Below are 71,475 nucleotides of genomic sequence, written 5' to 3'. Positions count from 1 at the left end.
GCGCCAAGAACATGGTGCCAATACCATGGTTCACAACTTCGATACAACTAACCAGCAAGTGCACTGGGTCGTCCAAGTAATACCTTACGTGAGTAAGGGTCGAATCCCACGGAGATTGTTGGTATGAAGCAAGCTATGGTCACCTTGCAAATCTCAGTTAGGCAGATATAAATTGATAATGGTGTTTTCGAATTTAATATAATAAAATAGGGATAGAAATACTTATGTAATTCATTGGTGAGAATTTCAGATAAGCGAATGGAGATGCTTTCGTTCCTCTGAACCTCTGCTTTCCTGCTATCTTCATCCAATCAGTCTTACTCCTTTCCATGGCTGGCTTTATGCAAGGGCATCACCGTTGTCAGTGGCTACATCCCCTCCTCTCAGTGAAAAATATGCTCACATGCTCTGTCACAGCACGGCTAATCATCTGTCGGTTCTCGATCATGCTGGAATAGGATTCACCCTCCTTTTGCGTCTGTCACTAACGCCCAGCACTCGCGAGTTTGAAGCTCGTCACAGTCATTCAATCATTGAATCCTACTCGGAATACCACAGACAAGGTTTAGACTTTCCGGATTCTCTTGAATGCTGCCATCATTCTAGCTTACGCCACGAAGATTCTGGTTAGGAGATCTAAGAGATATTCATTCTAGCTTATTTCATGTAGAACGGAAGTGTTTGTCAGGCACGTGTTCATAGGGGAGAATGGTGATGAGCGTCACACATAATCATCACCTTCATCACGTTCTTGGGTGTGAATGGATATCTTAGAAGCGAAATAAGATGAATTGGATAGAAAACAGTAGTACTTTGCATTAATCTTTGAGGAACAGCAGAGCTCCACACCTTAATCTATGGAGTGTAGAAACTCTACCGTTGAAAATACATAAGTGACGGTCCATGCATGGCCGAGATGGCCAGCCCCCTAAAACGTGATCAATAGTCTCCTAAGATGAACAATGGATTAAAACTGAGACCAAAGATTTTAAATACAATAGTAAAAGGTCCTATTTATAATAAACTAGCTACTAGGGTTTACATGAGTAAGTAATTGATGCATAAATCCACTTCCGGGGCCCACTTGGTATGTGCTTGGGCTGGGCTTTAGTGTTGCACGTGTAGAGGTCCTTCTTGGAGTTGAACGCCAGCTTTTGTGCCAGTTTGGGCGTTCAACTCTGGTTCTGGCTTCTTTTCTGGCGCTGGACGCTAGATTTGGGTAGAAAGCTGGCGTTAAATGCCAGTTTACGTCATCTATTCTTAGCTAAAATATGAACTATTATATATTTCTGGAAAGCCCTGGATGTCTACTTTCCAACGCAATTGGAAGCGCGCCATTTCGAGTTCTGTAGCTCCAGAAAATCCACTTTGAGTGCAAGGAGGTCAGAATCCAACAGCATCAGCAGTCCTTCTTCAACCTCTGAATCTGATTTTTGCTCAAGTCCCTCAATTTCAGCCAGAAAATACCTGAAATCACAGAAAAACACACAAACTCATAGTAAATTCCAGAAATGTGAATTTAACATAAAAACTAATGAAAACATCCCTAAAAGTAACTAGATCCAACTAAAAACATACTAAAAACAATGTCAAAAAGCGTATAAATTATCCACTCATCAAGAAACTATGGCATATTATATATCAAATCGGAGCCCCAGACGTTAGCTTTCCAACGCAACTGAAACCACATCATTTGGATTTCTGTAGCTAAAGTTATAGCCGTTTGAGTGCGAAGAGGTCAAGCTAGACAGCTTAGCAATTTCTCCAACTTCTTGTATTCCTTCCACTTTTGCATGCTTCCTTTCCATCCTCTGAGCCATTCCTGCCCTGTAATCTCTAAAAACACTTAACACACATATCAAGGCATCTAATGGTAATAAGAGAGGATTAAACATAGGGAACTTAAGGTCAAAGAAGCATGTTTTCAATCAAAGCACATAATTAGGAAGGCAAATGTAAAACCATACAAATAGTATGAATAAGTGGGTAAAGAGATGATAAAAACCACTCAATTAAGCACAAGATAAACCATAAAATAGTGGTTTATCAACCTCCCCACACTTAAACATTAGCATGTCCTCATGCTAAGCTTAAGAGAAACTATAAAAGTGAAGAGGAAAGATAGAATGTATGAAATGCAACCTATTTATATGAATGCAACTACATGCTAAGATGTTTCTACCTACTTGGTTAAAAGTAAATAAATTCTCCAAGACAAACATAAACCAGATTTCACTAATTCAAATCATACAATAAAAAGCAAATAAACTTGTAAGAAGATAGCTCATGAAAGCATGGAACATAGAATTGAGCAATGAACCCTTACTAGTAGTGTATATCACTCTAACTCTCAAGTGTCTAGGGTCAATCTCTCTACTCTTCTCTAGTCATGCTTTCTAAAATTTGTTCTTCACCTAACCAATCAACAATATTTAATATACCAATGCAAACATCATGAGGTCTTTTCAAGGTTGTAATGGGGCTAAGGTAAGGGTAAGGGTATATGTATATGGCTAAGTGAGCTTTATAAATTGAATCTTTAATTAACCTAAGCTTTCACCTAACATACATATACTCTATATAACTCTAGAATCATGCCTAGCTACCCATAGTCTTCACTTTTGCATTACATACTCATGTATCAATTTTTGTTTAATTTTATTACATATGCATTGATCTTTTATTAACTTAACATTGGGGTAATTTTGTCCCCTTATTTATATATATATATATATATATATATATATATATATATATTTTTTTTTCTTTTTTCTCTTTTTTTTAGAGAGACATAAAAACTAGAATAACATATCAATGCATATGAAATTTTTAATTTTCTGTTTTACATGAGTAGGTGCCCAAATTTTCCAATATTCAAAATTAGAAACATGATACATTCCCTTATTAACACAAGTTCCCACAGTTTCCTCACACTTAATTGTTGCACAATCCCTATCTTAAGCTAACCAAAGATTCAATTGGGATATTTAATTATTTTTCTGCTTAAGACTAGTGATGTGGTAAAATACAGAACAAATGGGGATTAAAAGGCTCAAAGTGGCTGACAAGGGTGATTTAAAGGGTAGGCTTATTTGGGATAAGTGAGCTAAAATCAAATAATGGCCTCAATCATATGCAAGCATGTAAATACACTAAATAATGGACATATAGATTGGAACAAAATATAGATTACAATCATAGAGAAGGAAACATACAGGAATAAAATATTTATGGTTAAATAATGTAACCATATAAATAAGCTCAAATCTCACAGGTTGTGTGTTCTTTAGCTCAAAAATCATGTTCCAAATACAACTTCAAACAAATTTAACACAAAAATTTTGATTTAAATTAGTGAAATACTATAAAAATTTCTTGAAAAAGAAAATATTACTTCAACCAAGTAGTACAATATGCAAAAAATCAAACAAATATGCAATCAAATATGTAAATGCAACAACTAACAAGGAAAATAAAACATTGGTGTTTGAGAAGGAAATTCTAACCCACGGAAGTCGGTATCAACCTCCCTACACTTAAAGATTGCACCGTCCTCGGTGCATGCTAAGATGTGCAAGTGGACGGGTTGTTCCAACTGATGCTTTTCTTCAAGGATTATGCAGATGGACTTGTTTGTCTCCCTTTTAGAAGTTTCTCCTTTTTTCCGTCTTTGGTGGCCAGCCTGAAAGAAGAGGAAAAGAAGAACAGTAACCCAGAAATAAAGATAAAATGAAATATGGTTGGGTTAATGCCAGATAATGAGGGTCTCAATTACATGGTGGCTACAACATGCAAATGAGAAAACAATAGAAGTACATGGCAAATCAAGAGTGCAAAAATTTGCAAAAATAGGGAAGAGAGTGTGGGTAAGGAGAGATAATATAAATTTATGTCAATGTAAAAGTAATACAGGTAAAAAAAGATTGGCATTGATATAAATAATATTATCTAACCAGAATAAAATAAGTCACTAAGCACTAAAATAATACAAAAAAAGACACAACAGTTAAATAGGAACAAGTGACACCAATGGAAAAAATAAAAAATTTAGAAAAGAAAAGAAAAATATGCACAAAATTAAAATACAATGAATGAAATATGCAAACAAATTAAATAAAATAAAATGAGAGTAAAAAAAGGATGAGAAGTGAATAAAGTAAGAAAGAAAGAAGAAAAAAAGAAAAATTAGGATTGGAAAAGATAAGAAAAATAAGGATTTGGGGAAGAAAAGATAAGATATTTTGGCTGATCTGAATATTCTGTGCGCCGCATGTGACGCGGACGCGTGGGTGACGCGGTCGCGTGGTGCGTGATAAGGTCAGGTGACGCGAACGCGTGGGTCACGCGATCGCGTGACCTGATTTGTGCGATTGGCCCGAGTGCAGCCTCGCGGTCGCACAACTCTCTGTTCGAAACTTGGTATTGCCAAAATCCAGGGTGACGCAGTCGCGTGGTCGACGCAATCGCGTGAGTGGCCATCATGGGGATATGACACGGACGCGTGAGCCATGCGTCCGCGTGGTAAGGCGTGTGTGATCAGCACCAGTCCAGCACCATTCTCGCACAACTTTCGGTCGTGCATCCTTTCTTACGTCGATTTCCAGGTCATGCGGCCGCGTGGGTGACACGGTCGCGTGGGAGGCCAAAGTTCCCACATGACACGGACGCATCAGTGACGCGGTCGCGTGGGGTCAAATTATGCTAAAAGCGCGCCTCCAGCCACGCTCTCGCGTGACTTTCTGTTCGTTTTCTTTTCTTCCCATTGCACTGGTGACGCGGACGCGTCAGCGACGCTGCCGCGTCGCGTGCATGCTTTTTTTTTTATATCTGAAAAAAATGCAGAATGCAGTGTTAATATGAATGTGATGCAAAACTCCAGGTTCAATATAATAAAATAAAATAAAACTCGAAAACAAATAAAACTAAATAAAAATGAAAAAGGAACGATCATACCATGGTGGGTTGTCTCCCACCTAGCACTTTTAGTTAGAGTCCTTAAGTTGGACATTTGGTGAGCTCCCTGTTATGGTGGCTTGTGCTTGAACTCATCCAGAAATCTCCACCAATGTTTGTATCTCCAGTAACCTCCGGGGTCCCAAACTAGGCATGTAAAGCCCTTAAGAAGCTTCAAACAGATTCTTAGGCTCCCGGGGTGACAAATGTCAGAGCAAATTCCAGGATCCCAAATCTTGCTTTTACACCCATTTTTGTCGGGATCTGTATTTTTCCAGCCGGGTGATAAGTAATTTGAATTCTCACTGCAGCTACCAAACAGCTTCCTAGACCCATTCAATTGAGCTTTACACCAACCTTTGCGTTTAAACTTAAAGCTTCCCACCATAATGAACCTTGCAGGACAATTCTTACCACTGACCATCTTCCTCTTACTCTTAATGCCACAAAGAGCTCTAAGTTGACCATCCGTCTCCAGTAGCCCATATTCAAGTGGAATTAGAAAGCTAAGGGATATGAATTTTACCCACTTGAATGTTGTGAAGGATGATGGAAACTTAGGGGGAGGGGTCTCCAATAACTCTGGTAAGGTGATTCCAAGATCCACTCCCTTGTGCTCTTTGACAACTTCCACCTCTTTGCAAGCTTCTTCAAATTCAACCTCTTCCTCTTGGTAGCTTTTCTCCAATTTAATCTCTTCTTTATTGCTTACCGAGGGCATGGGAGGCTGTGCTTCTTCTTCTTTAATCTCCATCTCTTGATCGACCTCTTCCAAGTCCTTAGTCATGATATGCATTGGAGGTTGTACACCCTCCTCAGCATCAATTTCAATCGCCTTGGAAGGAGGTTTTATAACCTGACTTTCCCATGGAGGTTCAGCATCTCCTAAGTCTTCAACCACTTCTTCCTCTGCAACTATTATGGCTTCCTCCACTTGTTCCAATACAAAGCCATGTTCCTCATTGTCCACCGAAGTTTCTAGTGTCTCCTTCATGCTTTGCTCTTCTTTTGATTTTCCACATATAGCCATGGGAGTTTTTTGAGTCCTCAGATATTGGGAAGCTATTATATTTACTAACTCGCCTAAGGCGGCCGCGAAATTTAGCACACTCTTATTCATCCTTTCTTGCCTTTGAAGAATAACACGAAGTCTGTCATCCATTGGAGGTTGGGGTGGATATGAGGATTCATTGGTTAGGAGAGAGGGTTCATAATAGAAAGGTGGTTCATCTTGATAATGATATGGAGATGGTGAATATTGAGGTGGTGGTTCATGAGAGTAGTTGTGTTGGAAAGGTGGTGGTTTTGTGTATGGTTCATTTAGCTCATAAGGTGGTTGGTATGGTGGATACGGGTTAGGGTCATATGGAGGTAATTGGCGGAAAGGGGCTTGTGAGTATGGTGGTCCAAAGTCATGTTGAGGAAAGGGTTCATAGGCATATGGTGGTGGTTGTTGATAGTCCATTGGAGGTGGTTGTCGCCAAGAGGGTTGATCAAATCCTTGTGGCTCCTCCCATCTTTGATTGTTCCAACCTTGATGCCTGTTCTCATTGTAATTTCTTCTTCCTGCAACATAATTGTAACCAGACTCATAGCCAAATGGGTGAGAGTTCATAGTAGCAAATAAAAATTAAAAATGAAAAATAAAAACAAATTTTAAATTAAAAGGTTATTTAAATTTTGAAATTTGAAAATTAATTTTTTTTTGAAATTTGAAATTTGAAATTTTGAATTTTGAATTTTTGAAAATTGAATTTTGAAATTTGATTTTTTTGAAATAAGATAAGATAAGATTTTTGAAAAAGATATGATTTTTGAAAAAGATTTGAATTTTGAAATTTAAATTTTGAAATTTTAAATTTTGAAATTTGAAATTTGAATTTTAAATTTTTTTTAAATTTGAATTTTGAAAATTGAAAATTGAAATTTGAAATTGGAGTTTTTAAATTTTGAATTTTTGAATTTAATGAGGAAAGAGAAAAACAATAAAATGACACTAAACTTAAAATTTTTAGATCAAAACGAAGAAAACAACTAAGAACTACTTGAAGGTCAAGATGAACACGAAGAACAACTTGAAGATCAAGATGAACACCAAGAAAATTTTTTTTTTGAAAAATTTTTAATAATTAAATAAAAACCAATAACCTCTTAATTTATAAAAAAAAGCAAAAATAAAAACAAATAAACAAGCAAAAAGCAAATATTTACAATAACCAATAATAAGGCACACGTTTGTAATTCCCCGGCAACGGCGCCATTTTTGACGTTGAAATTTTTGCCAGTAAAGAATTTTATAAAAATAGTCGCGTTGTAGATATAGTCTCTAAACCAACAGAAATCCCTTCGTACAAACATTTTGGTTGTCACAAGTAACAAACCCCTTTAAAATTGATAACCGAGTATTTAAACCTCGGGTCGTCTTCTCAAGGAATTGCAGGGAGGTATGTTCTTATTATTGGTTATGAGTTTGTAAATTGGGGTTTTGGAGTTTGGGCAATGGGCACAGGTATATTTAAATAACAAGTAAAATAAATTAACAATAATAAAATCTCTTGGCAAGGTGTGAAGAACTGGAAGTCCTATCCTGGTTATCCTTATCAATTGTGATGAGAATTGGATTTTTCTCCCACTTTGTTAACCTCTAACTATGAAGGTAAGTTAAGTGGATGAATTAATTCTGATTCCTCAAGTCCTAGTCTTTCCTTGGAAAAAGTTAGAGTTATTGGAACCCGAATTAATTCTTGAAGAATTTCAATTTTCAATCAACAATGAGTTTGATAACTCAAGTGTCTCCAATGACTCAACCAAAACCAAAAGGGAAAAATCCAAATTATTTATATAATAAATAGAAGAAAGAACAATCATAAATCTGAAATACCTCAATTAATATTAATTAAGAAAATTATAACATGAATGTAGCATAAGCCAAATAGGCAACATAACTAATATAAGCATTAAAGTATCTGAAAGTAAGAGATAAATATAAAGTAAAAGAACATTGAACCTGGGATTGAGAGGCACTCCTAAAACTAAGAGAAATCCTAAATCCTAATCCTAAGAGAGAGGAGAGAACCTCTCTCTCTCTAAAAACTACATCTAAATCCTAATATTGTGAATGTGAAAGCTTGTGTTTATGAATGATGTATTCCCCCACTTTATAGCTTCTAATCTGTGCTTTCTGGGTCGAAAACTGGGTCAGAAACAGCCCAGAAATCACTGGTTGCGAAATCTGCCACGCTGGTTTTTCGTCACTGCGACGCGTCTGCGTAGATCACGCAACCGCATCGCCTAGCGTCAGGGCAACTATGGCATATTATATATCAAATTGAAGCTCCAGACGTTAGCTTTCCAACACAACTGGAACCACATCATTTGGATTTTTGTAGCTAAAGTTATAGCCGTTTGAGTGCGAAGAGGTCAAGCTGGACAGCTTAGCAATTTCTCCAACTTCTTGTATTCCTTCCACTTTTGCATGCTTCCTTTCCATCCTCTGAGTCATTCCTGCCCTGTAATCTCTGAAAATACTTAACACACATATCAAGGCTTCTAATGATAATAAGAGAGGATTAAACATAGGGAACTTAAGGTCAAAGAAGCATGTTTTCAATCAAAGCACATAATTAGGAAGGCAAATGTAAAACCATGCAAATAGTATGAATAAGTGGGTAAAGAGATGATAAAAACCACTCAATTAAGCCCAAGATAAACCATAAAATAGTGGTTTATCACCCGTCAATCTCGGAAGAAGAAAAGATCCTAGCCATAACAAGTCAGGATCAAGGATGGATGACTTCCATAGTTAATTACCTGAAAACAGAAACACTCCCAACAAATAAGAAGGAGGCAAAGAGGTTAAAATAGGAGGCACAATACTACACCATCGTAAATAATACTTTATACAAAAAAGGAATTTCGACACCACTATTAAAATGCATGCCGACTCACAATACAAAAGAAGTTTTGGAAGAAATACACAGTGACATCTATGGCAACCACCTCGAAGCACATGTACTCACCAAAAAAGTACTCCGAGCCAGATTTTATTGGCCGACTTTACAAAAAGAAGCAACAGAATTCGTGAAGACATGTCCACCATGTCAGAAACATGCCAACTTTCACATCGCTCCGCCAGAGGAGCTCATCAGCGTAACCTCACCCTGGCCATTCGCAAAATGGGGACTCGATCTTCTCGGACCCTTCCCTCAAGGATCAGGACAAGTCAAATTCCTCATAGTGGGGGTAGGCTATTTCACAAAATGGATCGAGGCAGAACCCCTAGCTAACGCCACTGCTCAAAGAAGTCAAAAATTCCTATATAGAAACATTGTCACAAGATTTGGGGTTCCATACTCCATCACCACAGACAATGGCACTCAATTTACAGATGCAGGCTTCAGAAAATTGGTGGCCGATCTAAACATAAAACACCAATTCACATCCGTAGAACACTCCCAGGCCAATGGACAAGCAGAAGATGCTAACAAAGTCATATTAGCCGGACTAAAACGGAGATTACAGGATGCAAAGGGAGCCTGGGATGAAGAGCTCTCACAAGTCCTATGGGCATATCGGACAACTCCACACTCTATCACAAAGGAATCACCTTTTCGGTTGGCTTACAGAATGGAGGCAATGATCCCAGTGGAGGTCGACGAAGGGTCGCCCAGAGTGATCCACTACAATGAAGAGGCTAACTCCCAACTTCAAAGGGAAGAACTCGACCTACTTCCAGAAATTCGAGAAAGAGCTCGGATCAGGGAAGAGGCATTAAAACGTCGAATGGCTTCAAGATACAATCAAAAGGTAGTGCCGCAAAGTTTTGTCGAGAACGACCTCATCCTAATCCGAAATGATATCGGAACAACTCAACCTGGAGAAGGAAAACTGGTAGCAAACTGGAAAGGACCCTACTGAGTCATAGAAGTACTTGGAAAGGGCTACTACAGACTGTCCGAACTCGAAGGGCGAGAGCTTCCCAGGTCATGGCACGCTTGCAACCTACAAAGATTTCCTATAAATCCTTTATCAAGACGCATTAATCTGAAACGCAAAAAATTCATCGCCCGATTATAAAGCTACAGACCGGCGGAAAGTGAAAATTAAATTCACTGCACGATCACGGTAAAGACCAACAAAGATGAAAACCAAGCTCATCAGAAGCTCGACCAACGGGGATCAAACCCAATTTCTACGAAATCGGCAAAGATGAAAAAGCGACAAAAACAGAATAATGCAAGAAGTTATCGAAAGTGATCCATAGAAAGGACCTGATGAGGTCTTAATAAAAATGGGTTGCTAAAAATAACTTAAAGACCGGCCGACGTAGAAGAAGTCGGACTAGTCAACCACAATAACCAAAGTTATAAAAAGCAAATCCCTGGAAAGAGGCCTGGCTATCCCTAAAAAAGAGGATAGCTAGAAATAACTTAAAAGGGACCGACATGATGAAGTCGGCCCAAAACCAAAAAGTTATAAAAAGTAATCCCTAAAAGAGACTTGACAGAGGTCCAAAAAAGAGGATTGCTAGAAATAACTTAGAAGGGACCGACATGATGAAGTCGGCCCAAAACCACAAAGTTATAAAAGTAATCCATAAAAAGAGATCTGACAAAAGATCCAAAAATGGATTGCTAGAAATAAATCAGAAGAGGTCGACACAACAAAAGTCGACTCGGCAAGGCTACCAAAAACTATAATCCATAGTAAGAGATCAACCAAGATCCAAGCAGAAGCGAAAACACGACCAAGTCTAAGAAGTCGGACAATAGAAGGCAGACGCTATAAGGGACCCAAGTCGGACCCAGAAAGCCATGACTTCACGAAAATCAAATTACCGGCACCATATCAGATAGTGCAAAGAAGACTAGTTGCACAAAGCTAAATGGAAAACAAACCACAAAGGCAATCAAAAGAGATTGGACAACAAGGCTCCAACACTCTTAAGATTCCCTAAGTTTTCAGAAAAATGCAGAAAAGCATATCTCAAAGAGAAACAAGGTTGTTATAAAAAGGCCACCTAAATTCAACCCCAAAAGGCTTGAAAAACTACCTTTGTTTTTTCAAAATAAAGTTGCTAAAAAAGCAATTAAAAGTATCCAAGAGCATAAACTACAAAATAAAAAGAGTTCAAGGCCCACAGGCCGGGCAATACACAAATACATCAGAAACAATTAAAGAGAATCCACAGACTTCCCAGCAGCTGCATCCCGAGGTGAAGGAGGACGAGTCTGAAGAGGCACCGCATCTACCGTCCCATCATCCCGGTTCAGGATCTGACAATCAGGATCTGACTCGGGATGACCATCTGCATGAGTTGAAGAAGTCGGCACAACAGAGACTTTGGCAGCAGGCACAGGAGGGGGCTCGACATCGTCATCATCAGGAACAATTTTACCGTCCTTCACAATGTTGTCCAAACTGAAGAGCGTAAGGTCAAGCTCGGGCGCAAGAACTCGAACTTGCTCCTTCAGATTCTCATAAGCAGCATTAACACTACCTACAAGATGACCTTGAAGTTCGGCATAATCAGCTCGGACAGACTCCAAACTCTCCCTGAGATCCATCATCTCCCTATATATGGTGACATAGCTCTCCTTATGCTTCAACGCCGTGTCCTCAGCCAACTTCGCAGAGGCCGCCAAAGCAACAGCTCTAGTCTTTTCACCATCCAACTCTTTCTCCAACCTGGCCACTTTCACCTCGAGCTCCTCCTTCAAACCCTTAACCCGGTCAAACTCTGATTTGGCCTCCTCCATAAAGGCCTTCGTTGCATGAATAGGAAGATCTTGGGCGGTTCGATACAGAGCTGCCCCCATATGTGCCATCTTAATGCTACTCCGGGTAATGAAATCCAAATGACGAAGAAGGGAAACATCATCAGTAGGAACGACACCATAGGGACAATTTTGCTGGTCGACAAACCCAACAGCATCAAAGTCAGGAGGATCTAGATTGAAGGGCTCAACAGTCCGAAGTCTTTTTGAAGGAGGAACGGCCGTAAGAGAAGAGACAGCAGCAGTACCCTGGGGAGGATCGAGCACATGGACCCGAGGGGTAGGAATCATCCTCCTCGGTCCAGGAGAGCTCAGTGCAGGCTGTTTAGGAAGAACCCAGGAAGCCCCTTCTCCAACCACCTTGGCCGAGATATTTTGGGCCGCAGTAGCCTTCCTCGCCTTTTTAAAGGCCCTCATAGAGTCATTATTTTTAACCATCTCTGAAAAAACACCAAAACCAAGTTATCAACCAGAAAATAAGAAGAATGAACTCGACAAAATAAACAAAATACGACAAATATCAAGGAATCGATCGCTACCCAACTCGGCCCGGAAAAGTAAGGGATTTCCTACAAATTTCTTAGTATCAAGATGGGGAGGCTGCCCCCAGTTTTCTTCCAACATGGTTATAAAAGTTTGCTCAACTTCGTCCAACATCTCCCAGGTGTACCTAGACACCACTACATTCCTCTGCCATTCTAAGGGGAAGCTGGGCTCGCCATTCTCATCCAGAAAGAAAGGACGAGCTCCTTCAACAGCTCAGATATTAAAAAAGTAATTCTTAAAATTCCTGAAAGACTCATCATACATGGAAAAAACTATGTGTCCCTGAGCAGACCTCAAAGAAATCCAAGAAGCTTTCTTTTTGGTAGTCCCAGGCTTCATCAACGCAAAGAGGTACAGAAAGAGAGTTTGAAAAGGTTTAATATCAAGTTCTTGATAGACCAATTGAAAAATTTTGATAAATTCCCATGAGTTCGGATGAAGCTGAGATGGAGCGACGTTACACGACCACAACAGGTCGGTCTCAAAAGGAGTAAAAGGAAGAGTGATGTTCATCTGACTAAAAAAGAAGTCGTATGCATAAAAAAAGGATTCTCCCCCTGGGTCGGAACAAGGAAGCAAACCTTTTCATCAGAATCAGGTGCTACCAATTCATAGTTGTTCTCTTGATCTCTACTACTACAGATCCGATGATATTTTCTAAGCTCCGTACAGAATTCAGAGTTAGCTAGAGAAACACACAGCAACACAAGGGAATCCAACCAGTTAGACATCCCCTCAGGAACCTTAGAAGACGTCTTAACAACATTTTTGTGAGAAGACATGGCCAACTAGTCCTACAACAAGAAAAAGAAGAGGGATTACTAACCAAAACAGCTCGGGTGAAATCAAAACAACTCAACTCAGAGCAATGCAAACAGTAAAAGGAAAACCCCAAGACGCACACCAAAGTCTAGGGGCATCCTTTGGAGGAAGGAATAGAATAAGGACCCAGAAAAGTCTATAAGGCTACACCCCAAAAACTCTCGACGAAGAAAAATAAATCCCCTTCCAGACAAGCAACAACATGAGAAGAAAGTCAAAAGCAAACCATCAGAAAAACGTTATCTACTACAAGTTTATCAGTAAAGAAAGCTACCAATAGGGCAAATTCATCAAAAGAATGAAACAGTTTATCAGCCTAAAACTCCAAATACGAAGACACAATCAGAAGCAGTAAGAGAACATGCTAAACTATAAAAAGTGTCAGCTATCAGGAAAAACGCCAAGAGCGTACATAAGGTCAAAAGAAAGCCAGAAAAACATGCATCACAGCAACAATCAGGCATGACGACGCAAAAAGGTTCAAGCTTTCCAACATACATTCAAGCAAAATCAAAACTTTACCAAGAAATAAATGTAAAAGAAGAACGACGAAGGAAGTAAAAAAGCGAAAAGAAGGACCAACCTGAAAAAAGGAGAAAGCTTCGAAGAAATTAAAGACGTAAAGACAGAATCCGGAATCGCCTTTCAAAGCAAAGAAAGCACCAACAATCACCAAACGGCGTCGCAGAGAGAAACGCAAAAATGCAAGTCTCAGGTAAAATAGAAAAAAAAAAGAAAAGGGGAAGTTACAGGGAAGAAACAGAGAAGAGAAAAACTGTTTTTTTGTGAAAAGTTCAAAATGAATGTGGGAGGCAAAGAAACGGAACATTAAAAGAATTAATGAGGTTATTAAACCCTCGCGCATTCCCAAAGCAAGGAGACGCGCGTTTTCAAAAGAATGAAAATTTAAAGAAAAACGTTCCGCATTCAAAGGGAAACTCTACAAAGAAGAAATCGACAAAATGCTCGAGTTCGGCTTCACCAGAGAAGGATCGAAGCCCTAAAACTAAGGACTCAACCTCAAAGGGAAGACCACACTCGAGCAGGGGTACTGTTCATACCCTGAGCCGAGCTGTCCGACCCGGGATGTTTAGCGACAAGACAACCGACCTCTTCAAGTCAGACTATCCGACCTCTTCTCAAAGAGCTCGGCCAAATCACCAGAAAAGCCCAATAAGGGCCCAAAGAAGAGGAACACGACCCAAATCCAAAGGCAACCCAAGCCTATAGAGATAAGGGCGGTTCCCTTGAAGATAAGATGACCTCACCCAAAGATAAGATAAGATAAGTTAAGATAATTATCTTATCTCCAGAAAGGCCACTCCTCATCATTATAAATACACTGGAGCACCCAGGTATAACTCATACTCTGATTCTACTAAAAACCTGCTTAATACCCTTGCTAACTTAAGCATCGGAGTCCCTTGCAGGTACCACCACCCTCCGGTGACAAAGGATCAGCAATATTGTCAGTCCAACAAGTCGGACGCAACATCTCCAGTCACCATCCTCCAGCCGGACACGTCATCTCCGACCAACACAGAAGATCTCGTCTGAGATTGACCTACAGTTTCAGGTAACCCTCGGAACAGGTACCAATGTGCTCTTTCTCCACTCATCTAGCATCTTCTTTGACCTTAAAATCTCATTAAAAAATTTGGTTATCCAACTGATGCCTTTTTTTCCAAGTCCCTTCTAAACTTCAATCGAAATATTATCGGGTCTTACTGCCCTGCCATTTTTCATCCGCTTTAGAGTCTCTTTTATCTTGAAGTCTCAAATCCTTCAATAGTAGTTAAAGTTTTGATCTTCTTCCCTCGTGCATAATCGACCAAGGTTTGGAAGAGTCTTCTTTCATTAAATAACTCGTAGAAGTAGCTCTTTCACCTTTCATTGATCTACTTATCTTGAGTCAAAATCTCTCTATCTTTATTCTTTATGCACTTAACCTGATCTAAGTATGGGTTCTTCTTTCACAGTTCTTTGCGATTTTATATATATATATTTTCTCCTTCCTTCGTACCTAAAAGTTGAGGATAAAATTGATTCAAGTTAAACGTTAAGAATTATTTTAAAAAATTTCGAAAATGTTAGAGATAAAAAACATATTTTACCAAAATTTTAATTTTTGAATGTTTGAAGTTTTTAGTTATATTTTGCAATTTTATTGAGGTTATGTTTTAAATTCTAAATCTTAAAATTATGGGTAAAGGACAAATAGGTCCCTGAACTTTTAATTTGTGGACATTTAACTCCCTCGAGAATAGAAAATACGAAACGATCCCTAACCTCTCAAAACGCCATACAAATTGGTCCTTCCATTCAATCTGCTCTCTAATGTCAAATGGAAAGGTCTGATGTGGCATCCATGTGGCGATAACGGAGTGATGTATCCGTTAAGGGGTAGGTTGAAATGTTGACATTCAAATGGAGGACAACTAGGTCCTTCTGCTCTGCCTCCAAAACGATGACGTTTTAGGAGGTTCCCTAATTCTCCAAATTGGTTCCAAACACCATCACACTTGTATAGTTAGGGGTTTATTGCGTCTAGGGCATCTATGACCAGTAACAGAGGTTCTTCGAGCACCCAATGAGTCTTATTGCTGTTTCACATTCATTGCATAGAGGCTGGAGACAAGAAGGACGGCATTGCTCCGATGTGCAGGTGTGGCATGTATGTTGTACTGTACCAGTCCAGGATGCCAACTAACCCTAACCGGTTATTTCTTGGGTGTCCCTTCTTCAAGGTAACATGGTTTTGTGAAGCTTGAGGCTGGTTCATGTGTTTAGCTGAATTTTTATTTTGTTGTTGATGTTACAGTTGAAAAATCTATCCCACTACAAGTTCTTTGTCTGGCTTGATGATCATGTTGCAAAAATTGGGGCTACGGAGAAGTCATTTATTAACAACAAAGTTGACGATGTGGAGCAATACTTGTGCAAGAATAAAGTAGAACAGAGGCTGGTTAAGTTAGAGAAGAAGCTTGCTTGTTTAGAGAGAAAAAAAATCTAATATGTGGGTTATTGTTGTATGTTTGATGGTAATTTGTGCTGCTGTTATTATTATTAGGTGTTATTAGATGTTGAGCATTGCTCTTGTGAGGAACAATTGACATAATGTAGTTATGTTTATCTTTTGATGAATGATAATATCTTGTTGCTGTAACATCATGTCTTTAAATGTCTATATATAATATCATGTTGATGGTCCGGGTATGTAAAATTCATTAAACTAGTTGGATCATTAAACATTGAACCAAAAGATAAGTTTGAAGGATTACAATCCTAACAAAATATGATAAGCAGTATCATAACAGGTCACAACCTGAGCATCATAATTTTGCCAAAAAGATACTACAATGCATAACAAAAGAAAATAAGTTTGTCCAATTTTTTACATCAGCTATGACTGACTTCCTAGGACAGCGACATCATTTCTTGGAACTGTTGACTCTTGGGGTGGGGATGAACTGAAACATTATTTTAGTTCCAGTGCTTGCTGCAGCCAGAGTCTCATCAGATGGTCCTTCAATTGCTTCTGCACTTGCCTACTATGATCCTTGAACATGTTGTTTGCGATCATCCTTCCTTCTAATTGGTTTTTTTGGTCGCAAGATTCTGTCGGATGGCCTTGTTGGAACTCTGGCTAGAGGTTTGAATAGAACCTGGTCTTGCCTCACAGCTGGGACTGCAGAAACAGGCACATATGCAGCTTCTGGAGCAGCTTGTTATTGGACCATATCTGGAGTTGTGGTAGCTACAGAATGGTCTTGGTTGGTTAGAATAGATGAATTATGCTCTTCACCCTGAAATGAAGAAAGACGGTAAAGTCATCAAATAAATTTAAAAGCTACAAATAGGTCATTTAACACTTTTAAAATAGACAAATAAATCCTTCAACATTTTATCGGGGGGAAAAAAAGATCCTTAGTTGAGTCAAGTACTTCTGCCTCAGGTGCTGATTGTGACAGTGGCAGAACCACAAGAGAAAGGTTGTCATGGGTCTTCTTCTATGGTTTCCTGGTCTTAGGTTTCCCATTTGGGTTGGATGGCGCACCCTTGCAAGTATTATAGTTGTGTCCTGTTTGACCACACTTGCTGCAGGTCACATAGAAATTCCTCTTCAATTTTTCACCTTCAATAACAGTTTCTGCTGGGTCTTTCTGCCTATTATGGACCTTTGGACGACCGATTGGTCTCTTGATGATAGCTGCAGCAGGCCTTGTCTGATCAGTCCATGTCCAGAACTCTTCACTAGTAACAGGCTGGATAAAGTGCTCGTAAGTCTTCTTCAGAGATTCCATGCATAACCATAGATGGACATAATGTTCCATGTTGTCATGCCTTTTTCTTATTGCTGCAACCGCATGAGTACACGGCATTCCTTTTCCAGAAAATCTAATAAATTGGTAACAGGCATGCATGAAAGGATAACAATTAGGCAAATACAATTTCACATAATAACAATACTAGCAGGCAGGCAAAGACAATAAAAAACAAGTAAAGAAACATAAGTGCACACTGACCGGTTAGTTGCCATCTGTTACATGTGCATGTATGCTTGATCAGGTCCACATCCAACTTAGATCCCATGTATGTGACCTCAAATCGCTTGTGCTCGTTATCACCAATCCACTCTGCAATCCATTTGTTACTCGGCTTGACAAGCCGCTTCAACCTTTTCTCTTGAACTGGTGCAAGCTTTCCGTGATGGCAGTCTATTAGTCTCTTGTGTTGAACCATACACCTCATGAGGTAGCAGCGCACTTCCTCGCATATTGTGAATATAGGATTGCACCTATACTTGACAATCTTGGAATTGAAAGACTCACACATATTGTTAGTCAGGTTGTCAACTTTTGGATCATGACTGAAGTAGGCCCTTACCCATGTTGCAGAATCAAATTTTATCAGGTATGACCAGGCATCCTTATTAACTTCCTTTAGCCTCTCCATTGTTGCCTTGAACTCAGGCACAGTCGTACATTTTGCACAATCCCACACAATTTTCCTGATGTATAAGTCCTTCAAACGGTTGATGAAGTTCTTCCACATGTGCATGACACAATTCTGCATATGTGCATTTGCCATTATCTCTTTAAATGCAGGTATTAGACCCTAACAGAGATTGATTCGAGAAGGGTTTTCATTAAATTTCAAGATAGGTATTTAAATTAAGTAGAGAAAGTCACTTACTAACCTTTTGCTGGTCGGACATAAAATTCCAACCATGTTATTGCACATCTCCAATGTCCTCTTGTAGTAGGCTCAAAAACCACTTCCATGACTCCTTTGATTCAAACCTGGCTACAGCATAAGCAATCACATAAAACTGGTTATTAGCGTGCTGTGCCACAGCAGACAGTAATTGGCCTCCATGATAGGTCTTGAGGAATGCTCCATCCAAATGAATCAAAGGCCTGCATCCACTCTTAAATCCCATCTTGCAGGCATCAAAATATATATACATTTTATCAAATGTTGGGGTGCTTGTGGCTGGGGAATAACATCTAGCAAGGCAGTAAACCTTGGATTATTTCTATGTATCTCCATTAGATAGTCTCTCAACTTTCCATACTGTTCTATCTCGTTGCCCATGATCCTGTCTTTGGCTTCCCTCACAGCTCTGTAAACCATTTTAGGGTGTAGAACTAGATCGAACTCTTCTCTTAAAAAATCAATAGCCTCATGTGTGTTCATGTGGGGATGGGTGGTCATCCTTTTCTCTACTTTTTTGCTGATCTAGTGTTGGTCAGCTGCATTGCTTCCTAGATCTCTTGCACACGTATGTTCACTCCTATATGTTTTTACTTGGAAAAATTGCAGCTGTTTATTGTAAGAGAGATGGGCAATCCATGGACAATCCTCACCCTTGCAGCCAACTCTAACCCTTTCTTTGTCATTTTTAATCCATACCAACTCTCTTCCCTCAGCAATAAATGAATCCTTCACAACCTACTTGAACCTCTCTATAATATTATGCCTAGCTCAAATCTGCCTTCTCCAAAGCCATACTGTTCATCAAACTCAGGCCAGTGTGGTTTGTTCCCTTCATCCTCCGATGAGACAGGGGTATGCAGCTCCTCAGACTCATACTCAAACACAATGTCCTCATCTTCTGTGTCTATATCACTGACATACTCTGCAATGGCTGGCCTCATGTTGGGCTCCTGAGCAAGCCTAGATCTATTGGGCTGTCTTCTTGGCCTACTTGTGCTGGCCTGCTTAGCAGGCCAAGTAGACCTTAAGGAACCTTCTCCAAATGAGCCCACCCTTCTTGCTTTAAATCTCTGCCTTTTAGACTCATGTGTTGCTTTTTTTTTGGCTTTTCCTTGGGTTCAACCCCTTTCATCGACGATGGAGACACTTGTTTCCTCTTTTCTTTGCCAGCTCTAATCCTTCTGCCCTCATCATCTTCACCACTCTCACTCCCACTTTTATAACCAGCTGGTGGTGGTTTATACAGCTCATCTTCCTCACTGCCATCGCTATCATCATCAGTAGATGAGTCATCCAACTTCTCCAAGTCATTTGGATCGACTTCTTCCTCAACCTCATCATTTTTCTCATAATCATCATCTGCGATCTCAGGTTGGTCAACAGGATGGTAAAAAAAATGTAGAACTCTTTAGTATCTTTGTTTCTTAACTTAGCCTGTTGATGAGCGGATAATTTATACGCTTTTTGACATTGTTTTTAGTATGTTTTTAGTAGAATCTAGTTACTTTTAGGGATGTTTTCATTAGTTTTTATGTTAAATTCATATTTCTAGACTTTACTATGAGTTTATGTGTTTTTCTGTGATTTCAGGTATTTTCTGGCTGAAATTGAGGGACTTGAGCAGAAATCAGATTCAGAGGTTGAAAAAGGACTGCTGATGCTGTTGGATTCTGACCTCCCTACACTTAAAGTGGATTTTATGGAGCTACAGAACTCGAAATGGCGCGCTTCCAATTGCGTTGGAAAGTAGACATCCAGGGCTTTCCAGCAATATATAATAGTCCATACTTTGGCCAAGAATAGACGACGTAAACTGGCGTTCAACGCCAGCCTTCTGCCCAAATCTGGCGTCCAGCGCCAGAAAAGGATCCAAAACCAGAGTTGAACGCCCAAACTGGCACAGAAACTGGCGTTCAACTCCACAAATGGCCTCTGCACGTGTAACACTCAAGCCCAAGCCCAATCACACACCAAGTGGGCCCCGGAAGTGGATTTATGCATCAATTACTTACTCATGTAAACCCTAGTAGCTAGTTTATTATAAATAGGACCTTTTACTATTGTATTAGACATCCTGGATCGTATTTTGATCCTGTGATCTCGTTTAGGGGGCTGGCCATCTCGGCCATGCCTGGACCTTCACTTATGTATTTTCAACGGTAGAGTTTCTACACTCCATAGATTAAGGTGTGGAGCTCTGCTGTTCCTCAAAGATTAATGCAAAGTACTACTGTTTTCTATTCAATTCTTCTTATTTCTCTTCTAAGATATCCATTCGCACCCAAGAACGTGATGAAGGTGATGATTATGTGTGACGCTCATCATCCTTCTCCCTTATGAACGCGTGCCTGACAAACACTTATGTTCTACATGAATTAAGCTAGAATGAGTATCTCTTAGATCTCCTAACCAGAATCTTCGTGGCGTAAGCTAGAACGATGGCGGCATTCAAGAGAATCCGGAAAGTCTAAACCTTGTCTGTGGTATTCCGAGTAGGATTCAATGATTGAATGACTGTGACGAGCTTCAAACTCGCGAGTGCTGGGCGTTAGTGACAGACGCAAAAGGAGGGTGAATCCTATTCCAGCATGATCGAGAACCGACAGATGAATAGCCGTGCCGTGACAGGGTGCGTGAGCATATTATTCACTGAGAGGATAAGATGAAGCCATTGACAAGGGTGATGCCTCCAGACGATTAGCCGTGCCGTGATAGGGCATTGGATCATTTTCCCGTGAGATGACCGAAAGTAGCCATTGACAGTGGTGATGTATCACATAAAGCCAGCCATGGAAAGGAATGAGACTGATTGGATGAAGATAGCAGGAAAGCAGAGGTTCAGAGGAACGAAAAGTATCTCCATTCGCTTATCTGAAATTCCTACCAATGATTTACATAAGTATCTCTATCCCTTTTATTGTTTATTTGAATCTAATAAAATATCATGTTTAAATCCGCCTGACTGAGATTTGCAAGGTGACCATAGCTTGCTTCATACCAACAATCTCCGTGGGATTGGACCCTTACTCACGTAAGGTATTACTTGGACGACCCAGTGCACTTGCTGGTTAGTTGTATCGAAGTTGTGACAATTATGAATTAAGATCAGAGCACCAAGCTTTGGAGCCATTACCAGGATTTGTTCGAGCCTGGAGATCACAATTTCGTGCACCAAGTTTTTGGCACCGTTGCCGGGGATTGTTTGAGTTTGGACAACTGACGGTTCATCTTGTTGCTCAGATTAGGTAATTTTCTTTTTATTTTATTTTTCAAAACTTTTTCAAAAATCTTTCAAAAAATTTTCAAAAAAATTTCTCTTGTTTTCGAAAAAAATTAAAATGTTTTCAAAAATTTATTCAAAATTTTTAAGAATGAATTCTAGTGTTTCATGAAGCATGTGAAGCCTGGCTGGCTGTAAAGCCATGTCTAAAATTATTTGGACTGAGGCAGCAATTTGTTATCAAGAGCAAGCTAGTTGTTGCTAATCCACCTGCTACTGTTCCTGATCTACATGCTAAAGCTTGGCTGGCCATTGGCCATGTCTAGTGTTTTGGACTGAAGCTTTCATTGAAAGCTTGGCTGGCTAGTGAGCCATGTCTAATTCCTGGACTGAAGCTTTAGACTAACATGGCAAGATTCCTGGAATTCATATTAAAAATTTTGGAATCCTTATTTTTCTTTTTTCAAAACTATTTTCGAAAAATATAAAATAAAAATCCAAAAAAATTAGAAAATCATAAAAATCAAAAATATTTTCTGTTTCTTGTTTGAGTCTTGAGTCATATCATAAGTTTGGTGTCACTTGCATATGCATCTTGCATTTTTCGAAAATTTCATGCATTCATAGTGTTCTTCATGATCTTCAAGTTGTTCTTGGTAAGTCTTCTTGTTTGATCTTGATGATTTTTTGTTTTGTGTCTTTTCATGCTTTTCATATGCATTCTTGAATTCTTAGTGTCTAAGCATTAAAGAATTCTAAGTTTGGTGTCTTGCATGTTTTCTTTGCATTAAAGATTTTTCAAAATTGTGTCTTGATGTTCATCATGACATTCAAAGTGTTCTTGGTGTTCATCTTGACATTCATAGCATTCTTGCATGCATTCATTGTTTTGATCTAAAAATTTCATGCATTGCATAATTTTCATGTTTTTCATAAAAATTCAAAAATAAAAAAAAAATATATCTTTCCCTTTTTCTCTCCTCAAATTCGAAAATTTGGATTGACTTTTTCAAAAATTTTTAAAATCAAGTTGTTGCCAATGAGTCAAATCAAATTTTCAATTTGAAAATCTTATCTTTTTCAAAATCTTTTTCAAAAATCAAATCTTTTTCAAAATTCTTAGTTATTTTCGAAAATTCCAAAAATATTTTTCAAAAATCTTTTTCTTATTTTTATCACAAATTTTCGAAAATAACATAATCAATTAATGTTTTGATTCAAAAATTTGAAGTTTGTTACTTGCTTGTTAAGAAAGATTCAAACTTTAAGTTCTAGAATCATATCTTGTGATTTCTTATGAATCAAGTCATTAATTGAGATTTTAAAAATCAAATCTTTTTCAAAACTAACTTCAATCATATCTTTTCAAAAATATCTTCTTATCTTATCTTTTTCAAAAATATCTTTTCAAAATATCTTTTCTAACTTCCTAACTTCTTATCTTTTTCAAAATTTGTTTCAACTAACTAACTAACTTTTTGTTTGTTTCTTAACTTTTTCAAAACTACCTAACTAACTCTCTCTCTCTCTATTTTCGAAAATATCTTCCCCCTTTTTCAAAATTTCTTTTTAATTAACTAATTATTTTTAATTTTTATTTTTGATTTCAAAAAAAAAAATTTCGAAAAAAAAAAATTACTAAACATTTTTCAAAAACCAATTTTCAAAAATCACTAACTCCTTTTCAAAATAATTTTCGAAAATTATACCTCCCCCATCCTATAATATTTATTCATTCATATCCTAACATCTCATCTCACATCTCTTCCATTCGTACAGTTGCATTTCTTCCTTTACATCACATTCTTTGTCTCCCCCTTCTCTTCCACTCACAAAGGGATCCCTATACTGTGGTATAAAGGATCTCTATTATTATTATCATTTTTCTGGCCATTCTTCCTTGTCATATGAGCAGGAGCAAGGATAAGAACATTCTTGTGGAAGCAGATCCAGAACCTGAAAGGACTCTGAAGAGAAAATTAAGATAAGCTAAAATACAACAATCCAGAGATAACCTTTCAGAAATTTTCGAACAGGCAGAGGAGATGGCAGCCGAAAATAATAATAATGCAAGGAGGATGCTTGGTGACTTTACTGCACCTAATTCCAATTTACATGGAAGAAGCATCTCCATTCCTGCCATTGGAGCAAACAACTTTGAGCTGAAACCTCAATTAGTTTCTCTGATGCAGCAGAACTGCAAGTTTCATGGACTTCCATCTGAAGATCCTTTTCAGTTCTTAACTGAATTCTTGCAGATATGTGATACTGTTAAGACTAATGGAGTAGATCCTGCAGTCTACAGGCTCATGCTTTTCCCCTTTGCTGTAAGAGACAGAGCTAGATTATGGTTGGATTCTCAACCCAAAGACAGCCTGAACTCTTGGGATAAGCTGGTCACGGCTTTCTTAGCCAAGTACTTTCCTCCTCAAAAGCTGAGCAAGCTTAGAGCTGATGTTCAAACCTTCAGACAGAAAGAAGGTGAATCCCTCTATGAAGCTTGGGAAAGATACAAACAGTTGACCAAAAAGTGTCCTTCTGACATGCTTTCAGAATGGACCATCTTGGATATATTCTATGATGGTTTATCTGAGCTATCAAAGATGTCACTGGACACATCTGCAGGTGGATCCATTCACCTAAAGAAAACGCCTGCAGAAGCTCAAGAACTCATTGACATGGTTGCTAATAACCAGTTCATGTACACTTCTGAAAGGAATCCTGTGAACAATGGGACGCCTATGAAGAAGGGAGTTCTTGAAGTTGATACTCTGAATGCCATATTGGCTCAGAATAAAATATTGACTCAGCAAGTCAATATGATCTCTCAGAGTCTGCATGGAATGCAAGCTGCATCCAACAGTACTCAAGAGGCATCTTCTGAAGAAGAAGCCTATGATCCTGAGAACCCTGCAATAGCAGAGGTGAATTACTTAGGTGAACCTTATGGAAACACCTATAACTCAACATGGAGAAATCATCCAAATTTCTCATGGAAGGATCAAAAGCTTCAACAAGGCTTTAATAATGGTGGAAGAAACAGGTTTAGCAATAGCAAGCCTTTTCCATCATCAACTCAGCAACAGACAGAGAACTCTGAACAAAATGCTTCTAATTTAGCAAATCTAGTCTCTGATCTATCTAAGGCCACTGTAAGTTTCATGAATGAAACAAGATCTTCCATTAGAAATCTGGAAGCACAAGTGGGCCAGCTGAGTAAAAGGATCACTGAAATCCCTCCTAGTACTCTCCCAAGCAATACAGAAGAGAACCCAGAAGGAGAGTGCAAGGCCATTGACATAAGTGCCATGGCTGAACCTCTGAGGAGAGGAGAGGACGTGAATCCCAAGGAGGAAGACCTCCTGGGACGTCCAGTGATCAATAAGGAGCTTCCCTCTGGGGAACCAAAGGACTCTGAGGCTCATCTAGAGACCATAGAGCTTCCATTGAACCTCCTTATGCCCTTCATGAGCTCTGATGAGTATTCCTCTTCTGAAGAGAATGAGGATGTCACTGAAGAGCAAACTGCCAAGTTTCTTGGTGCAATCATGAAGCTGAATGCCAAATTGTTTGGCATTGATGCTTGGGAAGTTGAACCTCCCTTGTTCATCAATGAACTAAGTGATCTGGATCAACTGACATTGCCTCAGAAGAGACAGGATCCTGGAAAGTTCATAATACCCTGTACCATAGGCACCATGATCTTTAAGGCTCTATGTGACCTTGGTTCAGGAATAAACCTCATGCCCCTCTCTGTAATAGAGAAACTGGGAATCTATGGGGTGCAAGCTGCTAAAATCTCACTAGAGATGGCAGACAGCTCAAGAAGACAGGCCTATGGACAAGTAGAAGATGTATTAGTAAAGGTTGAGGGCCTTTACATACCTACTGATTTCATAGTCCTGGATACTGGAAAGGAAGAGGATGAATCCATCATCCTAGGAAGACCTTTTCTGGCCACAGCAAGAGCTGTGATTGATGTTGACAGAGGTGAAATAGTCCTTCAATGGAATGAGAACTCCCTTGTATTCAAAACTCAAGGATCTCCCTCTGCAACCATGGAGAGGAAGCTTGAAAAGCTTCTCTCAAAGCAGAGTCAACCAAAGCCCCCACAGTCAAACTCTAAGTTTGGTGTTGGGAGGCCACAACCAAACTCTAAGTTTGGTGTTGAACTCCCATATCCAAACTCTAAGTTTGGTGTTGGAGAGTTTCAACAAAGCTCTGCACATCTGTGAGGCTCCATGAGAGCCCACTGTCAAGCTATTGACATTAAAGAAGCGCTTGTTGGGAGGCAACCCAATGTTTATCTAATTATTATTTTTATTGTTTTTTCGTGTTTTCTTAGGTTCATGATCATGTGGAGTCACAAAATAAATATAAAAATTGAAAACAGAATCAAAAACAGCAGAAGAAAAATCACACCCTGGAGGAGCATCTGTCTGGCGTTCAGCGCCAGAACAGAGCATGGTTCTGGCGCTGAACGCCCAAAATGGGAAACTTCTGGGCGCTGAACGCCAGAACAGGCATGGTTCTGGCGTTCAACGCCAGAAATGGCACACAGATGGGCGTTGAACGCCCAAAATGGCCACCAACCTGGCGCTGAACGCCCAGAGTTGGGTACAAAGGCATTTTTACATGCCTAATGGTGCAGGGATGTAAAATCCTTGAACACCTCAGGATCTGTGGACCCCACAGGATCCACTCAGGATCTGTGGACCCCACAGGATCCCCACCTACCTCCACTCACTTCTTTTCACCACTCTCTTTCACACAACCCCAAAAACACTCTTCCCTAAAAACCCCTCACCAATCACCTCAAACTCTCTTCCCCATCAACTCTTCACCACTCACATCCACCCACTCTTCCCAATAAACCTACCTCATAAACTCCACCTACCTTCAAAATTCAAAACCAATTTCCCACCCAAACCCACCCATATGGCCGAGCCATAACCCCCCTCCCTTCCCTATATAAAGCCCTCCATTCTTCATCAAATTCACACAACACACCCCTCTACACTATCCTTGGCCGAACCACATCACCCTCTCCCTCTCCTCCATTTCTTCTTCTCCATCATCTATTCTTTTGTTTATTGCTCGAGGGCGAGCAATATTCTAAGTTTGGTGTGGTAAAAGCATAGCTTTTTTGTTTTTCCATTACCATTGATGGCATCTAAGACCGGAGAATCCTCTAGAAGAGGGAAAGGGAAGATAAAAGCTTCCACATCCGAGTCATGGGAGATGGAAAGGTTCATCTCCAAAGCCCATCAAGACCACTTCTATAATGTTGTGGCCAAGAAAAAGGTGATCCCTGAGGTCCCTTTTAAACTCAAAAGAAATGAGTATCCGGAGATCCGACATGAAATTCAAAGAAGAGGTTGGGAAGTTCTAACAAATCCCATCCAACAAGTCGGCATCCTAATGGTTCAAGAGTTCTATGCCAATGCATGGATCACCAAGAACCATGATCAAAGTAAGAACCCGGATCCAAAGAACTATGTTACAATGGTTCGGGGGAAATACTTAGATTTTAGTCCGGAAAATGTGAGGTTGGCGTTCAACTTGCCATACATGGAAGAGAACGCACGCCCCTACACAAGGAGAGTCAACTTTGATCAAAGGTTGGACCAAGTCCTTATGGACATATGTGTAGAAGGAGCTCAATGGAAGATTGACTCCAAAGGCAAGCCGGTTCAACTAAGAAGATTGGACCTCAAGCTTATAGCTAGAGGATGGTTGGAGTTTATTCAATGCTCAATCATTCCCACTAGCAACCGGTCTGAAGTTACTATAGACCGGGCCATCATGATCCATAGCATCATGATTAGAGAAGAGGTGGAAGTTCATGAGATTATACCTCAAGAACTCTACAAGGTGGCTGATAAGTCCTCCACTATGGCAAGGTTAGCCTTTCCTCACCTCATTTGCCACCTATGCAATTCAGCTGGGATTGACATAGAGGGAGATATCCTCATTAAAGAGGAAAAGCCCATCACTAAGAAAAAGATGGAGCAAGCAAGAGAGCCCAGTCATGGAGCTCAAGAGGCGCAAGAAGCTCATCACCATGAGATTCCGGAAATGCCTCAAATGCACTTTCCTCCACAAAACTATTGGGAGCACATCAACACCTCCCTAGAAGAATTGAGTTCCAATATGGGACAACTAAGGGTGGAACATCAAGAGCACTCCATCATGCTTCATGAAATAAGAGAAGATCAAAAAGCAATGAGGGGGGAGCAACAAAGACAAGGAAGAGACATAGAAGAGCTCAAGGACATCATTGGTTCCTCAAGAAGGAAACGCCACCATCACTAAGGTGGATTCATTCCTTGCTCTTACTTCTTCTGTTTTTCGTTTTCTATGTGCTTATCTATGTTTGTGTCTTCATTACATGATCATTAGTAGTTAGTAACTTTGTCTTAAAGATATGAATGTCCTGTGAATCCATCACCTCTCTTAAAAGAAACATGTTTTAATTCAAAAGAACAAGAAGTACATGAGTTTCGAATTTATCCTTGAACTTAGCCTAATTATATTGATGTGGTGACAATGCTTCTTGTTTTCTGAATGTATGATTGAACAGTGCATATGTCTTTTGAAGTTGTTGTTTAAGAATGTTAAATATGTTGGCTCTTGAAAGAATAATGACTAGGAGACATGTTATTTGATAATCTGAAAAATCATAAAAATGATTCTTGAAGCAAGAAAAAGCAGCAAAGAACAAAGCTTGCAGAAAAAAAAAATTTGGGCGAAAAAAAAATTTTTTTTAGAAAGAAAAAGAAAAAGCAAGCAGAAAAAGCCAATAACCCTTAAAACCAAAAGGCAAGGGCAAATAAAAAGGATCCCAAGGCTTTGAGCATCAGTGGATAGGAGGGCCTAAAGGAATAAAATCCTGGTCTAAGCGGCTAAACCAAGCTGTCCCTAACCATGTGCTTGTGGCGTGTAGGTGTCAAGTGAAAACTTGAGACTGAGCGGTTAAAGTCAAGGTCCAAAGCAAAAAAAGAGTGTGCTTAAGAACCCTGGACACCTCTAATTGGGGACTTTAGCAAAGCTGAGTCACAATCTGAAAAGGTTCACCCAATTATGTGTCTGTGGCATTTATGTATCCGGTGGTAATACTGGAAAACAAAGTGCTTAGGGCCACGGCCAAGACTCATAAAGAAGCTGTGTTCAAGAATCATCATACTGAACTAGGAGAGTCAATAGCACTATTCGAAATCTGGAGTTCCTATAGATGCCAATCATTCTGAACCTCAATGGATAAAGTGAGATGCCAAAACTATTCAAGAGGCAAAAAGCTATAAGTCCCGCTCATATGATTGGAGCTATGTTTCATTGATAGTTTGGAATTTATAGTATATTCTCTTCTTTTTATCCTATTTGATTTTCAGTTGCTTGGGGACAAGCAACAATTTAAGTTTGGTGTTGTGATGAGCGGATAATTTATACGCTTTTTGACATTGTTTTTAGTATGTTTTTAGTAGAATCTAGTTACTTTTAGGGATGTTTTCATTAGTTTTTATGTTAAATTCACATTTCTAGATTTTACTATGAGTTTATGTGTTTTTCTGTGATTTCAGGTATTTTCTGGCTGAAATTGAGGGACTTGAGCAGAAATCAGATTCAGAGGTTGAAAAAGGACTGCTGATGCTGTTGGATTCTGACCTCCCTGCACTTAAAGTGGATTTTCTGAAGCTACAGAACTCGAAATGGCGTGCTTCCAATTGCGTTGGAAGGTAGACATCCAGGGCTTTCCAGCAATATATAATAGTCCATACTTTGGCCAAGAATAGACGACGTAAACTGGCGTTCAACGCCAGCCTTCTGCCCAAATCTGGCGTCCAGCGCCAGAAAAGGATCCAAAACCAGAGTTGAACGCCCAAACTGGCACAGAAACTGGCGTTCAACTCCACAAATGGCCTCTGCACGTGTAACACTCAAGCCCAAGCCCAAGCACACACCAAGTGGGCCCCGGAAGTGGATTTATGCATCAATTACTTACTCATGTAAACCCTAGTAGCTAGTTTATTATAAATAGGACCTTTTACTATTGTATTAGACATCCTGGATCGTATTTTGATCCTGTGATCTCGTTTAGGGGGCTGGCCATCTCGGCCATGCCTGGACCTTCACTTATGTATTTTCAACGGTAGAGTTTCTACACTCCATAGATTAAGGTGTGGAGCTCTGCTGTTCCTTAAAGATTAATGCAAAGTACTACTGTTTTCTATTCAATTCTTCTTATTTCTCTTCTAAGATATCCATTCGCACCCAAGAACATGATGAAGGTGATGATTATGTGTGACGCTCATCATCCTTCTCCCTTATGAACGCGTGCCTGACAAACACTTCTGTTCTACATGAATTAAGCTAGAATGAGTATCTCTTAGATCTCCTAACCAGAATCTTCGTGGCGTAAGCTAGAACGATGGCGGCATTCAAGAGAATCCGGAAAGTCTAAACCTTGTCTGTGGTATTCCGAGTAGGATTCAATGATTGAATGACTGTGACGAGCTTCAAACTCGCGAGTGCTGGGCGTTAGTGACAGACGCAAAAGGAGGGTGAATCCTATTCCAGCATGATCGAGAACCGACAGATGAATAGCCGTGCCGTGACAGGGTGCGTGAGCATATTATTCACTGAGAGGATAAGATGAAGCCATTGACAAGGGTGATGCCTCCAGACGATTAGCCGTGCCGTGACAGGGCATTGGATCATTTTCCCGTGAGATGACCGAAAGTAGCCATTGACAGTGGTGATGTATCACATAAAGCCAGCCATGGAAAGGAATGAGACTGATTGGATGAAGATAGCAGGAAAGCAGAGGTTCAGAGGAACGAAAAGTATCTCCATTCGCTTATCTGAAATTCCTACCAATGATTTACATAAGTATCTCTATCCCTTTTATTGTTTATTTGAATCTAATAAAATATCATGTTTAAATCCGCCTGACTGAGATTTGCAAGGTGACCATAGCTTGCTTCATACCAACAATCTCCGTGGGATTCGACCCTTACTCACGTAAGGTATTACTTGGACGACCCAGTGCACTTGCTGGTTAGTTGTATCGAAGTTGTGACAATTATGAATTAAGATCAGAGCACCAAGCTTTGGAGCCATTACCAGGATTTGTTCGAGCCTGGAGATCACAATTTCGTACACCACCTGTCGCATTTGGTTGATCCCTGCATCCCCCTTCAGTACATGCAACCCTGACTCCATATCTTTACTTTTTGGATCATACCAGTAAGCCTCCTTATACGATTGATATCCCAGTCCTTTGAACATCGTGACCAAATCTCCGAAATTGACAAAATCCAAGTCCATCGGAGGAAACTTCTCAACTTGACTATGCAGATATACTAACTCATCGGTAGGTGCTCTTGAAAAGTTACCCCCATGATGAAACACAGGAACACCAAATACATCAACCATCTGAAAAATTTTCAATCCACAACACAACACAAAACCAACCCTTATTATCAAAATCTCCAGAACCTCTCTAAACAATACCTGACAAATGACTAACCCCACAACTAATCACCTACGGCAATCACTTACAGTCCCTATCAGTCCCATCCCACGACATTGATAACAAATTCGGGCATAAGCACAACAAATTTGAATAATGTACTTACCGCTCTCCACGGCAAACGCAGTATAACCACAAAGCTTCAACGGAACTGCTTCACGGAATAGCAACGACGACAACACGGAGACGAAGCGTTGTATTTTTTGGAGGAAAAAGTTAGTGCTAGGGCTTCCTGTAATTTTTTGTGACTGATATGGGTAGCATTGGCATATCTCATACGAACCATTGCAAAACGTCCGAAACGACGTCATCTTAGTACCAAATGATTACAACGTCCCATTACTTTCTCCAATCGACCACATCAGTCCCTTTCACACCATCCTGGAGACACGTACTCATTGCTACACAACATAAGCGCCAGGTAATATGAATCTATAACGTGTTGCAAAGTAGATTGAACGGAAGGACTAATCTGTACGGCGTTTTGAGAGGTTAGGGATCGTTTCGTATTTTCCATTCCTGAGGAAATTAAATGTCCACGAATTAAAAGCTCAGGGACCTATCTGTCCTTTATCCTAAAATTATTACGTAATTTTTTTTGCCAATTGAGACGATATTTAGCACGAAAGCAACAATATTATTACCCGTAACCGTGTTAAAAAAAACTAAAAACTTACAAAAATGCTCATTTGATTGTCTGATGGGATGTTGTTCGTATGTTTCAAATTTCCCATTTGTTACAAAAGAAAATACATTCAATTAGATGTAAGATAAGTTATATTAAGAGAGTTAGTTTAAGAATTTTATATAACTTTTTAGAATTTGGATACATCAAAGTCTATTTTTTCTGGGCATAAAATGAGTTTATTTTCTCATAAATAAATGTCTTTGTTTTAAAAATATTAGTGGGTAAAAATAATAGTTTAATCATAAAAATATAAAAAAATATTAACCAGATATATGGTAAAACTATAGAGGTAAATACTAAATCGGTACCCGAAAAATTTTGACGCCGATAAAATAGTACCTGATTTTTGTTATTGACAAAATAATCTCCGAAAGATTTTAAAATTTGACAAAAGTGACCAACCTTCAATTAGTTACCTGGAGTTAAGGTTTAAGGATGACGTGTCAGTTAACAATTTTCATAATTACAAAATTTATCACTTTTAATTTTTAAAATTTAAAAAACACTCAAATTTCAATTTTTTAAAATCATAATTCCCTTTCTTCTGAAACCCTCGTCTCTTCCTCTTCCTCAGCATCCTCCTCCAATTTTCTTCTTCTTCCCCAATAAATTCCTCTTCATTTTCGTTCATCACCGCCTCTACCTTTCTCCTCTTTCTTCCTCCGACCAACCTCCGACTCTGACTTACTACAACAGAGCCGTCCTCCTCCTTCCTCCTTCTTTTCTCTCTTTTAACCAAAGATGCTTATCCGAGACCTAACCTCTTCTTCTCAAGACTCAATCCCCTTTTTTATTTCTCTTTTTTTTCTTGACCTAGTGATTGTGATGCTACTATGTTGGTTATAGAAATGACAGCAGCAGCAGCAGCGGCTTCGCCACTTCCAAGGCTGAAGAGAACGCCGTCCAAAAAGTGACATCTCTCTCAAACTCAGCCCCAACACTTTAACGCTTCTTCACCTTCTTCTTCGTCAATCAAAACAGTTTCACATATGTATAGTAAGAGATTTTTAGCAAAAATAGTAGCAGCAAAACTAACAAAATCTCATAAATTCTTCACTCAGAATGTTTGCATTTTCATTACCATTATCATCCAAGAAAAATGATGCTTTGATAGTGTGGTTCAACTCACCTTCAATCTCTTGATCCACCCCAAAAGAAATTAGATTTTCGCTGTCAACTTGTCCCCACTCCCAATTTTCATAAGCATCTTGCCTAAAATATTTGATGTATCTTTTTTAGCTGTCTTACTTTAAGGTCTCTTCAGTAAAAAAAAAAAGAAAAGATATTAGGATTTTTTTTTAAAATGATGATGATTGAGAAGAAGAGATGAGAGTTTTAGAAAAAAGAGATTAGGGTTTTTTAAAAAATTAAAATTGGGGTATTTTTAAAATTATAAAAATTAAAAATAGTAAATTTTTAAATTATGAAAATTGTTAACTGACACGTCATCTTTAAACCTTAACTCTAGGTAACTTAATTGAAGGTTGGTCACTTTTGTCAAATTTTAAAATTTTTCGGAGATCATTTTGTCAATAACAAAGATCAGGTACCATTTTGTCAGCGTCGGAATCTTTTGAGTACCGATTTGGTATTTACCTCTAAAACTATACTACATATTTGGGTATTACAAGATTCAGAAGGATTATATGAACCATAATATATAAGGTTTAAAAATGAGTTAGCGTGTTATGAAGTATGAACTAAACTCCGCCGAAAGAGGGTATAGCCTGGAAATAAGCAAAGCAAGGAATAGTGTGCCTTTGCACATGATATGCTACAACGCTACAAATAGTGTGCCTATCTAAATTCACAGGTTCCTGAAGCTTAAGTTTGGAATAACATTAATGTTAAGCAAGCAAAGCAAGCTAATTAAGGCGCCCAATGAACTTGATCAACAGGGAAAGAAACTACGCAAATGGTAGCCACAGCAAGCAATTTATCTCATATAACATAAATTGTCAAATATATAGCTTCTGCAAGTTCCAAACAAATTGTCTCAAATTACCATTACTAAACTTGTTGCTCCTGAACATCAAATTCTTGAAATTTAAAGAAGAGTCATAATCATATTATAGTTTGATAATTGCGAATGGCAAGCACAAGGAGCAGCGCAAGAGTTGGAGCAGGAGCAAGAACAAGCTCATCACGAGGTCCTGTTGTTGAAGAGATCGTGCCCAGTTCTGGTTGGACAGAGGATTCTGCAGGACATTATCTCTTGGTGGATCTTCCAGGTACTGCACCAAACACCCCCAAATGCATTTGAACATTGAAGAAATAGAATATGCATATATGAATATGAATGTAGAAGAATAAACAAACTCCATATAAGAGAAAGTGAATCTATTTTATTTAAGTGCTTGGTTATATCCTTTTTTTTGTTTTCTTGCTTCATTTGTTCACGTAAGAATCATTTAGTTACATTCATGAGACTTCTTGTAGAAAGAACTGGTGCTCAATTTTCCATTTTTGGCTTTTAACTTTTTATCTTGTCCCTTCAGAATTCAAGAAGGAAGAGGTGAAACTTCAGATTGATAGCTATGGTCGTATAATTGTTAAAGGAGAAAGGCACCCAAATGAGCGGAAACGAGTCCGATTTCATTTGACCTTTCCGGTGCCGGTGGATTCCGATACTGATAAAGTAGCCGGAAGATTCGATGCTGGAATCCTTTACGTGACTGTCCCCAAAGTGAGCAAAGAAAGTGAGGCTGTGAAAGCAGCAAACGGAACCGTTGAAAGAGCAGAAGAAAACAAAAGGCAAGAGCAAGCTGCAAATGGCAATGCTGAAAGAGAAGAACAACATGAACGCCAAGAACCCATTGTTGATGATAATGTGGGGAGAGATCGCACCCAAGAAGACAGTAACAGGGAGAAGGAAGTAAAAAGAAACGAGAATGCACAAATTGGGGAGTTTTCTGAAGGAATGTTAAGGAAGTGGGAGCATGAGCCTATGGTAAGAAGTGTAGTTGAGGTTTTCAGGAAAAACAAAGGAATTGTTATAACTGCTGTTATAGCATTTTCCTTGGGGATTTTAATATCTCGCAAGTTTCAATCCTCTGCACCATCTTAATGTATATACCCACTACTTCAGGTCATGGATCTTAATTTGTATATTATATCAAAATATAAAATGAAGTATCACTATCATGTACTTAAACAATAATAATATAATGTCCCCTTTATTCTTCTTTATTTCCAACGTTAATATCTACAAACAGGAGTTATGTCATGATCCATTATCAGTCAGAAGGATAGAATGAGTATGGGGGAAACTTTGGTGGCGTTAATTGGGACAGGTTCAAAGCCACATCTCTGTATGCTCTGTATCTCCATCACAATTTTTCATTCATTGATTCAGTATCAAGTTATCCGGCATTAACTTATGGATGAAAGAAACACAAAATTGCTGCTGCTCAAATCTAAACACCAATTTATAGCAATATATCAATGCCAAGTATTTCAACTTTGCGGCTCAAATCTAAACACTATTTTACACCAAATCCAAACTAATTTAGTCACCCGAAAAAATCCAAACTCATTTTAACAAGGAGAATCAAAAGATAGCATAAATAAGTGCATCTAATCAAGACAATCTTAAGCAGTATACAATCAAAATAAGGTTATTTCCTAGGAAACTTTCTTCTCATTAGTTCCTTCTCCAACACCTCCTTTGCATATGATTCTCTAAAATATAGTGCTCATCAATCTTCATTGACCTGATCCAGTACCCTGATCCAAATTATGCCACATCGGAAACCACCATATATCAAAATTTACTTTTATCTTATAGCAGGATCAGATTCTGCAACTACTCCACCAATTTGAAAAGATCAAAAGACCTCAGTATAGTGATGCGGGATTGGGAAGCTTCTTTGGAATCTGTGCTATAAAGTTGTGAGTCATGGCCATCAGTCCTATCTTCTAACTTGTGAGTGTTCATAGAATATGAGAAAATTAAAAAAAAAAAAAAAAAATCCCTTCCCGAGGTTAAAAGAGAGGCACTTTGCTTGAAGAACCTAAACTGTTTAGGTCTCTCTTAATACCATAAACTATTTTCTTTATATTCCCGCCTTTCTTAAGATATATTAATGTTATAGCATCACTCCCCGAACATTCCAAATCTCTTATACATTAGTAGAAGAAAGACAAGCATTATATATTATTATAATACATCATAGGTCAATTTTGAAATGCTGAAAACACAAGAGCTTGTTGAACACAAGTGGGATATATGGAAGTTGCAGTGGTAACTTGTGGGAGGTGGAGGAACACTAGCTTAAGCGATAGACGACAGTGCTTAAGACCTTATTAGATGTTGACAAACGATGCATGGGAAGGAATAACGGAACCAAAGGGGAGATAAAGACGATGCTTTGTCCTAGCACTTTATTCAAAATGTAGGTGCTTTTTGACAAAAGGGAAGGCCCCACGGTTGGGACGCGGAATCAAGTGCCTTCCCTTTTAGCTTCCATTGATTTGGTTATTGTCTACGTAGCCCTATTTCTAAGGAGGGTTACATGCCCATGTTCATATACATGAATATGTTCAAACAAAGTTTAAATGTTTTGAATAATCATGGGGATATGGCTTGTTGTACATCTATGATTCCTCTTAAAAACATTATTTTGTATTTTCTAAGCTAATAGCATTTTTGCAAATAGGAGATTCAAAGGGTGATAAAGAGAGCAAAAGTAAAGTTTTTCTCTAGTAGGCATCACCTACTTCTCATTGAAGGGAAAGCTAAGACAAAAAATTATGTGTGAAAAAATTATATTGGCATACAGCAACAATAGAAGATATTTAGTGAAAAAAAAAATCCAACATTCAATTCTATAGTATGAAAGTTTAATCATTCAACTTATGTAAGTAAAACGAAATGTTATTATCATTATCACAAGTACACATGTGGATTTAGCAGTTTTATGTCTCTTAAACCTAGATATAGAAATTTAGAATAAAGACTTTTCACAATTGGTATTTTGTTGCAACAGCAAAAGAGAGATCAAAGAATTAAGAATAGAAAAAAAGGAGGTGCTTGGGTCATTCTCACAAGTCAGGGAATAAAATAAGATAAACAAATATCAATAAACAAATCTAGAACATATATTCTCAAAAAAAATCATTAAGAAGAAGTAAAGCTGAGGTGGATAACGAACATGTAGTGGAGGAAGAGAGAAAGAAGAAGGAACGAAAAAAAGTTGGAAAGAAAAACCTTCGCGAGAGAGCATGGAATCTTAATCTGCCCACTGTCATCACAACCATCTCCAAAATCGAAATTCCAAATTCCAAATATTAAAAACAAGAATAAAAAAAGAAAATAATAAAAAAAAATTAAAAAAGGCACACCATAACACCAAAAACAAACCTTTGTTTGTTTTCAATTTTCATTTCCCCAAACCCAAACACCCCATCATCAAAACAATAGTACCACTTACCGCCATCAACGGCCACAGTGTCTTTCTCTGTGTGAGAGAGAGAAATACATCATTCCAAGGCCAACAAGATGAGACCATGACGACGCCATTAAACCTTCAGCAGCAGCAGCATCAGCAGCTACAGCAGGCGGCGAGAACCGTGAGGAGGGTAGTGGTGGAGGTTGTTGACGCTCGCAACCTTCTTCCGAAAGATGGACAAGGTAGTTCGAGCCCTTACGTGGTTGCGGACTTCGACGGCCAGAGGAAAAGAACCACCACCCGGTTCAAGGAGCTGAACCCGGTTTGGAACGAGCCCATGGAGTTCATAGTCTCCGACCCGGAGAACATGGAGTTCGAAGAGCTCGAAGTTGAGGTCTACAACGACAGAAAGTTTGGTAACGCTAGTGGGAAGAAGAACCATTTCCTTGGAAGGGTGAAGCTGTACGGAACACAGTTCGCGAGGAGAGGGGAGGAAGGCCTTGTTTACTTCACTTTGGAGAAGAAGAGTGTGTTCAGTTGGGTAAGAGGTGAAATCGGACTCAAGATTTATTACTATGACGAGTTGTTGCCTGAGGATGATAGGCCGCCCCAGGTTCCGCCGCCGGAAGAGGGTGGACCGCCGCCGGAGCAGGAGCAAGAGAGGGGGCGACCCCATGGGGTTACGATTGTGGAGGAAGGGAGGGTTTTTGAAGGTCCAGGAACAATGGAACCGCCGCAGATGCATCCACATTGTATGCCTTTTCCTGAACCACAGCCTCACTCGCCGCGTGTGGTGGTGGTGGAGTCTCCGCCGCCAGTTGTTCACGTTCATCACGATCTGCCACCGGGGACGGAGATTGGCGGTGGTGGTGCTGGTGCTGGTGGTCCGCCGGAGATGATGCAGTATCCTTAGGCCCGGCAGCGGCGGAGGTAAGGAGGATGCAGGCGGTGAAAGGGGAGAGAATGAGAATTCTAAAGAAACCAAACGGCGCCGGCGATTACTCTCCGAAGGTTATTCCGACGAAGCAACACGGCGGTGTTGAGTCTGAACGTGTTCACCCTTACGATCTGGTGGAACCAATGCAGTACTTGTACGTCAGAATCGTGAAAGCTCGAGGGTTAGCACCAAGCGAGGGTCCGTACGTTAAGGTTCGAACGTCAAGTCACTATGTGAAGTCGAAACCAGCGAGTTACCGTCCCAACGAACCCAACGACTCGCCCGAGTGGAATCAGGTCTTTGCCTTGAGCTGCAACAAAACTGATGCTAACACCGCCACATTGGAGATCTCAGTTTGGGACTCACCGTCGGAGAATTTCCTCGGCGGCGTTTGCTTTGATCTCTCCGATGTGCCAGTTCGTGACCCTCCCGATAGCCCACTTGCTCCGCAGTGGTACCGTCTAGACGGTGTTGCCGCCGATCAGATTCCGGGAAGAGTTTCCGGCGACATTCAGCTTTCTGTTTGGATTGGAACTCAATCCGACGATGCGTTCGCTGAAGCTTGGATCTCAGATGCGCCATACGTGGCTCACACGCGCTCAAAGGTATACCAATCGCCAAAGCTTTGGTACCTGCGCGTGACTGTAATCGAAGCTCAAGACCTAAGCATTGCTCCAAATCTGCCACCATTAACGGCTCCAGAAGTTAGAGTGAAGGTGCAGTTAGGGTTTCAGTCAGGTAGAACAAGGCGAGGGAGCATGAACCACCATAGCCTGTCGTTCCACTGGAACGAGGATCTTCTCTTCGTCGCCGGTGAGCCTCTAGAAGATTCCATGATTCTCCTTGTTGAAGACCGGACGAGCAAGGAACCTGCACTCTTAGGCCACGTCGTGATTCCATTGACATCAATCGAGCAGCGAATCGACGAGCGCCACGTGCCTGCCAAATGGTTCCCCTTAGAAGGAGGTGGAGGTGGTGGATCCTACTGCGGGCGAGTTCACCTCCGTCTCTGCCTAGAAGGTGGTTATCACGTGCTCGACGAGGCCGCTCACGTGTGCAGCGATTTCCGCCCCACTGCGAAGCAGCTCTGGAAACCACCGATCGGAATCTTGGAGCTGGGAATCCTCGGCGCCCGCGGCCTCCTTCCGATGAAAACAAAGGGCCCAGGGAAGGGCTCGACCGATGCTTACTGTGTAGCCAAGTACGGCAAGAAGTGGGTCCGAACCCGCACCGTAACGGACTCGTTGGATCCACGTTGGAATGAACAGTACACGTGGCAGGTCTACGACCCCTGTACCGTTCTAACCATTGGAGTCTTTGACAACTGGCGCATGTTCGCTGACGTGGCGGAGGACAAACCAGACTGCCGCATAGGGAAGGTACGCATACGAGTATCTACGCTGGAGAGCAACAGGATCTACACAAACTCATACCCACTATTAGTCCTCACACGAAGCGGGCTCAAGAAAATGGGTGAAATCGAGTTAGCCGTCCGGTTCGCCTGCCCATCATTGTTGCCCGACACGTGTGCCGTCTATGGGCAGCCTCTTCTCCCCAGAATGCACTACCTCCGCCCCCTTGGCGTGGCGCAGCAGGAGGCCCTCCGAGGTGCGGCAACGAAGATGGTAGCGCAGTGGCTGGCGCGGTCGGAGCCGCCGCTGGGGCACGAGGTAGTACGTTACATGCTTGACGCAGACTCGCACGCATGGAGCATGAGGAAGAGTAAGGCCAATTGGTTCAGAATCGTTGCGGTTTTGGCTTGGGCCGTTGGGCTTGCAAAATGGTTAGATGACATAAGAAGGTGGAGGAACCCAATAACAACGGTTCTGCTTCACGTTTTGTATTTGGTTCTTGTTTGGTACCCTGATTTGGTTGTCCCAACCGGGTTCTTATACGTGGTTCTTATTGGAATTTGGTATTACCGCTTCAGACCAAAGATACCAGCCGGGATGGATACCCGGTTGAGCCAGTCGGAAGCGGTTGACCCTGATGAGCTTGACGAGGAATTTGATACTATGCCGAGTTCGAAGCCCGCAGAGGTGATTCGGGTTCGCTATGATCGGTTGAGGATGCTTGCGGCCCGGGTCCAAACGGTTTTGGGCGATTTTGCTACCCAAGGGGAGAGGGTTCAGGCCCTTGTGAGTTGGAGGGACCCACGGGCTACAAAGCTGTTCATTGGGGTGTGCCTTGTTATTACTATAATACTGTATACGGTGCCGCCCAAGATGGTTGCGGTGGCGTTGGGTTTTTACTTTTTGAGACACCCAATGTTCAGGGATCCCATGCCGCCGGCGAGTTTGAACTTTTTCCGGCGACTTCCCAGCTTGTCTGATCGCTTGATGTAGATGATCCAAATTCAACAGACTAGAATTTTTCTTTTTCTGTTTTATTATAGTTTTTCATTATTTTTTTAATTTCTCTATATTAAGTGACCATTTTTTGTTAGAGACGAACATTTATTTAATATATATTGGAATAGGGATGAATTGATGGGTGACAAATTTGTTTTTTATTATTTTAGAGTTGAAAAAGTTGTGAAGCTCAACAAAGAGGAGTGATAAAAGAAGTGGAAAGTTACTGGCTGTCATCATTTATTTTTTGCTGTAATGAAATTGATTTAATACTTGTACTAGGAGTAGGAGTAACTATGGTAGTACTATTCAATGCTCGAAATAAGAGAAAGGCACAAAAGAGGGAGCAGAGTGTGCGGAAATTTTTTGGCTGCATGCCTTAATTAGTGGTGGGGAGACTCTAATGAGGGCACATGTTATGTAACTTCAATTAAAAGTAAATTGTTACATGTGTAATTTCAATTAGCTACTTAGTGATTTTAATTTACACATCATTGTTATTGATTTTTCATGGCTTTGCTTCTATGTTGTCAAATTCTGACTTTAAATTGTTAGGGTTGAAATAAAAAGGTAGAAATCTTTGGAGTGCATAGTATGGCTTGATCCGAATACATCCAAATGGAAAAGTAAAGGGAATGACTGCATAGCGTAGCGTAGGCTTAGACAGCCACATGACACCTGCAAATTGTAAACCTAAAATTCAAACCAAGGCTCAGCATTCATCAGCTTTTGAGGCATAAGTATGTCCGTGTTTACAGAGGATGGAGTGACTACGAAGTATTATTAAAATTAAAAATATTTTTTTATATTTTAATAATATTAGAAGTATTATTAAATAATAAAAAATATTATTTTAATTTTAATAATATTTTTATAATTATTGTAACTACTATAATATAGAGATACTACAATGACTCTAATAATAAACCTCAAACAAAAATTAATTAATTAAGTTCCTAGAGAGAGTATAGTCAATAGTGGCCGTGCTTTTAATTTGGGCCACAAATTTCTAAAAAGACGTACCCTGCCTCTGCACACTGTGTATGTGCCACTCTCTCTACTCTCTAGTGTGGAAACCAGTCATGAGTATTTGCTGTCAAGATTTTCTCAATGATTTTTTGTGTGGATTGCAATGAGCAATGCAATCCAATTCATACCGTAATATTGTATGACATAAAACATATGGGGAAGTGTGGCAATATTAGGATTATCAACCATGAAATTGATAATAAAAGACGTTGATTTGATAATTTAAAAAAGGTTAATAAATAAGGATTATGAACCACGAACTTGGGTTATGGCTAGGCGTGGACAGCGGAAACTAGTATTTTATTTTTTTTTGCTTGAAAAGGGGCATTGACTGTTGTGGATGTCCAAGGAACCAAGAGTGATGCCATGCTCCAAGATTTGTTTATTGCTAGCAGTAGTATTTTAGTAGGTTGCAAATCTTTGTCTCCCATACAAGACAATTACAAGTTGGACACCCCTAGCCCTAAGATCCTGGTGATATGTCCTTAACATTTACTCAACATTTGAGTAAATGTTAAGTGTATATTTTATGTGTCTACTTAAACTACTTATGCATCACATGCACTGGTAAAAAAATAAATTAAGCTGCAGTAGTATGGTACTTCCAGGAAATTTACGACGTCTTTTTAGGCTTGTTTTTTTCTTTCTTTTCATGGATTGGACCATTTTAGGTCTTATATTGGAACTTTATTGCAAAACCCTTCGGCAAATTTGGGCTTCACCAAACAGTAACCTTTATTGCCCAGTATTGATAATTGGCTAGTCATTCATTGTCTTTGATTATTTTCATCTGAGTGACCATAATTTACTTTGGGTCAAAGTAACAAAATATTTGGGCCTTTGGCTCCTTTGTATATCAAAAAAAAAAAAAAAAATACAAACAAAATATTTAAATACTGTTTGAAAATTTAAATAGAATTTTTGAACTTATTACTACAAGCTTGATTATGATATCTTCATTATTGATTTTAATTATAACAGATTAACAGGATATATTACCTATGCCAAATCAGAAAGTGGTAGAGTTATCATAAATCCTAAACTAAATGTGTCAGTAATCTAGGTCTCAGTGTCTCACACATAAAAGAATTGACAAAGCATTGAACTTATTTTTGTTTGAGAAAGTTATTGCGACATTCTCTTGTGATATCGTTTCAGTGGCAGTGCATTGTTCAAACTTCACACCATAGTAACCATGACTTCGAGGTTACTCAATCATTAACACGAGAGCTATTGTGTACCCTGATTAAGAACAAGCGCAACGGTAGAGAAAATCAGAGTAATGCCTAAGGATTTGTCCCATTCATAACAATCATAAAGCTCATTAGAACTAATTAATTATTTTAGTAATATTTTAGCATAGTAGTAGTTAAACAACGACAAATTGTTTCCAAATAATATAATATTATATCTAAAAAAAGTAATAACCATATAGTCAGCTTAACCTTAAAGTAATAATCATTGAATAATATAATGGTTAGCCGTTAAATTTTCCATTTCTTTTGTTGTATGAAACATAAATAACAACCCTATTTAAGGACAATAGAAAATGTACAAGAGGCAGAGTTCAGAAGTATCAGTGTTTGTCTATAACCTAAGGTTAAGTCTTACTCTCTCTATTTTGTTATTGTCTTTTTTTGTACGAAATATTAGTCACTATTGGTTCATGGAAATTTCGTTTTATACAGGAATTTAAACACAGGTGGGTCTATTTTTTTTTGTACAAGAGGAAACTTCCCTTTGCCACAATATTTGATCCTAATAAATACTTGGGTCAATAAATCATAGAGGTGAAGAAACACTCTCTCACTCACGCACACCGAAGAAAAGAAAAAGAGAAAAAAGAAAAAAATAAAAACAAAAGAATTTTAGCAAAATGAGCAAGTGTCCGGGGATATATTTTGATATTGGGAAGAAGGCCAGAGGTTTTGTCAAATCGTATATATATATTTTTTTTGTAAAAGAAATATCTTATGAATCCTGATATGGTGCAGTAATGTGACTCATATTTTGTTTACTTTTGTGGTAGGTGTTCTTCAAAAGGACTATGCTCATCAATCACCAATTCACTTTCACTACCAGTTTATGGACTGGAATGTAGACCTCTCTTGTCAAGGTAATGTAAATAATTAATCAATATTTGTTCATTTATTAGGATCTAACTAAGTTGCACTGAGGAAACCAATTCATATAATTTTATCTGATGCAGTAGAAGAAATTGTACCTGGATTCAGGAGCCTTTTCAACTGTACCATACCTGATTCTGGAAAGGTAAAAAGAAAAAACTACCTTTGATTTGTCCATGTACTAATCAGTATCATCTTTATTTTCTTTGATTTTATTGCATCTTACTATATGGATTCTTAGGTGGAACTACAATACTTGAACAACTTCAGTGGAGTTACTGGATGTATTGGATTAGTAGGAAACTCAAATGGAGGATATGACCCTGCTGTAAACATCTCAGGCCTTGTAGGAACAAGCACTGTCTCCCTTGGAGCCAATGTCGCTTTCGACATAGCATCAAGAACAATCAACAAATTTAATGCAGGCTTAAACTTCAACACTGCCTTCCTTATTGCTTCCCTAACCTTGTAAGCTATCCTACAATTCCAACTATGGTTTTAAATTGCGGTTGCAGTTGCGATTTTACTAAAGAGAAAGCATAGTAAACCAACTTATGATTCAGGGTCTAGAATTTAAGATAAACAAAATAATTTTTAAAAAGTTGGTTATCTAGCGTTACTCCTCAGTATTCTTCTATTTCTTTCTTCACAAGCCTAATGAAGATTGTGTCAAATTATTGTGCCAAACTGAAGATTTGTGTTATGCAGAAATGACAAATTTGACAAGGTGAAAGCCTCATGTTATCATGAAGTGAATCCTCTGACCAAGACAGCTATTGCAGCAGAGCTGAGGCATAGCTTTTCGGAAAGCGAGACTGGTGTTACCATTGGTGCTCAACATGCTTTCTTACCGGACACATTGGTGAAAGCTCGGCTGGATAGTACTGGCAAGGTTGGCGCGCTCATTCAACAAGGTTTCTTGCAGAGATTTTTTGTAACTATGGCTGGGGAAATGGATTTTACATCCATAAATGATAAGGCTCCTAAAATTGGAGTCTCTCTGGCTCTAACACCTTAATAATTTTCCAGGGACATGAGTTCGGATTCAATTGAGAGGTTGTTCCTTGTTAAGGAAGACGAGTTCACTTTCTTTTCTCATATGTCAAAATTAGATGAATTGGTAGAATTGTAGTAGCTTCCATGTTTGTTCTCTATTATTTGGTTTTGGATAATTGATAATTCTACTACTTGTAAAGGGGGGAGGCAGGTTCATATTTCTTCATGAAAGATTGAACACTGAGATGCATGTTGCAATAAAAAATATTGTAACATAACTTGCTAGATAAAGCTGTAATTTAAATAGAGGCATTGGCCACCAGAAGCATTTTTCATTTGTGCAAAAGAAAATTGATTGTGAAGTAGCATACTACTAAATTCAACAATTAGCCTAATTTTATGGATACTAGATAGTGCATCATTCCTTATATCATCATTTTATATATATTTAGTTACATTCTGGTTGAACACCAATCAGAACCTTGTTAGTTGTTACTGAGTATGAAACTATATCACATTGCACACTGCACATAAAAGAAAATCATAGGTATATATATTGCATCACCATATTCCCATGCAAACTACTCATGTGTCTGATGATGAGAAGCCTGAAGAAGTCCATCGCGAATCTGTGTAGCTACATCACGAACCGCACCAGGTCCGTGTGGAATGAACACAGCAGAGGACTTGGAGGCAGCACCAATTTCTCTCATCGTATCAAAATATTGGGTGACAAGGACCATATCCATGACATCTTTCGCAGTTGTCCCCGGTACATTAACTGAGAATCCAAGAACACTGTCTCTCAAACCATCCACAATGGCTTGGCGTTGGCGCGCAATACCCAGCCCGGAGAGGTATTTAGACTCTGCCTCGCCCTCGGCTCGCTTAATTTGCAAGATCTTCTCTGCCTCAGCTTTCTCAGTCGCGGCCACCCTCAATCTTGCAGCTGATCAAAGACAGAATAAACAAGCATATAGTATTAGGCATAGACAGAAACTTTATATGACAAAAAAGCATGCTGTAAGAAAACTCATTATCTTAAATAAAATAAAATAAGAATTGAAAAACAGAAAGGTATACCAGCATTGATTTCGTTCATAGCTCTCTTCACATGCTCATCTGGCTCTATATCAACAATCAATGTTTGAACAATTTCATAACCATAAGCTGACATAGCCTGTTATAGCCATGAAATCATCAGATTCATATTTGCATCAGTCCATACTTTACAATATCAGTAAAATACTAATTAAATAAAATTACAAAACCTTCTCAAGTTCTTGTTCCACAGCTCTGGCAATATCATTTTTCTGCTCAAAAGTATCATCTAAGTTGAGTTTTGGAACACTCGCCCTAATCACTGCAATCAAAATAGCAATGTCACAATATCACAATAGATTATAGTTTATCTTCTTAACCACAATGTGCTTCTTAGTGTATAATAGTGTTATTATTTATACCATCAAAAACATAGGCTTGAATTTGGCTCTTGGTATTGCTAAGTTTGTAAAAAGCATCACTGGCTTTGTCTGCCAGGGCTCGATATTGAATAGAAGCAACAACATTGACAAAGACGTTATCCTGTAAGCCAAAAACAAAACAAAAAGGCCAAAACCAATCAAGTGTAATTCAATAGAAAATTATACAGAACAACATGTTATTATGCATAATTTAACAAAAACACTTTTATTAACTACAAAATTATCCTGGGAGAGAGTTTGACTATCTAATATAGAGTGCTCATTAAGGATTTAAAATAAAAATAAAAAATATTGTAAAGATGTTAAAAGTATGACCTTATTAATTTTGTAATATAATTTAGTTACAACCAAAGTATGAAACAAGAGCAAAACCTTTGTCTTAGTCTCACAGCGAACATCCAACTGCTGCAGGCGGAGAGAGAGATGGCCGGCAAGCCGGTCTCCGGTCACCCATGGTATGCAATGCAACCCTGGCTCGAGAACTTCTTCAAACTTTCCAAATCTTTCTTTTATAGCTACCGTTGATTCTTCAACTACCACACAACACAGAAGATTCCCCATTTGCTCTTAACTATAACAATTTAAAAACCCTATCATCTCTAGGATATATAAGCACTGTTGAAAAGCTGATTTGACGAAAGGGAGAAGGGCAGAAGGTTCTTTCTCTTTACCACGAAGGGAGAGAGAAGCTTCTTTCATCGTGTGAAAGAAAGAAAAACGAAGCAGAGGGAGAAATAAATAAATGAAAGAAAATGGCTTTTAAGCCACGAAGAGAGGGAGAAGCTTCTTTCCTCGCCGAAAATCAGCTAAAGCATCTTTTCACTGCAAACAAACAGTGCAGCGCATACTGAAATTGAGCTACAATGCAAGGTAGCTATGAGTTATTTATTAGGCTTTTTTTAAACCAAAAAAAGATCCATGATCTTTAATCTCTCACTCTATGGTGATGAAGAACATATTCTTCATCAGCTGATGAAATTACGTGGCACAATTAAGTCACGCCTCACGCGTGTCCTTTATTTCCTGAGAAGAAGAGACAGTTTCTGAAGTACTGCAGGTGCAGGACCTTGTATTATGTCATATCTCTCTTCTGTGGAATTAGATAAAGTTAATGACATTAATTTTTTTAAGTTAATGACATTGTTATTATTTTAGTTAATTTGTTGAATCTTTTTGGTGGATTGATCAGTTTTTTTTTTTTTGTGTCACAAATTTAAGATTGGAATTCATTATAACAAAAAAAAAAAAAAAGAAGAGATTGAAATCCACGTTCTTGGACCAACTGAAATCATGAAAATAATAACAATGATGATAAAATAGAAGAGCATGCTTACTATGATGGTTTTGAATTAAAAAATTTGAAATAAATAAATTAAATAAAAACAAAAAATATAAATTAAATGATAAAAACTAATTTTAAAGTTTTGTAATTCTACCATTTGTATATTATTAATTATTTATATTATTTTATTTTTTCAACTTGTGTTGGTCCATTATTGTTACCAACGGCTCAGCGCCATGCTTGTTCAGCCGTTTTTCTATTATTGTGAAGAGATTAATTTTTATAATTTTATTTTTAAAATTATAAATTTAATAAAATAATCTAAACATTAAGAATAAAAAAATTTAAACACAAAAATAAAAATTTTATAAGTTATTTAACTTTTAAAATGTATAAAATTTATAAATTTAAATTAAATAAAATATTAAACAAATTTATTATATTCTTATTATGTGTAACAAAATAAAAATAAAAATTTAGAAATATTATTTACAATTAACTATTTAAAAACGTTATTAAGTTTATTTATTTATTTTTAATAGTATTTAATTTAAAACAGAAGTAAAAATTTATATTCAAAACACTCTTTGTCTTCATGCATAATTTTAATTGATTAAAAATATTTTTTTTAATTTTATATTTAATTTTGTAAACTATCTTTAATTGCATTATTTTTTTCAAAATTATTAATTTATATTTGTATTATATCGTCTCACTATATTAAACACTATTCTTTCTCTTACTATATATTGTTCTCTATACATATATATGTCGTTGTCTCATCACCACTATTATATTACCTTTCTCCTTTCTCATTTTTGTCTTTTCCCTCCACATTCTCTTCATCCAATTGTTATTAATTATTACCAAGTATCATCATCGTAACTTTTACTCTTGTCTATCACATTGATTTATAACTATCTATTGTGTTAACTTTTATGAGTTGTTGTAGATTTGCTAAAAGAATTAAGACATAAAACATTTAAAATTTTTCGAAATTATCAAAATTTGATGTCAGTAATCCTAAAAAATAATATCAAAATATATTACTTTCAACCAAAATAATAAAAAATAGTACATAATTGTAAATTTTTTAACTAATAATTATGAATTCAAGTTGCAGTTTAATAGAGTACATTAGAACAGAAGACAACCATTGCTATCCACATTTGACTGTTATTTTATAAGTTTCATATTTATTTTATTGTGCACAACAATTAAACTATACTTTATTATTTCATTTTACATGTTTTGAAATAATTCCATCACAAGGATGAGATTAATTTTCATAATCTAATACGAATCTTCTTATTATTTTGTTCGTCATTTGAATACTATTTATAAAAAATAGTTAGTTAAAGTGAAACGCTATATAAAGAGAGACAGAAAACTTTTAGATTTATCATTCTGGTTTGCTTCTTAAACCTCACTTGATATACTCAAATTTAATAGCTTTGATGATGGTAATTCTTTGTAATTAGTTAAAAAATTTCAACTTTCTCTCTCTCTCTTTCTAACTCTCTTACGATTTTGAACAAATTTAATTTTGTTATTAAATAGTTTACTAAGTTTAGAATATTTTTAACTTCCTATATATAATAAGTATCTTTAAAATTATCTAATGTATAAAAAGTTACAACTTTTCATGTATATTGAAAGTTAAAAATTAAAGTTAAATGATATTAGTTTTTTTACTAAGTACAAAAATAAACATTAAGTCTAAATGATATTAGTTCTTTTAGTAAGGCAGAAAAAATTCCATAAAAGGGTAATATTAAGTTTCATGTTCTTATATAAGAGAACATGTACCATTTATTATATTATATATAATTTTTGTACTATATAACAAAAGGTGAAAATCTATAAAGCCAATACAAAGAGTTGACCACGACTTTAGTTTTCAATTTTTTTGGACTATATTTACTCTCTAACAAACCATTTCATAAAGCAAATTATAAGGACAAAATAGTCATAAAATTTATTTTGAAAAATCTAATAACTTCACACTAAAATAAAAAAAAGTTTTATTACTCCTATAACCATGATAACACATCTCCCAACCAAAAAAATACAGAGTATCTACAAATTATCAATAAATCAGAAAATAGACTAAGTAAACATCAATGTCTTCACATTTTTTACCATTTTCATGTTTTGTTTAACTCTATGTTAATTTTAGTTTATATCCTTTATTTTATTAATGTCTTTATATTCTTCACCATCTTTATGTTTTGTTTAATTCTATGTTAGTTTTAGTTTATATCCTTTTGTTTAAATCGCCCTGGTACTTTCACTAGTAGTTTGATTTCACTCTAATTATTCTATTAAAAATTTTTTTTGAATAATCTACCAATTTTGTTCTTCATGCACACTTTTATGTGTTTCCCTTACTATCATACTCCTCGTTTTTTTTCAACATGCTCAATTGCATCGCCTCCATGTCTTTCATTGTCTTCATCTACTGCAGTTGCAAATTTCATTCGATGTCATACATAACTTCCACTTATATTTCCTTCTCTTTAGTTTACTTATTTAATTTATATTTTCAATCATTCTTCTATTTTTTTAATTCATTCCTAACTTTTCAACTAAAAAATAGTTGTCTTTTTTTTATCAATTTGATGTAAAAAAAAAAAACTTCTTTTTTATTTTATCAATTTGATGTAGAAAGAAGAAAAAAAATTTTATCTGTTATGTGTTCTTATATTTTTGTCTTAATTTTTTTATAATTTTTTTATGTAATTAAACTATCTTTTATTTAACATGTCAAGAATTAAACTTAACTTTTTTTATAATGAGTAGTTTTTGAATCATCTAATTTATAAAAAAAATTACATCTTTTTATTTATTCTAAAATTTAAAAAAATTAAAATTAATATTAATACTTTTAGACTAACAGAATTAAAATAAAATACAAAAAGTAATTCTTGAATAAAAATAAAAATATAAAATCTTAAATTCCAAAATATATATAAAATAAAAAATTTACTTAAACATAATTTTTGTAAAATAGTTTATGAATTGACATAAATATAAAATTAACTTTGAAATGATGATATAAGTATTACTGCTCTCCACCACCACAAATATAAAATATGATATATGAGTACATGTTTTTTTTTTAAAATTCAATAAATACATACCCAATGCTCTTCATTAAGAATAGTTATTTAAGTTTAAATCAATTTTCTCAAATTGTTGATATCATTCAAACTGAATATACTTTAAAATTTTATGACCACCTTGAATAACATAACAGGCATAGACTTTCTCTTCCAATATTGAGAAGGTTTCATATCCATGGTTAAAAACAACAAAAATAAAATAAAATTTACATAATCTAAGAGATAGAAGAAGACAGATAAAAATTATGTAAATGTTGACACAATTAATACCTATGTATTAATTACAGTAAGAGATCTGACTTTGATAATTATACTTTGTAAATATGAGGCTAATAGAACTACCTGAAAGATAAAAGAAAGTACTATCTGTATTTAGTGAAACGAAGAAGAGAATACCATTAGTGAAAGTTGTGCGGAAAATAAAAAAAGGTAATTGCAATATGAACGAAGGAAAGTTAATGATAATTACATTTTATTCCAGTTTTTAAAATGCAGTTACGTCAATCACTGTTTATTAATAAGATTAAAATGGGAATACAAAAATTAGACACCATTCTCTTTGTATTCTATTTATATATATTGTTATAGATTATTCTTTAATATCTATCTATCATTTATGATGTTTTTATTAAAATAAATATTCTGAAAAAAATTAATTAGTTAAATTTTTGGTTAATAAGAATTTGATTGGTATTTAAAAATCATCATTATTATTGTATATTTTCATTAAATGATAGAGGAGTGCATAATAATATTTTGTAATTAAAATTAATATTTTAATATAAATTTTTTAATATTATAAATTTTATATTTTGCTTCTTCTCAAAAGTTTTCAATCACACCTATTTCTATAGATGGATGCCCTAAAACTCTTTACATTTCACAAGACACACCTAATGATCACAAGTAATTTTTTTTTTAATTTTTTATGATTGTTATTATTCTCACACCAAAATCTTTGTTTTTTTATTATTATTTTTTTGGACATGGGTAAAATCCAAAACTCAAATCTTCTCTTACACTTTTCGCCCCAAACTCATTCATTCCTCCCTCTCTACTACACATGTAGTACCACCCCTCACCCAAAATTAGCCTCTCATGAAAAAAGAAAACATTGGCAATAAAGAGGTATCTAAAATCATCAAGCTTTTTGAACGACGACAAGGTTGCACAAAATACCAATTTCAATACTGATGACTGTATTAAGCATTGTGATCAAGTCAGTTGAGAAGCATGTGCATTGCTGTAAAGTCAATTCAGTTAGAATCAGTTACAAGTTTCAGCTGCAAGTTTCAGTTAGTTAGTTACTAGCTTCCAGAAGTTTCAGTTAGTTATCAATTCAGCTGTATTATCTCTCAGCTATAAATAGCTAAAGTCTACTTGTAATTCACACTTTTCTTATTCACTTTCACTCTGCTCAATAACAGAACTCTCCATTCTTTTCTCAAATCTCATTCTCATCCCTTCTCTCCATTTTCATCATGCTTCTCTACTAAGCTCAATTCTGTTCTTATCTTCTGTGTGCCTAAGGCACTTATACCTTCATGGTATCAAATTTTTTGGTACCATAGCTTCTGCAAACAATCAGATCTGGATCTTTGGCTGAAGATCGATAAAAAACTATGGCTCAGAATTTCGTTGCAACTCCTATTTCCATAAAATTAGATGAAAACAATTACCTGTAGTGGAAGGATAAAGCAGAGTCAACAATTGAAGAAAATGATATGTTGAGTCATCTCACTGGAGAGGAAATTCTTTCGATTTTTCTTCCAAATGGAGCAGTAAATCCAGAGTTTCAAAAGTGGAAAAGGCAAGATGATCTTCTGAAATCCTGGTTGCTAGCTTCAATATAGAATCCCTTCACCACAAGAATGGTTGGATGTAAGCTTATTCATCAAATCTAAAAAAGGCTGGAGGATCACTTCTCATCCTAAATCAAGGCCAAGGTAATGCAGTTGAAGAACAAACTAAGCACAATTCAGATAGGCAATTCGGTCATTGAATATGTCTTGTCAATAAAGAGCACTATGGATGCACTAGTCTCAGTAGGTGAATCAATGAAAGAAAGCGATCATGTCAATGCAATACTACATGGTCTAACTGAATAATATGGAAATGTGATGAGCTCAGTCCTGGCAAGATCAACCAGCATAACAGTGGGAGAATTAGAAGCACTATTACTCGCTCATGAAAGTATGCTAGCAAGATTCAGAAAATTTGAATCTTTTGTACAAGAAAATATAGCTCAACATTCACAATATTCACAGATTCAACAAAATCAATTTTATTCTCAAAGTCAGCAACAAGAGGAAACTATAGAGACAACTTTTGTAGCAGACCTGGAAGAACATTTAAGGGAAGCAGCAGAGGTGCACATGATATAGAGCGAATGACTCAAGATATAGGAAGATTCATAGATACAGGAAGATTACACTAGATGGTGATTATGGTAGAGGACAGTATGGTCGAAGAAAAGTGATGCAAGGTGGAAGGCCACAATTCCAAGTTTGTGATAGGGTTGGACATATAGTAAAATTCTGTTGGTATAGATATGATAAGGAACAATATGAAGACATGAATGGAAGTAGCAATCAAATCACTCAGCCAAAGACAAACTACAGTAATGTCTTAGCAACTCCCTCCACTGTTCAAGATCCAAACTGGTATTCTGACTCTAGAGCCACACACCATATTACTCATGATGCACAAAATCTCATGGAGAAAGAGGCATACACTGGAGATGAACAAGTTGCCATAGGAGATGGTTCAAGTTTGCATATTCATCATGTTGGTAAAATGTGTTTTAAAACTGATTTGAGCTCAAGATTACTTACCTTAAATAAGTTGCTTCATGTGCTTAAAATCACAAAGAATCTGATGAGTGTGCATCAATTCTGTTGTGATAATAGAGTTTTGTTTGAATTCTATTTTAACAAATGCTGCATCAAATAACAAAAAATTAGAGAACTATTACTCCAAGGAAGTGTTGACAAAGGCCTGTATAGATTTGGGGACATCACTGCTGCACATACACCTTTTGCTTACACATCCTCATTATCACAGTCTAATTCTTTTCTGATTTGGCATGCAAGATTAGGGCATCCAAATTATAATGTAGTGTCAAAAGTACTCAAAACTTGAAATCTTTCTATTTCACCTAATAAAGAAACTTGTGAAGCATGCCGTGTTGAAAAATCACATCAATTACCCTTTTCTCTTTCACAAACTGTATACAATTCACCTTTAGATCTTATCTACTCAGACATTTGGGGACCTGCACCCTAGGCTGATAACAGTGGAAACTGGTATTATGTGCATTTTATTGATGCTTTTTCAAAATTCACTTGGCTTTACCTTAATAAATCTAGAGCTCAACTAAAATCAGTTTTTAATCACTTCCAACAAATGGTTAAATTGAAATTAAACACAAAATTAAAAATGTTACAATCTGACAACGCTGCTGAATATGTTAGTGATGCATGAGCATCTTTCATATCTTTTCCTAGTGAATTTGCATTTAAATTTTTAAGTTTAATCAAGAATTAATTATCTTTTAGCCACTATCAACGCTACTTTGAGTGTGTGCAATTCTGTTTATTTCAGATAGCATTTTGAACAAATTTGGCAGAATTTGCGTGAAGAAACAAAGTTTCAGAAGAACCAGGAGGTGGCGCCAAACTTGGAGGATCCAAGTTTGGCGCCAGGAGTGTTGCAAGTCCTCATTGTGTTCGGCCTCAACGGCGCCAAACTTGGGCCCCAAGTTTGGCGCCACACTCACAGACTCCAGGAAGTATAGGGCGTTCATTTGAAGCCAAACTTGAGATACCTCAAGTTTGGCGCCAGCTAAGGAGAACAATGAAGAATTGCTTGCTACCTCAACATCTCTAAGTTTGGCGCCAACCATGATAAAAAGCATAGTAGTCCCCACGCTGAAAAGAAGAGCACGGATTGATTATTATTATTATTATTATTTATTAATTTTTTATTAAACTTTATTTTATTTAAAAATAGAAAAAGATATTATTTAGTTTTAGAAAATATATTTTTACATTAATTAGGATTAGATATAAAAGGAAAAAGAATCAGCCCTTCGGGTGCTTCTCTTCTCTTCTACCTCATTCCGCACTTTACAGTTTTTCGGAATCCTAGTTTTTCTCTCTAAACCATGAGCAACTAAACCTCCACTATTAAGGTTAGGAGCTCTGTCTATTGTATGGATTGATACTATTATTTTTCTATTTTAATTCATGTACTGATTTCTATTTCAAGAATTGTTTTTGTTCTTTATCTTATGAATCTGGGTGGAACGGAAGCACGACCCTTGTTCTAATTGAGTTCTTGTATAACTTGGAAAAGCTCTTTACTTGAACAACAGCTTGAAAATAATTTCTCCTAAATTTCTAATTATCTGGACTTAACAGGATACGTGACATATAATCCTCTTATATTTGAGTAATTAGGATTTCTGTGGCATATAAACTAGAATTGAACTTCACCCTCTAATTAGAATAAAGTGACCAAGGAATTGGCGGTTGATGAAGGTTAGAGGAGACTAAAAAGGTCTAAGGAATTAGGGTTTAGTCACATATAGTTTGCCATGAATTAAATCTTGCATGATTAAAATAGTTAGTAAGAAAAGTTAATCCGGAAGATAGACATCTCTGAAGCCTTAACTGTTTTCTCCATATATTATTCACATCAATTTACTACTTGTTTTTTTATTCTCTGATTTACTGTTTGATGCTATTGAACTCTCAACACTCTTTTCTATTTGTCTAACTAAGTAAATCATTCAATCATCATTGTTTAGTCCATCAATCCTCATGGGATCAACCCTCACTCACCTGAGGTATTACTTGGTTCGACCCAGTGTACTTGCTGGTTAGTTTGTGGGTTATAAATTCCACACCAAGTTTTTGGCGCCGTTGCCGGGAATTGACTATGATTGACAACTGTTTGTTGTTTGATTGCTTAGATTAGGCATTTTAGTTTTAATTTTATTTAGTTCTATCTTATAATTTTCGAAAATTAGCACTATTGTTTCTCCTTAATTTCTGAAATTAAATTTAGTGTTACCTAGTTAATTTTATTTTGATTTTTTTCGTTTAATTTTCTTACTGAATTTCGAAATTCTTAGCTTGATTTTGGTCATTATTTTCGAAAATTTTAGCCTTAATTAGTAAGTAATTTTATTTTTTTCTTTACACAGGTTACCTCACAAGGAATTCTCTACACTCTGATGCAGAGAATCCTATTTTTCTTGTCTTCTGTTTGTTTATGAGCAGGAACAGGGACAAGGAACCTCTTATAGATTTTGATCCTGAACCTGAAAGGAATTTGAGGCGGCACTTGCAACAAGCTAGACTTTACAAAGCTACAGAGTCTACTATGGATCATAATCATGCTGCTAATGCCAATGTGGCAAATCCAATTGAGAATAAGCCACCTAGAAGAGTGCTTGGCTCATATACTGCCCCCAATGCAGACCTTTATGGAAAAAGTATTGTGGTGCCTCCCATAGCTGCAAACAACTTTGAATTGAAGCCACAGCTGGTCACTCTTCTGCAACAAAATTGCCAGTATCATGGACTTCCTCATAAAGACCCAAATCCGTTTATTTCTAATTTTTTGCAGATTTGTGATACTGTGAAGACTAACAGAGTGAATCCTGAAGTATACAAACTCATGCTCTTCCCATCTACTGTGAGGGACAGAGCAAAGCTGTGGTTAAATTCTCAACCCAAGGAGAGTCCGGATACTTGGGATAAGGTGGTCACTGGATTTCTGACTAAATTTTTTCCACCACAAAAGCTGACTAAGTTGAGGGTGGAGGTTCAAACCTTCAGGCAGAAAGATGGTGAAACCCTTTATGAAGTCTGGGAGAGATTTAAGCTACTGACCAGGCAATGCCCTCCGGACATGTTTTCTAAATGGACTCAGCTGGATATCTTTTATAAGGGCTTATGTGAAATGTCCAAAATATGTTTAGATAATTCTGCAGGTGGTTCATTGCACATGAAGAAGACACCAGAGGAGACTACTGAGCTTATTGAGTTGGTTGCTAGCAACCAATATTTATACTCATCTAATAGGAATCTTGTGAACTCTAGGACCTCTAAGAAGAAAAGTGTCATGGAAGTAGAAGCTTTTGATGCTCTTCTTGCTTAGAAAAAAATTTTGTCTCAGCAAATGAATTTAATTACTCAACAATTGAGTGGGATGCAGATTTTAGCTATCAACACTTAGAATGCACCTCAAGAGGCCCCTTATGACATAACAGGTAGCTCTATGCAAGGTGAGAATTATGATTATGCTTAATTTTCTACTGAACAGGTTAATTACATGGGGAATGCTCCTAGGAACCCTAATAATGATCCATACTCTAAGACCTATAATCAGGGGTAGAGAAATTATCCAAATTTCGGGTGGAGAGAGCAACCTCAGAGATTACAAAATTTTAACAGTAATTCTCAAGGCGGTTTCAACAGAATAATAACAACAACTGCCAGTTTCAGTCTCACCAACAATAACCACCTCAGCAGGCAAATTCTCAGCCCCAGAAGAACACTGATTGGGAATCACTACTGAATAATTTTATGTAGGAAACTAGAGCTTCCATAAAAAACTTGGAGGTGCAAGTAGGCCAGTTGAGCAAGCAAATACCTGAGAGGCCTCCAAGTACATTTTCTGGTGATACAGTGGTGAACCCAAGAGAAGATTGTAAGACTATTCAATTGAGAAGTGGTATAGTGACTGGTTCTGAGACTAAGGTCAATGAGGAGCTAGTTGAAAAAGAAGCTCCAGAGGAGAAGACAGAAAAGGCTGAGCACGTTCCTCCTAGGCGTGCAGACAACCCATTCCCAGTCTCTCTTGACACTCATCCTACATTTCCAAAGGCTCCTGAGTAAAGGCCTAAAATGCCATATCCTCAGAGACTTCATAAGACTTCCAAGGACAAGCAATTCTCTAGATTTTTAGAAGTTTTCAAGAAGCTGTAGATCAACATTCCTTTTGCAGAGACTCTTGAGCAAATGCCTCTCTATGCTAAATTCATGAAAGAACTATTGACTAACAAGAGGAATTGGAAGGAACAAGAGACAGTGGTATTGACTAAGGAATGTAGTGCTATTATTCAACATAACTTTCCTGAGAAAATGCAGGATCTAGGGAGCTTTGTAATTCCTTGCACCATTGGAGCTGTCACTATTTAGAGGGCTTTGTGTGATCTTGGAGCCAGCATCAATCTCATGCTACTTTCAGTTATGAAAAAGCTCCAAACTGAGGAAGTAAAACCTACTCGTATTTCTCTTCAACTTGCTGATCTTTCTATTAAATTTCATGTGGGGGTTGTTGAGGATTTACTTGTGAAAGTAGGGCCATTTATTTTTTTTTTCTAATTTTGTTATATTAGACATGGAAGAGGATAAAAAGTCCTCTATTATTCTTGGTAGACCCTTTTTAGCTACAGGGAGAGCTCTGATTGATGTGTAAAAGGGTGAATTAACCCTGGGGGTCAATGAAGAACAGGTCATTCTTAATGTATTTGAAGCCCTCAAACACCCCAATGATTCTGAAGGGTTGATGAGCGGATAATTTATACCCTTTTTGGCATTGTTTTTACATAGTTTTTAGTATATTTTAGTTACTTTTTATTATATTTTTATTAGTTTTTATTCAAAAATCACATTTCTGGACTTTACTATGAGTTTGTGTATTTTTCTGTGATTTCAGGTATTTTCTGGCTGAAATTGAGGGACATGAGCAAAAATCTTATTCAGAGGCTGAAAAAGGACTGCAGATGCTGTTGGATTCTGACCTCCCTGCACTCGAAGTGGATTTTCTGGATCTACAAAAGCCCAATTAGCACGCTCTCAATTGCGATGGAAAGTAGACATCCTTGGCTTTCCAGAAATATATAATAGTTCATACTTTTCCCGAGATTTGATGGCCCAAACTGGCGTTCAAAGTCAGCCTAAAATATCTTGGCGTAAAACGCTCAAACTGGCACCAGAATTGGAGTTAAACGCCCAAACTGGCACCAAAGCTGGCGTTTAACTCCAGGAATAGCCTAAGCACGAAAAATCTTCAATGCTCAGCCCAAACACACACCAAGTGGGCCCCGGAAGTGGATTTTTGCACTATCTGCACTTAGTTACTCATTTTCTGTAACCCTAGGTTACTAGTTTAGTATAAAAACTACTTTTAGTGATTTATTTTATGAGTTTTTGATCATCTAGATTATGCCATTGTACACGTTTGGAGGCTGGCCTCATGGCCATGCCTAGACCTTTTTCACTTATGTATTTTCAATGGTGGAGTTTCTACACACCATAGATTAAGGTGTGGAGCTTTGCTGTTCTTCATGAATTAATGCAACTACTACTATTTTTCTATTCAATTCACGCCTACTTCTTCTCCAAGATATACTCTCGTACTTAATTCAGTTAAGTCAGAATGAAGGATGACCCATGATAATCACCCAATCTTCATTACTCGCTTAGCCAAGATCTGCGTGCCTGACAACCACAAAGCGGTCTACATGATGTTCAACGTAGTCATTGGACGACAGCCAGAGTATATTCTCTTGGATATCAAATACACGGACCGAGTCCGTGAGGTTAGTATCTTCATGGTATAGGCTAGAATCATTGGCAGCATTCCTGGGATCCGGAAAGTCTAAACCTTGTCTGTGGTATTCCGAGTAGGATCCGGGAAGGGATGACTGTAAAGAGCTTCAAACCTGCGAATGTTGGGCGCAAGTGATAGTGTGCAAAAGGATCAATGGATCCTATTCCGACGCTAGCGGGAACCGACAGATGATTAGCCATGCGGTAGCTGTACCTGGTATTTTTCATCCGAGACGAGCAATCCGACAGTTGATTAGCCATGCAGAAACCGTAGAGGACCATTTTCACTGAGAGGATCTTACAGCTTGCCATGGAAGGAAGTAACGCATGGTTGGAAGAAGGCAATAGGAAAGCAGAAGTTCAGAAGCAACAAAGCATCTCCAGACGCTTATCTGAAACTCCCACCAATGAATTACATAAGTAACTTTATTTTATTTTATGTTTTTTTTATCTTTTAATTAGCAAAACATCATAACCATTTGAATCCGCCTGACTAAGATTTACAAGGATGATCATAGCTTGCTTCAAGCCGACAATCTCCGTGGGATCGACCCTTACTCACGTAAGGTTTATTACTTGGACGACCCAGTGCACTTGCTGGTCAGTTACACGGAGTTGTGAGAAAAGTGTGAGAACACGATTCCCTGTACCAAGTTTTTGGCGCTGTTTTCGGGGATTGTTCGAGTTTGGACAACTGACGGTTCATCTTGTTGCTCAGATTAGGTAATTTTATTTTATTTTTGAAAAATTCAAAATATATATATGTATATATATATATATATATATATATATATATTATTTTGTTCTTCAGAATTTTTAAGAATGATTTCTAGAGTTTCATCATGATCTGTTGAAACTTGGCTGGCTGTCAAGCCATGTCTAATCTTTTGGACCGAGGTTTTCACTTATCATTGCAGGAGCCTTTTGATTCCCATCAATTTGGCTATTGTATGTAATGCTCTGCTGAAGCTTGGATGGCCATTTGGCCATGTCTAATCTTTTGGACCGAAGCTTTCACATAAAGCTTGGCTGGCTATTAAGCCATGTCTAAATTTTTGGACCGAAACTTTAGACTAACATTGCATGATTCCTGAAATTCTTATTAAAAATTTTGAATCTATTTATTTTCTTTTCCAAAATAATTTTTGAAAAATAAAAAATATTAATAAAACAAAAAAAAAACAAAAATGTTGTGTTTCTTGTTTGAGTCTTATGTCAAATTTTAAATTTGGTGTCAATTGCATCTTTCTAGTTGTTCTTTAAATTTTTGAAATTCATGCATTGTGTTCTTCATGATCTTCAAGTTGTTCTTAATGATACTCCTTGTTTGATCTTTAATTTTTCTTATTTGTGTCTTTTCTTATTTTTCATATGCATTCTTGAATTATTAGTGTCTACAGAATAAAATTTTTTTAAGTTTGGTGTCTTGCATGTCTTTCTTTTCTTAAAAATTTTCAAAAATAAGTTCTTGATGTTCATCTTGATCTTCAAAGTGTTCTTGGTGTTCATCTTGACATTCAAAGTGTTCTTGCATGCATTTTTTGTTTTGATCTTAAATTTTCATGTTTTGAGTCTTTTTGTTGTTTTCTCTCTCCTTATTAAAAATTCAAAAATAAAAAATAATATCTTTCCCTTGTTTTACTAATAAATTTCAAAATTTTGGTTTGATTTGGTCAAAATTTTTAAAAATTTAGTTGTTTCTTGTTAGTCAAGTCAATATTTCAAATTAAAAATTCTATCTTTTTCAAAATCAAATCTTTTCTCATTTTTTTCATGTATTTCGAAAATTTTAAAATTGATTTTCAAAATCTTTTTCTTATTTTATTTCATATTTTCGAATATATCACTAACAATTAATATTTTGATTCAAAAATTTCAAGTTGTTACTTGCCTATTAAGAAAGGTTCAATCTTTAAATCCTAGAATCATATCTTTTAGTTTCTTGTTAGTCAAGTAATCAACTTTAATTTCAAAAATCAAATCTTTTTAATTTCCAATTCAAATCTTTTTCAAAATAAATTTCAATCATATCTTTTTCAAAATTGAATTTCAACTTCCTTTTCTAACTTCTTATCTTTTCAAAATTGATTTTCAAATCTTTTTCAATTAACTACTTGACTTTTTGTTTGATTTTAAAAGTTTCCTATTTCAATCATCTCTTTTTCAAAATCACCTAACTACTTTTCTCTCTCCAATTTTCGAAAATCACTAACCACTTTTTCAAAAATCTTTTTAATTAATTAATTTATTTAGTTTTCAAATTTTATTTTATTTCTTCTCTTAATTTTCGAATTCTAATTAATTAATTAAATAAAAATAAAAATATTTTTCTTCTCCCTTTTTTTAAATTTGAATTTCTTCTCTCTCTCATCTTTTTCTATATATTTATTTATTTTCTAACACCTCTCTTCTTCTTAAAAATTTGAACCATCTCCCTCTCTCTGTGTTCGAATTCTTCTTCTTCTTCCATCTTCATTCTACTCTTCTATTTCTCTACTCACATAAAGGAATCTCTATACTGTGACATAGAGGATTCCTATTCTTTTCTGTTCTCTTTTTTTTCATATGAGCAGGAGCAAGGATAAGAATATTCTTGTTGAAGCTGATCCGGAACCTGAAAGGACTCTAAAGAGGAAGCTAAGAGAAGCTAAAGTACAACACTCTGGAGAGGACCTGACAGAATTTTTCGAAAAAGAAGAAGAGATGGCCAAAACCAATAACAATAGTGGAGATGCAAGGAAGATGCTTGGTAACTTTATTGCACCCTCTTCTGACTTCTGTGGAAGAAGCATCTCAATTCCTGCGATTGGAGCAAACAACTTTGAGCTTAAGCCTCAATTAGTTTCTCTAATGCAGCAGAATTGCAAGTTTCATGGACTTTCATTGGAAGATCCTCATCAGTTCTTAGCTGAATTCTTGCAAATCTGTGACACTGTTAAGACCAATGGGGTCAATCCTGAGGTCTACAAACTTATGCTTTTCTCCTTTGCTGTAAGAGACAGAGCTAGGACATGGTTGGACTCACAACCTAAAGATAGCCTGAACTCTTGGGAAAAGTTGGTCAATGCTTTCTTGGCCAAATTCTTTCCACCTCAAAAGTTGAGCAAGCTTAGAGTAGAAGTCCAAACCTTCAGACAGAAGGAAGGTGAATCCCTCTATGAAGCTTGGGAAAGATACAAGCAATTGATCATAAGGTGTCCTTCTGATATGTTTTCAGAATAGAGCATCATATGTATATTTTATGATGGTCTGCCTGAATTGTCCAAGATGTCATTGGATCACTCTGCTGGAGGATCTCTTCATCTGAAGAAGACGCCTGCAGAAGCCCAGAAACTCATTGAAATGGTTGCAAATAACCAATTCATGTACACTTCTGAAAGAAATCCTGTGAATAATGGGACAACTCAGAAGAAAGAAGTTCTTAAGATTGACACTCTGAATGCCATATTGGCTCAGAACAAAATATTGACTCAGCAAGTCAATATGATTTCTCAATATCTGACTGGAATGCAAGCTGCATCCAGCAGTACTAAAGAAGCTTCATCTAAAGGAGAAGCTTATGACCCTGAGAATCCTGCAATGGAAGAGACGAATTACATGGGAGAATCCTATGGAAACACCTATAATCCTTCATGGAGGAATCATCCTAATTTCTCATGGAAGGATCAGTAGAAGCCTAATCAAGGTTTCAATAATAATAATGGTGGAAGAAATAGGTTTGACAATAGCAAGCCTTTCCCATCATCTTCTGAACAATAGATAGAGAATTCTAAGCAGAGCCACTCTGACTTAGCAACCATAGTCTCTGATCTATCTAAGACCACTCTTAGTTTCATGACTGAAACAAGGTCCTCCATAAGAAATTTGGAGGCACAAGTGGGTCAATTGAGTAAAAGAGTTACTGAAATCCCTCCTAGTACTCTCCCAAGCAATACAGAAGAGAATCCAAAGAGAGAGTGCAAGGCCATAACTATAACCAGAATGGCCGAACCTGGAGAGGAAGAAAAGGCAGTGATCTCCAATGAAGAAGACCTCAATGGACATTCACTGGCCACTAAGGAGATCCCTAATGAGGAACCAAAGGAATCTGAGACTCATATAGAGACCATAAAGATTCCACTGAACTTACTGTTTCCATTCATGAGCTCTGTTGACCATTCTTCCTCTGAAGAGGATGAAGATATTACTGAAGAGCAAGTTGCTCAACATCTAGGAGCAATCATGAAGCTGAATGCCAAGTTGTTTGATAATGAGACTTGGGAGGATGAACCTCCATTGCTCATTAATGAACTAAATACCCTGGCTCAACAGAAATTACCTCAGAAGAAACCGGATCCCGGAAAGTTCTTAATACCTTACACCATAGGCTCCATTACCTTTAAGAAGGCTCTGTGTGACCTTGAATCAAGTATAAACCTCATGCCACTCTCTGTAATGGAGAAACTAGGGATCTTTGAGGTAAAAGCTGCTAAAATCTCACTAGAGATGGCAGATAATTCAAGGAAATAAGCTTATGGACTTGTAGAGGATGTCTTAGTGAAGGTTGAAGACTTTTACATCCCTGCTGATTTCATAATCCTAGACACTAGGAAGGAAGATGATGAATCCATTATTCTTGGAAGACCCTTCCTAGCCACAGCAAGAGCTGTAATTGATGTGGACAGAGGAGAGTTAGTCCTTCAATTGAATGAGGACTAACTTGTGTTTAAAGCTCAAGGATCTTCTTCTATAACCATGGAGAGGAAGCATGAAAAGCTTCTCTCAATACAGAGTCAAACAGAGCCCCTATACTCAACTTCTAAGTTTGGTGTTGGGAGGCCACCATTAAGCTCTGAGTCTCTGTGAAGCTCTCTAAGAGCTTCACTGTCAAGCTATTGACATTAAAGAAGCGCTTGTTGGGAGGCAGCCCAATGTTATTTAATTATATTTATTTATCTTCCATTGTTATTTTATGTTTTCTTTAGGTTGATAATCATGTGAAGTCACAAAAACAAATGAAAAATCAAAAACAGAATGAAAAACAGCATAAAAAATAGAACACCCTGGAGGAAAAGGCTTACTGGCTTTTAAACGCCAGTAAGGATAGCAGAATGGGCGTCTAACGCCCAGCCTGGCAGCATTCTGGGCGTTAAACGCCAGAATGGGCAGCACTCTGGGCGTTTAATGCCAGAAAGGGCTGTCTGGCATCTGGCTGGTGTTAAACGCCAGAAATGGGCATCTGGTTGGCGTTTAACACCAGAATTGGGCAGCAGAGTGGTGTTTAACGCCAGGAAAGGTAGCAGAGTTGGCGTTAAATGCCAGAATTGGCACAGAATAGGCGTTTGAACGCCAAAATGGTACAGGGAGTAGATTTCCTTGACACCTCAGGATCTGTGGACCCCACAGGATCCCCACCTACCTCACCTCTTCTTCTCTCCTCTTAACACATTTCCATAACACTCTTCCCCAAATACCCTTGACCAATCCCATCAATACCTCTTTCCCAAATACCCTTCACCTATCAAATCTTACCCTCTTCTCCATAATCTCTTCACCACTCACATCCATCCATCATAAAACCCCACCTACCTCACCATTCAAATTCAAACCATTTCCCTCCCAAACCCATCCAACATGGGACAACTAAGGATGGAGCACCAAGAGCATTCTACCATCCTCCATGAAATTAGAGAAGACCAAAGAGCCATGAGGGAGGAGCAACAAAGGCAAGGAAGAGACATAGAGGAGCTCAAGCACTCCATAAGATCTTCAAGAGGAAGAACTAGCCGCCATCACTAAGGTGGACCCGTTCTTTAATTTCCTTGTTCTTATTTTTCTGTTTTTTCAAAAATTATGCTTTATGTTTTATCTATGTTTTTGTCTTTATTACATGATCATTAGTGTTTAGTGTCTATGTCTTAAAGCTATAAATGCCCTATGAATCCTTCACCTTTCTTAAATGAAAAATGTTTTCTGAAAAAGAAAAAGAAGTACATGAATTTCGAATTACATCTTGAAAATAATCTAATTATTTTGATGTGGTGGCAATACTTTTTATTTTCTAAATGAATGCTTGAACAATGCATATTTTTGAATTTGTTGTTTATAAATGTTAAAATTGTTGGCTCTTGAAAGAATAATGAAAAAAGAGAAATGTTATTGATAATCTGAAAAATCATGAAATTAATTCTTGAAGCAAGAAAAAGCAGTGAATAGACAAAGCTTGCGAAAAAAAAAGAAAAAAAATTGGCGAAAAAAATAAAAAATAAAACAAAAAAAGAAAGAAAGAAAAAAGGAAAAAGCAAGTAGAAAAAGCCAATAGCCCTTTAAACCAAAAGGCAAGGGTAAAATAAAAAGGATCCAAGACTTTGAGCATTAATGGATAGGAGGGCCCATAGGAATAAAATCCTGGCCTAAGCAGCTAAACCAAGCTGTCCCTAACCATGTGCTTGTGGCGTGAAAGTGTCAAGTGAAAAGCTTGAGACTGAGCGGTTAAAGTCATGGTCCAAAGCAAAAAGAGTGTGCTTAAGAGCTCTGGGCACCTCTAACTGGGGACTCTAGCAAAGCTGAGTCACAATCTGAAAAGGTTCACCCAGTTATATGTCTGTGGCATTTATGTATCCGGTGGTAATACTGGAAAACAAAATATTTAGGGTCACGGCCAAGACTAATAAAGTAGCTGTATTCAAGAATCATCATACTGAACTAGGAGAATCAATAACACTATCTGAATTCTAAGTTTCTATAGATGCCAATCATTCTGAACTTCAAAGGATAAAGTGAGATGCTAAAACTGTTCAGAACAAAAAAGGCTACAAGCCCCGCTCATCTAATTGGAAATGAGCTTCATTAATATTTGGAATTCATTGTATATTCTCTTCTTTTTATCCTATTTTATTTTTAGTTGCTTGGGGACAAGAAACAATTTAATTTTGGTGTTGTGATGAGCAGATAATTTATACCCTTTTTGGCATTATTTTTACATAGTTTTTAGTATGTTTTAGTTACTTTTTATTATATTTTTATTAGTTTTTATTCAAAAATCACATTTCTAGACTTTACTATGAGTTTGTGTGTTTTTCTGTGATTTTAGGTATTTTCTGGCTGAAATTGAGGGACCTGAGCAAAAATCTGATTCAGAGGCTGAAAAAGGACTGCAGATGCTATTGGATTCTGACCTCCCTACACTCGAAGTGGATTTTCTGGATCTACAAAAGCCCAATTAGCACGCTCTCAATTGCGATGGAAAGTAGACATCCTTGGCTTTCCAGAAATATATAATAGTTCATACTTTTCCCGAGATTTGATGGCCCAAACTGGCGTTCAAAGTCAGCCTAAAATATCTTGGCGTAAAACGCTCAAACTGGCACCAGAATTGGAGTTAAACGCCCAAACTGGCACCAAAGCTGGCGTTTAACTCCAGGAATAGCCTAAGCACGAAAAATCTTCAATGCTCAGCCCAAACACACACCAAGTGGGCCCCGGAAGTGGATTTTTGCACTATCTGCACTTAGTTACTCATTTTCTGTAACCCTAGGTTACTAGTTTAGTATAAAAACTACTTTTAGTGATTTATTTTATGAGTTTTTGATCATCTAGCTTATGCCATTGTACCCGTTTGGAGGCTAGCCTCACGGCCATGCCTAGACCTTTCTCACTTATGTATTTTCAACGGTGGAATTTCTACACACCATAGATTAAGGTGTGGAGCTCTGCTGTTCTTCATGAATTAATGCAACTACTACTGTTTTTCTATTCAATTCACGCCTACTTCTTTTCCAAGATATACTCTCGTACTTAATTTAGTTAAGTCAGAATGAAGGGATGACCCATGACAATCACCCAATCTTCGTTACTCACTTAGCCAAGATCCGCGTGCCTGACAACCACAAAGCGGTCTACATGATGTTCAACGTAGTCATTGGACGACAGCCGGAGTATATTCTCTTGGATATCTAATACACAGACCGAGTCCGTGAGATTAGTATCTTCGTGGTATAGGCTAGAATCATTGGCAGCATTCCTGGGATCCGGAAAGTCTAAACCTTGTCTGTGGTATTCCGAGTAGGATCCGGAAAGGGATGACTGTAAAGAGCTTCAAACCTACGAATGTTGGGCTCAAGTGACAGTGTGCAAAAGGATCAATGGATCCTATTCTGATGCTAGCGGGAACCGACAGATGATTAGTCATGCGGTAGCTGTACCTGAAATTTTTCATCCGAGACGAGCAATCCGACAGTTGATTAGCCGTGCAGAAACCGTAGAGGACCATTTTCACTGAGAGGATCTTACAGCTTGCCATGGAAGGAAGTAACGCATGGTTGGAAGAAGGCAATAGGAAAGCAGAAGTTCAGAAGCAACAAAGCACCTCCAGACGCTTATCTGAAACTCCCACCAATGAATTACATAAGTAACTTTATTTTATTTTATGTTTTATTTATCTTTTAATTAGCAAAACATCATAACCATTTGAATCCGCCTGACTGAGATTTACAAGGATGACCATAGCTTGCTTCAAGCCGACAATCTCCATGGGATCGACCCTTACTCACATAAGGTTTATTACTTGGACGACCCAGTGCACTTGCTGATCAGTTACACGGAGTTGTGAGAAAAGTGTGAGAACACGATTCCGTGTACCAAGGGTGTATGAGAGTTGATATTGTTGAACCAGTTGTTCAAGAGGTACTAGAAGCTGAGGTACTTGATGATGTTCTGGATCCTCCTTCTGAATATGAATTACTTGGGATTGATGATTCACCACCCCAGAAGAACCTGGTAAACACGCCTAAGGGGGAGGAAGAAGTCCCCAAGCTTGCGCTAAAGCCTTTACCCCCCTCCCTCTCTGAAATATGTGTTCTTAGGTGACAATGATTCATATCCAGTGATTATTAGCTCTTCTTTGAAACCTGGTGAAGAAAAGGCACTTATTACAGTGCTCAGGAGCCATAAAACAGCTCTTGGGTGGACCATTGGTGATTTAAAGGGATTAGTCCCACCAAGTGTATGCACAAAATCCCTCTTAAAGATGATGCTAAACCGGTTGTGCAACCACAAAGAAGACTCAATCCAACTATAAAAGAGGTGGTCCAAAAAGAGGTAATGAAACTATGGGAAGCCAGCATTATATACCCTATTTCTGATAGCCCTTAGGTGAGTCCTGTGCAGGTAGTTCCCAAGAAAGGAGGGATAACAGTGATCGAGAATGAAAAGAATGAGCTAATTCCTACAAGGACCATCATAGGATGGAGAATGTGTATAAACTACAGGAGGCTCAACACTGCTACAAGGAAGGATCACTTCCCCTTGCCTTTCATTGATCAGATACTTGAGAGGTTAGCTGGTCATGCTTTTTATTGTTTTCTAGATGGATATTCTGGATATAACCAAATTACAGTGGACCCTCAAGATCAAGAGAAGACGACATTCACATGTCCTTTTGGAGTATTTGCTTACAGAAAAATGCCATTTGGACTCTGTAATGCTCCAATAACTTTTCAGAGGTGTATGCTTTCAATTTTTTCTGATATGGTTGAAACGTTATTGAGGTATTTATGGATGATTTTTCTATTTTTGGTAATTCTTTTGAATCCTGCCTTAAGCACTTATCTCTGGTCTTGAAACAGTGTCAAGAATCAAACCTTGTTTTAAATTGAAAAAAATGTCATTTTATGGTTATAGAAGGTATTGTTCTTAGACACCGGATTTCAAGCAAAGGGATTGAGGTTGATAGAGCCAAGGTGGAGGTAATTTAAAAATTACCACCACCATTTAATGTTAAGGCAGTCAAGAGTTTCTTGGGTCATGTAGGATTTTACAGAAGATTTATAAAGGATTCTTCTAAAATTGATAAACCATTAAGCAACCTACTAGTTGCTGATGTTCCTTTTGTATTTGATACTGAATGTCTGCATGTTTTTGAAATTCTAAAAGCAAACCTTACCTCTGCTCCCATCATAGCTTCCCTTAACTGGGATTTGCCATTTGAATTAATGTGTGATGCTAGTGATTATGCTATAGGAACTATTTTAGGAAGAGGCATGGCAAGTTTATACATGTCATTTACTATGCTAGCCCTGTGTTAAATGATGCCCAGAAGAATTACACAACTACAGAAAAGGAATTATTAGCTATTGTGTATGCTATTGATAAGTTTAGGTCCTATTTGATTGGTTCTAAGGTTATTGTTTATACTGATCATGCTGCTTTGAAGTACCTTCTAACCAAACAGGATTATAAACCAAGATTAATCAGATGGGTGCTACTCCTCCAGGAGTTTGATATTGAGATCAAAGACAGGAAAGGGTCAGAAAATCAAGTAGCTGACCACCTTTCCAGAATTGAACTTGAAGCAGGAGTGCAACCACCCATAGCTGTGACTAAGACATTCCCGGATGAGCAACTTTTTGCCATTCAGCAGGCTCCATAGTTTATGGACATTGCAAATTACGAAGCCATGAATTTCATCCCAAAAGAGTACAGTAAACAAGTGAAGAAGTTACTGACTGATGCAGAGTACTACTTTTGGGAAGAACCATACTTTTTTAGAAGATGCTCTGATGGTATAATCCGGAGATGTGTCTCAGATAAGGAAACACAGCAGATTCTTTAGCACTATCATAGTTCTGATTATGGAGGCCACTTTGGTGGTGAGAGGATAGCTACAAAGGTTTTTCAGAGTAGTTTTTACTGGCCGAATCTCTTCTAGGATTCAGGAGCATTTGTGAAGAACAGTGACAGATGTGAAAGAGCTAAGACTCTCCCTGCCAACCATGAGATGCCACAGCAGGGGATTCTTGAGATTGAGTTGTTTGATGTGTGGGGTATTGACTTCATGGGACCTTTTCTACCCTCATATTCCAACAACTATATCTTAGTGATAGTTGATTATGTGTCCAAGTGGGTGGTGGAAGCTGTGGCTCTGCCTACCAATAATGATGCCAAAGTGGTGATGAGCTTTCTTCAGAGATATATTTTTAGCCAGTTTGGTGTCCCAAGGACACTCATTAGTTATGGTGGAAGTCACTTCTGTAACAAACAACTGGACTCACTTCTGCAGATGTGTGGAGTCTGTCATAAAGTGGCAGCCCCCTATCACCCTCAGACAAGTGGACAGGTTGAGGTCTGGTGTACGAATTGTAAATCACACTTTTCACAACTCGTACCACTAACCAGCAAGTGCACTGGGTCGTCCAAGTAATACCTTACGTGAGTAAGGGTCGAATCCCACGGAGATTGTTGGCTTGAAGCAATCTATAGTTATCTTGTAATTCTTAGTCAGGATATCAATTATAATTATCAGTTTGAATTGCGAAAAATAAAAGAGCATGAAATAAATACTTGTTATGCAGTAATGGAGAATATGTTGGAGTTTTGGAGATGCTTTGTCTTCTGAATCTCTGCTTTCCCCCTGTCTTCGTCTTCACGCACGCAAGGTTCCTCCTATGGCAAGCTATGTGTTGGTGGATCACCGTTGTCAATGGCTACCATCCGTCCTCTCAGTAAAAATGGTCCAGGTGCGCTGTCACCGCACGACTAATCATCTGTCGGTTCTCACTCATGCTGGAATAGGATCTATTGATCCTTTTGTGTCTGTCACTATGCCCAACCCTTGTGAGTTTGAAGCTCGTCACAGTCATTCAATCCCTGAATTCTACTCGGAATACCACAGACAAGATTTAGACTTTCCGGATTCTCAAGAGTGCTGCCAATGGATTCTAGCTTATACCACGAAGATTCTGATTAAGGAATCCAAGAGATACTCATTCAATCGAAGGTAGAACGGGAGTGGTTGTCAGACACGTGTTCATAGATTGAGAATGGTGATGAGTGTCACGGATCATCACATTCATCATATTGAAGTGCGAATGAACATCTTAGATAGAAACAAGCGTGTTTGAATAGAAAAGAGAAATAATTGCATTAATTCATCGAGACACAGCAGAGCCCCTCACCCCTAACAATGGAGTTTAGAGACTCATGCCATCAAAGAGTAAAAAGTTCAGATCTAAAATGTCATGAGATATAAAATAAATCTCTAAAATTTGTTTAAATACTAAACTAGTAACCTAGGTTTACAGAAAATGAGTAAACTAAGATAGATGGTGCAGAAATCCACTTCTGGGGCCCACTTGGTGTGTGCTGGGGCTGAGACTTAAGCTTTACACATGCCTAGGCTGTTTCTGGAGTTAAACGCCAGGTTGTAACCTGTTTCTGGCATTTAACTCCAATTTGTAACCTGTTTCTGGCGTTTAACTCCAATTTGTAACCTGTTTCTGGCGTTTAACGCCAGACTACAACATGGAACTGGCGTTGAACGCCAGTTTACGTCGTCTATCCTTGAGCAAAGTATGGACTATTATATATTACTGGAAAGCCCTGGATGTATACTT

General features: G+C 37.6%; 5 protein-coding genes, 1 long non-coding RNA gene and 3 other non-coding genes across 9 annotated transcripts; 3 read left to right on the top strand and 6 right to left on the bottom strand.

The window, feature by feature from the left end:
- Positions 1–17,107: 17,107 nt before the first annotated feature.
- Positions 17,108–18,188, bottom strand: LOC114924677 (uncharacterized). The gene is made up of 2 exons (XM_029289941.1): positions 17,608–18,188; positions 17,108–17,495 (listed from the first exon to the last, which is right to left on the bottom strand). The coding sequence occupies exons 1-2, from the start codon at positions 18,186–18,188 to the stop codon at positions 17,108–17,110; spliced, it is 969 nt and encodes a 322-aa protein (XP_029145774.1).
- A 5,790-nt stretch (positions 18,189–23,978) lies between these two features.
- On the bottom strand, positions 23,979–24,086 carry LOC112724666 (small nucleolar RNA R71). The gene has a single exon (XR_003163819.1). It is a non-coding gene; the product is annotated as a small nucleolar RNA R71 (small nucleolar RNA).
- A 9,651-nt stretch (positions 24,087–33,737) lies between these two features.
- Positions 33,738–37,324, bottom strand: LOC140176386 (uncharacterized). Its single transcript, XR_011867686.1, has 2 exons — positions 37,190–37,324; positions 33,738–33,991 (listed from the first exon to the last, which is right to left on the bottom strand). It is a non-coding gene; the product is annotated as an uncharacterized lncRNA (long non-coding RNA).
- LOC112722458 (uncharacterized) lies at positions 33,847–34,946 on the top strand. Its single transcript, XM_025773481.3, has 2 exons — positions 33,847–33,988; positions 34,256–34,946. Exons 1-2 carry the CDS (start codon positions 33,847–33,849, stop codon positions 34,822–34,824), a joined length of 711 nt encoding a protein of 236 aa, XP_025629266.1. The 3' UTR covers positions 34,825–34,946.
- On the top strand, positions 36,801–40,585 carry LOC112722459 (protein QUIRKY-like). Its single transcript, XM_029290251.2, has 2 exons — positions 36,801–38,016; positions 38,052–40,585. Exons 1-2 carry the CDS (start codon positions 37,266–37,268, stop codon positions 40,427–40,429), a joined length of 3,129 nt encoding a protein of 1,042 aa, XP_029146084.1. The 5' UTR covers positions 36,801–37,265; the 3' UTR covers positions 40,430–40,585.
- A 2,626-nt stretch (positions 40,586–43,211) lies between these two features.
- On the top strand, positions 43,212–44,937 carry LOC112722457 (mitochondrial outer membrane protein porin of 36 kDa). Its single transcript, XM_025773478.3, has 5 exons — positions 43,212–43,389; positions 43,494–43,580; positions 43,674–43,735; positions 43,832–44,058; positions 44,299–44,937. The coding sequence occupies exons 1-5, from the start codon at positions 43,341–43,343 to the stop codon at positions 44,606–44,608; spliced, it is 735 nt and encodes a 244-aa protein (XP_025629263.1). The 5' UTR covers positions 43,212–43,340; the 3' UTR covers positions 44,609–44,937.
- On the bottom strand, positions 44,899–47,151 carry LOC112722456 (hypersensitive-induced reaction 1 protein). Its single transcript, XM_025773477.3, has 5 exons — positions 46,443–47,151; positions 46,050–46,170; positions 45,858–45,949; positions 45,670–45,766; positions 44,899–45,535 (listed from the first exon to the last, which is right to left on the bottom strand). Exons 1-5 carry the CDS (start codon positions 46,629–46,631, stop codon positions 45,168–45,170), a joined length of 867 nt encoding a protein of 288 aa, XP_025629262.1. The 5' UTR covers positions 46,632–47,151; the 3' UTR covers positions 44,899–45,167.
- A 9,143-nt stretch (positions 47,152–56,294) lies between these two features.
- LOC112725275 (small nucleolar RNA R71) lies at positions 56,295–56,403 on the bottom strand. Its single transcript, XR_003164394.1, has one exon. It is a non-coding gene; the product is annotated as a small nucleolar RNA R71 (small nucleolar RNA).
- A 5,806-nt stretch (positions 56,404–62,209) lies between these two features.
- On the bottom strand, positions 62,210–62,316 carry LOC112724863 (small nucleolar RNA R71). The gene has a single exon (XR_003164006.1). It is a non-coding gene; the product is annotated as a small nucleolar RNA R71 (small nucleolar RNA).
- Positions 62,317–71,475: the final 9,159 nt, after the last annotated feature.

The sequence above is a fragment of the Arachis hypogaea genome, chromosome 11, assembly GCF_003086295.3.
Source record: "Arachis hypogaea cultivar Tifrunner chromosome 11, arahy.Tifrunner.gnm2.J5K5, whole genome shotgun sequence".
Lineage (NCBI taxonomy): Eukaryota > Viridiplantae > Streptophyta > Magnoliopsida > Fabales > Fabaceae > Arachis > Arachis hypogaea.
Note: the sequence above shows the minus strand (reverse complement) of the source record. Positions and strands in the feature narration are given on the sequence as shown.

Coding starts and splice junctions, on each gene's coding strand:
- LOC114924677 (XM_029289941.1), bottom strand. CDS start 18,188: ATGGCAAATGCACATATGCAGAATTGTGTCATGCACATGTGGAAGAAC. Junction 17,496..17,607: donor ACCGGTCAGTGTGCACTTAT/GTTTCTTTACTT, acceptor CCAATTTATTAG/ATTTTCTGGAAAAGGAATGC.
- LOC112722458 (XM_025773481.3), top strand. CDS start 33,847: ATGGCAAGCACAAGGAGCAGCGCAAGAGTTGGAGCAGGAGCAAGAACA. Junction 33,989..34,255: donor TCTCTTGGTGGATCTTCCAG/GTACTGCACCAA, acceptor TTGTCCCTTCAG/AATTCAAGAAGGAAGAGGTG.
- LOC112722459 (XM_029290251.2), top strand. CDS start 37,266: ATGACGACGCCATTAAACCTTCAGCAGCAGCAGCATCAGCAGCTACAG. Junction 38,017..38,051: donor GACGGAGATTGGCGGTGGTG/GTGCTGGTGCTG, acceptor GAGATGATGCAG/TATCCTTAGGCCCGGCAGCG.
- LOC112722457 (XM_025773478.3), top strand. CDS start 43,341: ATGAGCAAGTGTCCGGGGATATATTTTGATATTGGGAAGAAGGCCAGA. Junction 43,736..43,831: donor CCATACCTGATTCTGGAAAG/GTAAAAAGAAAA, acceptor ATGGATTCTTAG/GTGGAACTACAATACTTGAA. Junction 44,059..44,298: donor CTTATTGCTTCCCTAACCTT/GTAAGCTATCCT, acceptor TGTGTTATGCAG/AAATGACAAATTTGACAAGG.
- LOC112722456 (XM_025773477.3), bottom strand. CDS start 46,631: ATGGGGAATCTTCTGTGTTGTGTGGTAGTTGAAGAATCAACGGTAGCT. Junction 46,171..46,442: donor GCTGTGAGACTAAGACAAAG/GTTTTGCTCTTG, acceptor TTTGGCTTACAG/GATAACGTCTTTGTCAATGT. Junction 45,767..45,857: donor TGGAACAAGAACTTGAGAAG/GTTTTGTAATTT, acceptor TGGCTATAACAG/GCTATGTCAGCTTATGGTTA.